The following is a 60,948-nucleotide window of genomic DNA, read 5'->3' on the forward strand; positions in this document are numbered from 1 at the left end:
AGATGAAGATATTAAACTTGTAATAAGCAAACAAATCAATAAAGCAATTTATAATAGCGACAATGCCAGTTAGATTTTATAAAGAAGTGTTTCTGTTGCTGAAACGAAGACAGTTCACTCATCTGAAGCAAAGTAACATTTAATGTCTAAAAATGTTATTAAAAAAGTAATAGTGTGGTTTTGCAGTGTGCAAATATCACGCTGAATTAAAAAGCAGGGGTAATTATTGTCTTTCTAAAACCCAAATATATATATTGAAGTGTATGTTATTTCCCTTTTGCAGTCAAGACCCACACAAAATACGTACTGTATTACTGAAACAGTCCCACTGTCCAGCTATTTGGTCACTTGCAGTATTTGCATTTTTTTTATTCATCTTTTAAAATTATATAATCTCTACACTTTACACATTAAATAGCAGACTCTACTGCTTTAACTTTTTAAATCTGGCCTGCATACGAAATCAAACCGCTGGTCTGCAAATCTGGGCAAACTGACAAAACAGGCGAAGTGTCTAATTTTATCGAGGCCTTGACTATGCCATACAGCGACTTTAACACAGTAAGGGGGGAAAGGAAAAAAAAAAAAAAAGACCCAAGTGCATTTATAGTGCAGTATTTCAGTCCACTAAGCTACAGCCTCTGGGAAGAAGCTAATTGGGCAAAATGACATATTCCAAAAAGGTAACGACCCCAAACACACTTCCAAGACTTATCTGGGTGTGAGTTAGAAGAGTTTGCAGAACTAACTAATGAGTAATCGCTGGTAGTAAATCATTGCATCTGTGTTGCTGGTGCTCAATAAATAACAGATCTGGAGATGTTCTGAAACTGCGCACAACTCTTAACTGCATTATCCAGCTACAGCCAAGCTGGGGACAGAGGTGTGGGGGTCTGAGGAAAAGCCTGCCTGTCACCGACTCGGGTTTAATTCTGCATGGCTAACCGCATCCCCCTCCGGACCAGTTGACTCGAACATGGCCTGCACTTTAGTTTTTAAACTCTGTTGCAATTATTGGGTAATTATTGCTCTAATTTACCTCTAATTACAGGAAGGTTTTGCCCTGTCAGTCTGTTTCTCATTAAGCCCCTGTGCAAACATTTATTTCATTAGTGGTTTTCTCACTTGCTTTAACTGGGGGGGACAGTTTATCATTTCTCTCTATTTTTCTCTCTCTCTCTCTCTTTTTTTTCATTTTGAAATTAAAACCGGGATCTGTAGCTGCGTGGAGGATCTGTAACAATGAGCGAGGAGAGCCAAAACGTCAAATAACCTGGCCAAGGAAGTCCGTCACAGGGAGAACATACCCCCTCCCCTTCATTATCTCTCCGGTTGGAGACCGTGAAAGCACAACGGCTGGCTTTTTAAATATACGAATAAGAAGAAAAAAAGGAAAAAAAAGACTGATGGATATAGCAGAACCCAGGGGAACTGGAACTCAGCTTTGCTGCAATAATAATGGAAGAAATAGGAGGATTCGCAAATCCCCTCTCAGACCGACACCGAAAAGGCTCACAGCCCATTTCATCTGTGATTTATGGAACCAGGGGAGCCGGTAATTGAGCCACCATCATATAAAGTTATTATAATCATACAGCGTTATTATGATCCGACGGCTCCCCTTGCCAGACACTGGCCGCAAGGTTAAAGTGAATATTGACAAGTAGTTCAAGGATATTACACATATGGATGAAAATCAGAAGACAGATTTCAAGTCAGAGGAGCTGGTTATATTAGCTTTCACTCCAGTCAGTGCGCTCTCACTCATAGGAAACGGGATGGAAAGGGAGTCTGGACTAGAAACGGGGGCAGAGGAGGAGATGACACAGAAAAGGAGGAAGATGAATCTGCAGAAGGAAGAACAGGAGAAGAAAAAACAAAAAAGATAATAAAGGAAGAATAAAGTAGAAAGTAGATACAACAAATACAACTAGAACTAGAGCAGTGACTGGGCTTTTTCCACTGTGCTGTGTTTGTAGGCTTTGCACACAGGCCGGGCTCCGTGTCGTGGCGGTCGTGGCTCTGTAGCCCGTGTGGGAATGCAGCCCGTGTCTTCCTGGCGCAGTTGTCAGCATTACACAGAGTTCGCCGATAGCATCGCACCTAACTGAGCGTGCAGAATTAAACACAAGCGAGAGCACGATCTTATCAGGCGAGGTGGTGAGGAAATCTGCTGGCTGAAATGGGACTTTTGGCAATCTCATCTGAGCCCGTCAAGCACTGCACTTAAAGTACTTCTCTCTTTGATCCTTTCAAGAACTTCACTCCTGGAACAAGTTCTGCAAATCCGTTTTGAATCCCCCCGCCAGGAATCAGCCCCCATTTACTCACCTACTCTGCATTGCTGTGGACAGGCAGACCATTTTCTCACCAGAACCCCCGCCAATGGAAGTTAATCTACATTGTCTTGTCAACAGCACTTTGTTAACTGATGTATAGGTGTCCACCTTAACCTAATGAATCTGATACCTGATTACTAACAAGGACAAAAGAAGTCCCTTGCCCATCATCAGCTGTAATCTGGGCCAACTCAGATCATTGTTCAAGACATACCAGGAGGCAGACAGAAGAGTTTGATACAATTACAAGATTGCTAGTTACATCTGTAAAGGGAGGAAATACCAACTACTATAACAATGAACAGAGCTATGCATTGTCCAGACAGTAAGGACACCACCTTCATGGAGTCCACAAGCTTTTACCAAATGTACAGAGAGCAAGATAGGACCACAATGACTTTGAGGTCACAGTCAAGGTTGGAGATGGTAATTTTAATGCTTCTGTCACACCTGAAGTTTAATCACGTTGTACAGTTCACACTAATTCCATGGGTGTTAACGTAATGGGTACTGAATGGTGCTTGTAGAAAAGCCATGCGTAGCAATGCAGTGTTGTCAAACTTGAAGAGTGATTAATCTTGGTTTTAATCTTGCCTCTCTGGCTACCTCTATCTCCGCCGAGTTGCATTACAGTATATTTATTTGGAAAAGCGCGGCATTCTTGTCCCTTATCAGCCTTACCGGTCCCTGCAGTGGGCCTGGAGAGGTTTCGCTTCGCTTTGGGAGATGTTGACGCCCGTTTCTAATAGTGTCCGTGGATCCCTTTGAAAGCACCGTGACTAACGCAAACCGACATCACTCTGCTTAGCATCAGGGAAGTTTCCAGACAGAGAACTATGTCAAAAATGGTCGGATTCCGCAGTGGAAAAATAGTTTTTTCTTTCCCCCCTGTAAGTCTGTCCGTTTTTAACACGTTATGTTGCTTTAAAAACAATAACCTACCCCTGTGAAGTTCCACTCAGGAATCGTATTTGTTTATTATCCTGATGTTGTCCAGGGATAAACTAATTCTCAACATGTCTTTCACTTTCATGTCCAATATTGCCCAGTGCAGGTCAGTTCAGGCTAGGAGCATAAAGAAGAGTCTGAAAGCAGTCAGCTGATTTGTAAGGTCAATGAAGGTCTGCATTAAGAATCATAGATGTGCGTCTATAAATCCATAACCTTTCCATATTAAACTAGAATTCTTCTGCTCTTTAAGATAAGAATAGTTAAATTTAAAAGGGGTCTTTTGGGTATAATCTCACTTTGGCAGCCCAGACAATTAGACAATTAGAACGATTTATATTATGGGCACGTTTTATTCTCTGTTTTGTCAGGCTACAATTAAAGACCAAACACAAAGTATAAGATCATGATTATCACAGAAGAATTTCTAAATTAAAGTCTCTTGATCGAGTGATTGCCAGCCCCTCTTTTCCAGTACAAGATACACAGTGTAGACACTAAAAAAAAATAATAATAATTGTAATGCATTTAAACGCAACTCTCAAATAAACAGGACTGGAGATCTTGTAAGGCAGTGCCCCCCCCCCCTTCCTGGTCCCCAACACAATAACAGAGTTCCTGTTGCACCTGCCGTGTAGACAATCCCTCGACCAACTTGTCTGAGCCACCTGGACATCACAAGCCCCTGCCACTCATTAGTAGCTCTACAGACAGCTATAGCGAGAACCTCTCTGTCGTTTTGAACTTGATATTGGCTCCGGTGTTTTTGGTTTTTATTGATCCACTCTACCATGTGTGTGACTGTGCACACCGTGTGTTCCCCAACTGCAGACCCCAGCCATGTAAAAATGAGCACCCCCGGAAATCCCAGAATGGACCGGAGGTTTTCCCACAGCACAAAGACCAGCCTTCTGCTCGGCCGCAGAGTGCTCCAGCACCCGTCAGACCCAATAGGGTAGAGGACCACACTAAATAAACCAGGCACGCTCACAAGCCTGCGGAGGCTCACAGGAGTCGTCGTCCAGAGGCAAGGGGAAGGAGACTCCACAAGATAAAACCACCTTTTATTCAACTTTCCCCCCTCACTGGCTCCTCGGTGCGGTGATCACAGACCTGCACCCCCTCCATCACAGTCAGAACACGAGATGACAACCCAGGCATTCAGGGGCAGCATTGTTTCATGCGCTCAGCTCGTGTCGAGGAAATGTTGAAACTGAAGTCATTTTTTGACCCGTGTAACCTTCACAAATGCAATGGAAATAGTTTTTTTTTTTTTTCATCCTGACAAGTTTTGATTTCGTCTTAAGTAAATACCAGTATTTATTAATTCCCAGAAAGAAAGAAAAAAATAAGTGCCAAAGCACTGAAGAATAAATCATAATAAATAAAAAAAACAACCACTTAACAGTGGGGGCCCACATTAAACATGCCCTTCTTCTACATGCGTGTAACTTTCACCCTGGACTTATATACAGAGAGCAGACTGAAAAAATAAATAAAGTAGCATCTCACTTTAAACGTGTGGCAGAATTCATTCCCTGCCATCCTGAGTTTAAAGCCCTTTTATCACGAATGTAGTGGTTTTCTCATCAGAAAAATACCTGCAGATTTACATGTTGGTGAATGTAATGTGTCCAGCACTGCAATTATTTATTAATTAACCTCGAATATCATGGTCGATCTGCATGACTTACTTTAACACACATTGCTGCACATTCCTGTCGAATGCTGATTTAAATTCCGACACTGAATCCACTACATTAGGTCTGCATGTTCAATAAAAGGATTTGCGTTAAAATATCTGTGAGACCATTTGTGCCAGTCTACCAGATACAAAGGTGTTGGTGCCTACTTTATTACATGCTTGGTGTTATGTATTATACACCGATCAGCCATAACATTATGACCACTGACAGGTGAAGTAAATAACACTGATAATCTCGTTATCATGGCACCTGTCAGTGGGTGGGATATATTAGGCAGCAAGTGAACATTTTGTCCTCAAAGTTGATGTGTTAGAAGCAGGAAAAATGGACAAACATAAGGATCTGAGCGACTTTGACAACGGCCAAATTGTGATGGCTAGATGACTGGGTCAGAGCATCTCCAAAAATGCAGCTCTTGTGGGGTGTTCCCGGTCTGCAGTGGTCAGTCCCTATCAAAAGTGGTCCAAGGAAGGAAAAGCGGTGAACCGGCGACAGGGTCATGGGCGGCCAAGGGTCATTGATGCACGTGGGGAGTGAAGGCTGGCCCGTCTGGTCCGATCCAACAGATGAGCTACTGTAGCTCAAATTGCTGAAAAAGTGAACGCTGGTTCTGATAGAAAGGTGTCGGAACACACAGTGCATCGCAGTTTGTTGCGTATGGGGCTGCGTAGCCGCAGACCAGTCAGGGTGCCCATGCTGACCCCTGTCCACTGCCGAAAGCGCCTACAATGGGCACGTGAGCATCAGAACTGGACCACGGAGCAATGGAAGAAGGTGGCCTGGTCTGATGAATCAGACTGGCAGCACTGTGGAGTAGTGGTTAGGGCTCTGGACTCATAACTGGAAGGTTGTGGGTTAAAATCCCAGGTGGGGCAGTGGTGTTATATCCTTGAGCAAGGTACTTAGATTGCTCCAGTAAAATGCCCAGCTGTATAAATGGGTACAAATGTAAGTTGCCCTGGATAAGAGTGTCAGCTAAATGACAAATAATGTAATGTAATGAATCACAAGTTCAAGGTGTTGACAAATTCTCAATCCAATTGAGCATCTGTGGGATGTGCTGGACAAACAAGTCTGATCCATGGAGGCCACCTCGCAACTTACAGGACTTAAAGGATCTGCTAATGTCTTGGTGCCAGATACCACAGCACACCTTCAGAGGTCTAGTGGAGTCCATGCCTCGACGGGTCAGGGCTGTTTTGGTGGCAAAAGGGGGACCTACACAATATTATGCAGGTGGTCATAATGTTATGGCTGATCGGTGTATATCATTCAAGGGAATATACCAGGATTTTTTTGTGCACAACAGAAAATATAATATACACCACCCCCTCGTTATGTCACTGGTGTCGGGGTCCAATAAAAAAAACACAATATATCGAGGGCTGCAATATTGCACAAAGAAAAAGAAAAAAGTCACAAATACTTTACAGCCGACTATAGTTTTATTGCCAGCATCAGAAATTACAAACAGGCAGCAATACATCTAGAAACAGAAAGAAACAGCAGGTCAATTTTATTATTATTATTATTTTTTTTTTAATGTTTTTTTATTTCTTGGCAGACACCCTTATCCAGGGCCTAGTGTAACCAAAATACTGCACTGTACGTTTTTCAATGAGCCACTTTTGCGTTATAGGTGATAAAGTGTCATCTCTATATATAGTGGAGTGGGGCAAACAGTTCTCTGTCCATTTCACTGTGCTCACGATTACTGTACTAAACCAGTAGCAGCAGCTCTGGCCCGTTCTATTTTCATTTCATTTCGATAAATTTTTTATAGGCTATTTTCTTTCTATTTTTCGATTTTTGTTTTGGTTTTACATTGTTTTAATAGCTCCGAGTGAAGCACGTGCTCCCCGGTGCGGCCCTGGCCCTGTCGAGAGCTCAGGGGCCGGCAATCCTGCAGCCGGAGCTCTCCCTCCTGCCAGCGGCTCAGACCCTGCCAGCATAAATTCTGCCCCAAGTCAAACAGCGCAGCAACCAGAGCATCTCCTTCAATTAGAGCTGTTTGGTTTAACAGTGTTCCTGACGACATCAAACCCACCGCTCCCCTGGGACCCCGCAGCAAGGGTTTTTTCAGTGGTAATGTATGCAGAGCCGGGAAGAATGGGAAGGATAGGGCCCCCCCTGGAGACAGCGGCTGGGATTGCAGCTCCAGGTGTTATAGATCACCTTTGTGTCGACTTCCTCAACAAACCAACCGACAAACAAATTAACAAATACAAGCCAATAAAAGCTAGAAATTCGAAACGGCAATTTGGTTTTTGTATAAGGGGTATAAGATGGATTGGTTTTTGCCAACGGTTGGATTTTTTCTGCCCTCCTCCTGTGATTTTCCACTCTATATTCCCCCCTACACAGATGTTATATTGAGCAAAACCTAAACACATAAAAGCACACACCTGCTTCCCAATATCCCTATTCCAATATAGCAAAGCAACGCATCATCAACTATGCAAATGAATAAATAATATGTCAGCTACAAAATACTTGCCACCGAGCCATAATAAAGTCTGCACAGCTGTAAAACAAATACCGTTTCTCTCAGTGATCTATAACGTCTATAGTGGGAGAAATGCACAGCTGAGCGATGGACTCCTGACCTCTGCACGTGTCTTTCACATGTCCTTTCTAAAGCGCTCTACTTCTCTACAAAGCACCATCAATGCAGGTTCTCTTTTCACACTTTCATCAGGTACACAACACATGATGTGCATGATGCTAATGTAAAGTAGAGGAGAAATCGAGGTCCCAATATCACACAGAGCATGATAAAATGATCTTATTTTAACCTGATCCCACCCCAAAACAAGATAAGGAGGTAGAAATGGTGTGTGAGGAATTTATAGCACAAGATTCTTTTTGGAAAAGTGTTCGCTTTGAGAAGCTCTAAAAACCGTCTTTGCAAACGGAGTTGGCCTTAAGAAGCAACACAAGTGCAAGCGTGGTCCAGGGCCTAGTGTGCTGCTTTAACTAGATGAACACCAGCTTTCAAAACACATGTATTGTGTACATGCGTGGTGTGGAAAACTACAGTCAGTGCGACATAGAATACATAGATACTGTTATTTATACATCGACACGGGCGTAAGCGGTCAGACTGCATGACTGTGAGGTTTTTCTCCTCGTCCCATAAAGTGCTCAGGAGTGAAACATCTTCGCCATCATCAGGTCCCCTTCTAAACGGAATCGGTGTCCGCGTTTCCCAAACACAAACATTGCGTGTTGGCCTGGACACTCACACCACTGTGTGCTCCTAAGTGCCATTCGGCCGCTGCCAAAACAAACACAAATAATGAAAAGCAGCTCCCAGTTAAGAGGCCGCCCCCAAAGCCCGGGACTTGCCAGGGAGCACACACTGGAGGGCTGTCATCTGGGCCTAAAAGAGCGACTGTTCAGCCTCCCCTGCCCGAGAGGCTGCAGTGGAGAGGGGGAGGGGGTGGCAACACACAACAGGCAAATCTTGTATTTTAACATCAGCTCTTGGGAGCAAAACCGAGGAAATAACAAGTACAGATTTATTGCCGGAGTGTTTATGTCAAATGAGAGAAAAAAAAAAATAGCAATTTGTATTCTCTAGCCAAAGATGCATGCCCAAAATATATAGAAACGAGAGCCTTCTCCACCACATGCATACCTGTGAAACCTCAGGCTTTCTAAAGAAGCGCAGAGCTCCTCGTGTACTTTGGTTTGTGTCACAGCAGGAGGATTGTCCACTTAAAATCACGGTAGCATCACAAGAAACCTCTCCCTCAGGGCCTCGAACAATTCGCAACTGTGCGGCGTCTCCCTCCACAGGCCCCGTCGCAGGGAGGCAGCAGCCTGGTTTGTGTTCGGCGAATGTAGTCTTTAGCCCGATGTTCCTGCACGTGAAGTGACTCCAACAAACCTAAAAAACTCACGAAATCTTGTGAAACATCTTAAAGGTACTCAAGTCCCACCACAGACTTCATAGTTTAAATTAAGGCAACACAAATCTAAAGTGGTTTTAACAATACTTATAATGAAAACAATATTCACACACAGCATGAAAATGTGAACTAGTGAGATTCTGAAGATTGAAGTTTAATATTATTCTCAAACATATAGAGAGAATACACATATATATATATATATATATATATATATATATATATATATATATATATATATATATATAGGTGATGACTTGCATCTGTCTTGCAGCAATTTTTCTTTAAATAAAATAAATATCGAGCACCTGCTGCCACCAGCAGGGATCAGAAGGTGTGAATCTGTACTAATTCCTCGTTCATCCCACTCCTTCAGCCCTGAAGCAGAAAATAAATTCTCAAAACACGACCTGAGGGTCTCTCTCTGAGGATGATCCACATTCTCTAAATCTGAATTGTAAGATTCATGGGGTCTTGAGATCTCAATCAAGCTACGCAATCCCACACAACCCATAAATAAGTGGTACTTAAAAGTAAAGCTTGACTACGAGACTAAAAAGAAGCTGCATCTGTGTGCAGGGACACAACACAGTCAACTCTGCCGTCTCAGGAAGATTCTACTATCCCTTACCCCCATGTCCTGCAGTCCCAGCATTGCACAGGACACTCATAAAGTGAGCGGCCTGTTCAAACTACTATACAGTGAGAGTCGTGCAGGGGAGGGTGATGAAATATGGTCTGCATACAGATGGAGCCGTGGGGTGCCTGCTGTCCAACACCAGAAAATAATAAGAAAGGAGCAATCTCTAACTCAATGATCCACTAAAAAGGAAAAGAAAAGAAAAAAAAGTTTTTGTGTTCAAGACTTCTTGGGAAAGGAGACAGAAGATTAAACTGTAATTCCCGATGACTCCAGGACAATCCCAGAGAGTTGGCAGACCCTGTGAGGATGATTATTCTCAAACCCCTGCCCCTCCAGAGAAGGAACGCACTGCGGTCTTCGTGTCAGAAAAGCAGAAGCACCAACCCCCTTTTGTTTTAATGATTACTGTGTCAAGGATTAGTTCCCTCCTTTTCCATTTCTCTTCAGAACTGGATCAAGGGTGCAGTGCGTTACGGGGAATTACAAGCTTTAAAGCTGAGAAGGAGCTCCTGGGAGTTACTGTCCTCCACACATTGAGTAGTGTGTGAGCAGGATTTTGACAGAGCTGTCTTTCTCAGATATACACCTAATACACAAGCATAAGAAAAGTTTACAAACGAGAGGAGGCCATTCGACCCATCATGCAGAGAGACAGCGAGAGAGAGAGACACTTCTACAAAGTCCCCCTCCCTCACCATCTGAACCATGTTTTCCCATTCACTCCACCTGTTAAAGTAAAGTCCCTGGGCTTCACACTAAACAAATCAATACAAATCGGTCAATGTTCCCCAACATTTTCCAACTCGACTGTACGCACCCTGCTGTCAGAGGGCCTGACTGAGACCTCTGTGGCCGACCTGTAATCGCTCCGGTCATCTCTGTGTCTCCGAGGCACTTTGCGGCGCTGAATGTGAACATTATTCACCAAACAATTCCCACGTTCTCCTGCTTCGCCCCGTAGAGCAGAGAGACGGCATTACAGGTGTAAAGAAGGGCCTCAGAGGAAGGTTTATTTTGGGCCTCGTTAGCGCGCGAGCTATTTTAAGGCACAGAAGTTCAATATTATGCTGGGGTTTTGGCAGCGAAGGCCGACACATAAGACCGCAGATTGAAATAACATTAGAAAACGGAGTCAGGGAGCGAACGGGTAAAAATAATCGGACTTGAACCCTGTACTGCGCTGCCTGTAGGATTAGTTTCTCTGGTTAAAAGGACCTGTGTCTGTTTAGTTAATTTAGACAGCTGACTGACCATTGCAGCCCACAGTAAATGTAACAAGCTTTAATATGTTAATAACAGAAGTGGTTTCATCGTTAGCAAATAATGGAAGAAAATCATTGCAATAAATATTCAGATTTCCACATTATTGCTTTTGTTTTAGACCATAAAATTAATCAAAAATTACAGTACATACAAGGTATACTAAGTATAATGTATATTCAGAACAAATCGGTCCAGACACAAATAACAGCTCAATTAGTCACTGGACTGGACTGTAAGAGATTTTACGACTCCAACATGGGCTTCTAATAGATTTCCGATGTATAGTTTACTCCAATCTTCTTTTGAAAAAATAAACAGCTTCTCATCGATCAATAGTAAAACTATCGGATCAAATCTGAAACAGGTTTTTTTTTGTGACTCAAAATACATCAGCAGAGTGAGGCCTTTTGACCTGCAGGTACTATTTTCTTGCACACAGTTGACTTCACATTTATATTTGTCAAGCAGCTTAAAAAAAAAAAGCAACAATGGCCGAGGGGGTGTTTGTTCTTTCCCTCGCATTTAAACATTGATGTAGCTGTTAGAAACCTTCATCTCTCTTGCATTTGCCAGAGCCCGTGTTGTACTCATTATGATGCACAGACGTCTTGAGCTATACTGAGGAATGCAAATATGTTTTTTATTAGTCATAGACAGAGTAAAGGAAATTGCACGTTGATCTCGGGGAGAAGACTTGAATCTCATACAGACAGGGAACATAATAGTTGAGAACGGTTATTCCTTAAATAGTGGTTCTGTCACAGGACTGAAAAACAACTCTGGTTCTCCACACCACTAAAGCTCTGATCACTTAGCTCTGATAAGGCCAATTATGTTTTGTTTTTTTAATTAATGGTTCAATTAAATTATTGACAGTTTGGATTGAATAAAAGTCAGCAGGACAGTGATGTGATACAATATATGAAATTAAAGCTAAATGATATAGTGCAGTGGTACATATTGCTTAGGAGAGTCCAGTCCTGGTTCTCAACGGCCCCAAAACATTTGACTGTTTGGATTACACACCCACTGAGGTGACTGACACGTAAACAGTTCTGAAGATGTAAGTAAATTGTTATAAAACAACAGCCAGAAAATTCAGATTATATTATGTGGAAGTCTATAAGAACTTTACCTGGCCTAGGCTATATATTTAGAAGAAAAGCATCCTTTTCAGAAAACCCATTTATGATTCCGTTTTCAAAAATCTATCAATTGATTTGCATTATACTATTTTTTGAGCTTCCCAAGATTGCTGCACTGCTAATGAATAAATAGTAGGAGACAGAGGGGTTCACAACTTGCAATTGAAATGATTAATTAAAAAAGACAAAGGCTAGGATTCAAAACAGCCTCTTGTGAGTGAAGCTGTTGCCACAAAGCGGACCAACCGCACTCAGTTTGTTCTGGCACTCTTTCTGGTGGTCGTTTTTTTCTTTTCATACCAGGCAGAATCTCTCAAAAGCCCCACAGACTCCAGACAGGCGGTTCTGTTTTTCTTGAAGAGTTAAAGTAGCTGGAAGCCGACAGAAAATGTTTTGCATGGGTCTACGGTCTGTTTTCCTTGGGATCAGCTGTTCTTTTCTGGTTATTATTACAGAGCAAGTGCATCCATACATTCTGGGATGAGATCTAACTAAACACCATGGAACGTGAGATGATAAATGTCAAGCCCGGTTATAACGCCCGGGGCAAGACAAAAAATATTCAAAATGTTCAAAAATTGAAAACTAACAATACATCAATTACCTTCTAACAGACACTGCTGTCTTTAATGAAAATGCTTGTAAAATGTGTTGTTTTTCTCTACAGAAAGAAAGAAAATAACCTGCTTAAAACTGAGTCATGCTTCAGGATACCTAGCCTAAACTACAAAGGTATGTGACTTTTTAAAAACATACTCCATGGGTCAAGTAATATATTGAGAAATAGATATATATTCCTACTCATCCTGTCGGTAATGTATGGGCAAATTAAACAACGAGGATGTTCAAGTGTATAATAGACATGCAATAACAGGTAATGTAAAGGCTATCACTAAGACACTTTATTTTAATTAAAACAATGGCACTTTGCCTGCCTAACATAAGACAAAGCATAAATAAGGATCCAGGCGAATGTGCACTAATGTAACTTGAGTGTATTCAGCCTGGTCTAGATTAAGAAGCTGCAAGAGTAATGGTCTCTTTAGTTTCTGTCTATTTTAAGGCCTCGGACATTTCCACCACCCCCTCCTGTACCTTGATTGTCATAATAAAGTTTGGCCCTAGAAGTGTAATAAGACACTTTTTTTTATGTCTTTCCCTGGGTGGTCTGTAGGTGTCTGAGCATCTGTCACTTAATTAATCCCTTTAATTATGAACGCTTGTTTTCAGTGTCTGGAGGATCGTGGCACATGAATGCACTTGTCATTTGATCTGTAAAGATGACATCCGCTGCCAACAGAAAAGTGCTTTTTTTTGTCAAGTTTTCAGTTGAAGTATAGAGTTTTTTTAAAGGCAAATACTTTGAACAGCCTGCCTCTATCCAAGTTCTTGAAAACCTGTTACCTGATAGATAAACTCCAGTGACAGAGATTTATTTTGCTTTGGCTTGGTGAGGAATCTGAGGAAATTTACAGTGTGCGTGGCAGGAAGACCGAGCATCAAAACAGTGCGAGGGGATGCTGCAAGGGGCTGAGTAAACGGGCTGGATTTTAATCACACATTCTTTGCATTTACCTTCCCTGTCGGCATTTCAATTTAATCTTAAGGAGTAAAGTAATTGTGCCAGGAGGATTTATTGGCAGAAAAATGCAAGGTTATCCTTATATTTTATATATATTTAAAATATTTAAATATTTAATATTTAAATATTTTTAAAATCACACATAGGGCTTTTGGTTTTCAATAATTACCCACATTTACTTTTTCAGTTGTTGGTATTTATTCCGTTAATGTGCGTTTAGGATATTAGGGAGCCCAAGATGGTGTATTCAATGGAGTGCGATATTAACTTCTGTGGATTTGGCCTCTTTGCCCACAGCATTGAATTTAATAATCATGTGAGCCCTGTGGAAATAGTTATCTTGGACTGAAGTTAAAATTGCCAGTTTAAACTTGTTTTTTTTTGCTTAAAAAACTAAATTGTCTGATTGTGTTTAGTTTCATACACATATTTAATTAAACAAGACACGCCACCCTGTTTCAGAAATGAATGGTAACATGCTGGTTTCTGTGAAAGGCCACATGACTGCCAGCACTTATTGTGATGTTCTGGACAGCAGCCCCCTGCCAGCACTCAGGGACGTTTATGAGGTGACCGAATACATCTCTTAAAACAATACCGCCACACGACAATGCTAGAATTGAATTACTGTGATTCAGAGATAAAAAAGCACTGTAATAAGTCCTGACCCCCAACAGAACAGAGAATGATGAATCGGGAAGACGCTGCAAATATTTCTGTGGACTCTGCGCTCCAGGAGCCATGGCACACTGTTCCCCGACACTAGAGGACTGCGGGACTGAAGCTGGGCCATGCATTGTCAACAGCTGTCTTACAGTGTTTGTCTTCTGTCCTAATACCTTTACATTTGGTACATTTGATTCCCTGCATACAACACCAATGGGCGACAGGATCTGACTAGTTATATGGAGGGATGCACTGCGTGGAACGGAGAGTGAAATAAGTCCATGGTTTTATTCTTGACATTTAATGAGGAAATAATTAGTCAACCCTTCTGAATATCGATTTCCTTTGGGTGCAAAATGTTTGAGAGCATAAGTATGCATTTATTGATGAATGTCTCACAACCCTGACCGTGACTCTCAAGGCGCTGAGAACAGGGCAAGTTGCTGACAGTTTCAACTGCTCCATCAAATAAACTGCTGGTGTCTTTATACGAGGGAAATTGGTCTGTCTCTCTCTATGGGTTCACATTAAGATCTGTGATACGCACTGACAAACACAGACCATGAAAGGACAGTCTCATTGGGGTCTTCAATGCTCCATTAAGAATAGAGGGAAAGGAAAAATGCCCTTTCAGGGGATCTTATTTCAACCTTTTCGTATTGAATCGTGAATACTGCCAAGGTTGTTGTTGTTATTATTATTATTATTTTTATTAGATTGACATCTTTGGACAAGGTGGCTCACCTTCAACCCAGAACCATCAGGCACTCCAAAGCTTTGTTATGATAAAGTGGTATCACAAACCAACACAGAACACAATACAAAAGTTAAACAGCTGAACAAAAAAAGAGTACATGATACAGCAAAATAGGAAAGGAAATATATCATGCCTGAATAGTGAACAAACAAGGTGAATCGTCTCAGATGACCAGAACTCAATTCACTCGACATAAACAGAGAATCTCAGGAGTCCGTTAATTAGTTAAACCTCATGAGTCCGACATGTTGATAAGGACTGCACCATTGGCTGCCAAACCCATATTTGCTGGGAATATTTAGAAATAGCAAAACACAGATGTTTTGGACTACAGAAGTGTTTTCACACACCATGGTATAACTTAAAATGTGAGGTCTCACAGCATGAGCACTGTGAAGCACATAGTACAGCAAAGCGTTAGGACATTAGGAAAGCAATGGAAATCATTAAAGAAAGTGGGGGGACATGAATTAGTGTACTTGGTAAATATTTTGTGGCAATGTTAACAAACAACTAATGTCCACATGTGCACTACGGGCAGTGAGGAGCCATCCATCAGGGATTAGCTGTTTATATCTAACATAAACTATGCTCCCAAACATAAATATTTAATGTGTAAATTGCAGTACAGTGAATAAACGGAGCAGTCAAAGACACCAATACCAGATCAAGAGGATTTACTGGCCTAAACAGGCTGATACACAATAAAAAAAAACATCAGAGCTCTCTGTTGTGATGATGACGTCTAAATCAGATCTACAGTATATATTTAATGTTCAGACCAACTTTAGCAAATAATGGTCTGATTGTACTGGTTTGTACTTTGTAATTGGCATTACCCTATTGTTATGTTTCCTTTTTGTTCAGGTTTTTCATCATACAACTGAACTGCACTCCTTACATTTCCTTAATCAATAGCTCCTGGCTCCCACATTTCACAAATCGTCAGCGCTGCTTTAATGTCATTCTGCTTTAACAACGTGTGGCTCTGGCGCCCTCTTGTGATCACAATCAGATACATATCAATTAGATGTGATATTTCTGTTATACAATATGCAGGTGTTCCCCCAAAGAAAGAGTCAATGCCACAGATATTTCAACTATCCAGAGTTAAGAGCCATAATATAAAAATAACAAACGATGACAGATGAACGGGCTTGTGTGTCAATCGTTTTCGTCTGTCTGCAAGACGAGGAATACATTTCTATAATAGAATAATGAACACTAAAAATCTGCAAATTAGAAGGGTCCACGTAACAATCTATACAGACATTTTATTTTTATTTTATCATCATAAGGCAAATGTATCAAATGTCACGTTATCATAGAAAATAAAAAAAGGAATTAATGGTACTGAATTTTAAATGTGCATTATCCAGATATATACAACTATGAAACGTTTAACAGACTTAAATAAGACAATGTCGAAAATATTCTGGACAAATCGAGCAAATCCCCAGCAGCTGGGTGAGAAATGCTCCTTTCCCCGGAGCGGAACTCGGTCAGATGGAGTCGAGCGACACACCGGAACCGGCCTGTTACACCGGAAGTGCGCGCTACCTTCGCGGAACCGCACCGGAACTCCACAGGTGTTACACCCGGAAGTGCAGCACACGGCCGACTCGTACAGTCCGGGTGAAACTTCATTGTTACAGCTGAGGAGGATCACAGTGCAGCGCTTTGCCGGACGGTAACGTTTTTATTACACATGTATGATGCTCAGATTGTCTACGCGTGTGCATGACGTGTATGTATGTGACTTGACATTGTTGCCGATTCCACGGTCACTCAGACTCAACTTAACACAATCAGCTAGAAGTTGAATGACTGTAAAATGAGAAACTGTGTAAAGAAAGTGGTTTATTTGCAGAGATTTCGTTTCATGTGCCATAACGCTATAGCTATCATAGTTGTCATCTATCCCAACTAATTCATTTTAAACATCACGATCTTGTTTTAAATCTCATACTGTATTAAAATTGTATTTTACAGGGAGGGCAACATGCTACAAAGTACATGTGAATGTTGTCTCCTTTGGAAACTTTACCGGTTGTAAAATGATTATAAACATGTTGGCAAATCGGTTAAATGAATGTACAGTGTGACAGCAGTTTGTATCGAGGTGTTTTATAAAGTAAAATATGATTTTGATCTGAATTATGAGCACAGAGATGTGTTTTGTGCACATCAGGAATACAATGTTGTTTTTGCACAAATGTAATTGGAGACAACCGGATTGAGAGGCGTGTCTCTTACAGGGTCGACAAGCTAAAGACTAAGAAACCACAACTAAAGTAAAACGTGTGAAGCGCTGGTGTCAGGGGGATTTTGGGAAAACAGCCGAGCTAAGAGACATGTGCGGGTTGAGGTTTAGAGATGGTCTGTACATATGTGTCTCCATGTTGAAAAGCTGCCGGACTGCCCTCAGGACATCTCTCCGCTGACGTCACGCTGTAACATCGCTACACTGTGTCTTTTTCTGTAACGTATTTAGACAAGCAGGCTAATATTCTATAACACACAGATTGCATTGTTTGGCACCTATAATAAACAAACATTCACTTTTTGGTTCATCTGGGTTCATCTCAAAGATAAGTTAAGCAAGGTCAGTGAGGGTATGTTTCCTGTTGGCCACAAAGCTCTGACTACTGGCACTTCAGTCATTACAAAAATTACAGACCATTGTATGATTGTAGAATAACATGTATTAGTTTACTTACATATAAACCGTAAGACTACAGAGGCTGGTAGATATTTACAGTAGTGTTTCAATTGTCTGTAGGGAAGTTCTGCTGGGGCAAAACTCCTGAGTTACCCCCAGTATGTGCTACCTGTATGAAAGATCTAGTCGAGGTATTTGCTGATCACATAATTGTTGAGCTCCTGTCTCAGTTGTGAAGGACAGCCATCATGGAGCCGGCCTGCCGAAAAGACAAACAGAAGCAGAAGGAGACGCCGAACCGAGCGGACAAGGCCCGGCAGAGATCCGCTCAGCAGGAGCTGAAGCAGCGGCAGAGAGCGGAGGTGCAGACATTGAAGTATTACTGCATCTTTAGAGGCAGTCGTGAATCTCTCCCTCAGACCAGTGTGATGTCTTATCTGTTACAATGCAGAGCTATTGAAACATTTTCTCTGACATTCACTCAACTTTCACAAGCTTACATTATAAATTATTACTATCATGAATAATGAATGAATTGTGCTTTAAAGACACACTGCAAATACAAAGCTATTACACATTTTCACTGATCAAAAACTTGCCTGAGGTCAATGCTGGCAGATCTATATATAGGAAGCATTCATCACCAGTTGGATCTGTTGTACAGATTTCAGTCTCTAGTTCAAATGGCTAATTAACAATATCTTGTAAAGTCTAATCATATTAAAGTAAGTAACTGATAACATCCAGGTCCTTGTGCTGTATAAGCGAGACTGTAGCTTGTAAAACATGAAACTGATCGCACTGCCGAAGAACACATTCAGTGTGTTCTGTTCAGATAAACTAAAACATCTTGTATTTTCTGCACGTGTCTCCAGATCTACGCCCTGAACAAGGTGATGACAGAACTGGAGCAGCAGCAGTTCGAAGCCTTCTGCAAGCAGATGCAATCGCAGGCAGAGTGAGGGGCGCCAGGGGTCACGATTATAACGGAAGAGAAGGATCAAGTCAACGTCCAGCACCCAAACTCAATCAAAGCAGCTGTTCCATTAAGGGCATAAAAACAAAAAGGCTAATTCCCCTAAAGTATGAAGTTCACAATCTTTCTAAATCTTCTTGTGACCGAGTCTGGGTTAATATTCCTGCTACACACATTTGGAAGCCTATATGATGCTCGGGTTTGGGGGAAGAAAACCAATAATAATTTCCACCTCATTGGCGTGTCTTACACACAGGAAGGGCTGAGCTAGTATTACTCAATTAGTTGACCTACTGGAAGAACATACCAAGGACTAAGTACAGATAACAACCTCAGAGGTGAACGTGCTTCTGGTTCCAGTTCAGACCTGTCAGCAGACCAGTGTGGCCCTGACCTGTGCCACAGAGAATCTCGTTTCCTTCATGTAACCCTGCAGAGAAATCTGTCTGCTGGATAAGACTGAAACGAGTGAATGCTCAGTGGCTGAAGACGTGCTACAGTCTGAAATCTACTGGTCATTATGGACACATATGGTGTCACTGTTTCAGAGTGTTAGATTAGGGTTAGATTTGTATTAGAAGAATTAAAAAAAAAAAACAGACTGGTGCTATGAAGTGAAATGTATTCTTTGTTTACATTTAATGGTAAAAGTGGCATAATGGTAATCATAAAGTATTAATGGCATTGTATTCGTTTTTATACCATTTAGATTGACCTGTCCTGTATCCAGGTCTCATTATAATGTAATTAGGCCAAGGTATTCTCTCCTGTGTGTTTGTTGTGTTTTGGCCACAATTTACAAAATACCAAATTCAGAATTACCAGAGGTGTCATTTTTGAGTAAAGTTTGTAACATTATCAAATGACGTGTGTGTCTAATGCATTAACCAATCCTTTAGATTTCGTCATGAGAAGCTGCTAGTCTGCTAGTTGGCTTTGATCTTTTAAGCAAATCATAAGTTTTGTTTTTCAAAGTCTGTTGGTCTGGAATCATCAAAATGTAACCTGCAGTTTAGTTCACATTATTGACCGTGCGTTCTGAATTAAAAGTAACATATGTGTGAGAGAGAAGTGAACTACAAATGTCAAGGTCAACCTGTAGTGTAAATCAACTGTAAACTCAAGATCACATTATGTTGTGTTCATTAGGTTCAGTTTATTTTTTTCATTTCATATTCCATTTCCCATTCCCTTAGATGTATTCCTGGTTTCTGTTCCAGTCTTTTTAATTGGCTCAATTTTGATTTTAGAACATGGGTTTTGTAAGCCAAAAATACATTTTATCAAACAAACAAGTGCTGTTGGCAGGTTGTGTATTTATACTGAAGTGTGCGTGTGTTTCCCATTTTTGGCAGTAGAAGGAAAATTAGGTTTTGAAGATTGGCTTTTTTAATCACGAGTAGATTGGAGCCGTTCGATGAAACAGTTTCTGTATTAGATTTGCTGTGAATGCTGCGTTTCCAGTTCTGTAACGAATGCCAATATGCAATTGAATATTAATGTAGAGGCTTATGAAAACTTTATTTTATTGTAATGGAGTATGGGGGTGAAAACCCATGTGAAATATTAATAACTATGAACTATTAAGTTATGGCTGTCTTTTGAGCATTCAATTTTTGAAAAACAAAAACACATATATATGCAAAAACCAACAAAAGCCTTAGGATATAAACATGTAGCTGCTGCAGCAGTCACAGCTGTAAGCTTATTTTAATACATCTTTAAAAATACAATACTGTTGTGCTCTAGGACAATGTATTCAATGATTGGTCCGAAAGGTCTTGTTCCATTTAAAATGTGCGGGATTGTATTTAATTTAATAAATGTCATGGCTTGAATAGTGTTATGTCTCTTGTCTTGTTTATCCCATGGGTTGAATTCCATGCTCTATCCACTCATCTGGACATGTCTATGTAATATAGCAACTGGGCAGACATAAATAAACCCTCCTTGTGTATTAAATTGTTAAGCAACGTTTTGGTGAAATGCTGCGATGGCAAGGTCATTTCCTCACTATTCCTCATCCTCCCACGCACAATTAAAGTCTAACAGCACGTCCCTGGGATCCGTCTGCGCTGGGGAGGGGAACTCGATGACAACCCGATAAAGGAGGCAACGAAGACAAAACCGATCTGGGTTTTAATACAGTAACGAAAACACGCAGCACTGTTTTCCGGAAAAGCCCTGACTATTAGATCTGGCTTCAAAGGACAACAAAAGTGAAGATTTATGGAGTGAGGGGTCTCCCAGTGGAATCTCCCATTCTCTGCATGGGAAGAAAATGTATTTCTCTCTGCCTCCCCTACCCTCCCCTGCTTCCTCTCCCTCAGATTTGCTTCCCTCCACTCCTCTCCAATCTCTCCTCCAGTACCAAGTATAGATCTCAAAGAAAAATGTAAGGGTCTGACATTACAGAACTCTTATTACAAAATAAAGTGCACCTCACAAGGCAGGATTTAACATCAGTCTTTCTGTCAGTCTTTACTGAAATTACCAGTTTCTAGTAGAGCTGATCCCAATTACAGATCTGATGATGTCCATCGTATTTCTAATGTAAATGAAGGAGGAATGCCTGGGTTACAACACCATTCAAATCACACACTAATAATTCCTGTTCTTGATCAATGCAGTGCCATTCAATTACCATATAACTGATCCATTCAAATGCCTTTTTCATGCATTTGTATTTTTTCTGAATAAAAACACAAGTTATCCCACTGCAAACAGGAACAATTTGGCTGAGTGACGATTACAGCAGCATTGTCACCTTCATACAAGAAGCAGCTTCAGAAAATCAGACCTGTCTGATCCAACAGAGTAAGGTCCTACCGGAGTTGAAATACATGAGATACTCATTTACTGCCCTGCGGAGGGATACACGTAGTCTAACTACATCACACAAGTCCCATAGTTAACTGAATACAGAGAGGCGTCCCAATCTGGAACAAACTCCCCAGCAATGTGGTTGAAGCAACAATTTAAAAATAGACTGGATAGGATCCTTGGATCACTTAGTTATTAATGGACACCAAATGAGCACGATGGGGCGAATGGCCTCCTCTCGATTGGACACTGTCTTATTTGGTCATATTCTCCTGTTTTCCAGATCTACATTAGTCAACCCAGAATTGAAAAGGATGCCGACCTGCTAACTTTCTGGCACCTAAACTGCAGGTGGTCTTCAGGCCTCCAGGATTTTCTCTCAGACAGATTGATGAGATCATGGTCTTTAGATGCAATGGACAGAACGCTGAAGTGAACTGCTGTCAGACACTTTTTGAACACAAAAAAGTTACACAATTTGTCCCTAAAATTGTAACAGAGTTGTGTTATTTTACCACCACTGATAAAGAAAGACTCTGCAGTGTGTTTACCATAGAGTCCACTTTTAGTTTTTACTGAAGTTTCTCAAAGGCAAACAGCTCATTGATATTAATGCGTGTTGTCATTTTAACACAACCTCCCCTCCCTTGTGAAAATGCATTTAACTGGAGTGTCGTGTGAGATCAAAATCTATTTTCCACTGTGGTCTTGCGAGCGGTTTGGGAAATATGAATCTTGGCTGCCAGAGCCATCGGACTTGGACGCCAGCCTGTCCTTTCTCAGCGTCTCCTGCCACCTTCCTCGTTCTCGGGCCCAACCCGTCACGACTTCACGCTCTTGTCACGATCGCCGCGCCTCTCCTCCTGGGCTGCATGCAAAGCCCATGTGTGCCGCTGCTGTTCTGGACCGCCAGAGAGGCCCAGGAATTTCACGCCTGCCCAGCGAGCTATAACTCGGCGGCCTCCTCTGCTGGCAGAAGCAGAGCAGCTCCGATGCACGCGACAAGTCACCAAACTGGGATAATGCACTTCCAAGACACGCGCTCAGTCACGCACTGCACGGCACGGATTCGTGTCATGAAAATGACGGCGCTCATCCAAAAGTTGACAGGCTGCGGTCCGGCCCTGCCTTCGCATGTCGTGGCTGTGCCTTTGCATCTCTTTAGACGTACACTGAAATACGATTGACACGCACATCGTAGGGTTCATACACAAGCTGTGTCAAAGTGCTTCACATAGAAAGCCAGGTTTGTTCTGCAAGAATTAACAATTGGATCCCTGTCTGTCTGTGAACTCTCTGCTGGATAAGTACACACGAGATCATTGTTCACACTGAACGAACAAACATGGATAAATCCAAGTATAATGAAGTACTTTAATACTTATGAGAACCATTACTTTGCCCATGAGAGATCAGATTTGTTTACCTCCTAGTTCCACCAGTACAAAATACAGAAAGTATACATCCGAGAGCAATGAGCTAATAAGTGCAGACATAATACAGTTAAGTCCTAGGTATGTGCTAAAGGAGAAAGGAGGGGGCATAGTGCCAACAATACATAAATATGCAGGAGCATAAGGAAGCATAGTTAATTAAAGTGCAAAATAGCAAGAGTTCTGAGAAGCCCAGGAGATTAGGCTGCTTTATTACAAGTATAGTCTGAACAGGCATGTCTATATAGATATATACACACGCACACACATTTTATGGTGATCTCAATTCTTACAGCAATTGCAGCAGATGATGCACCTACAGATTAGTTTGTGTGTCCCCAGTGTGTTCACAGCAGGAGAACAGCTACCAGGGCCTGAGATACGCAAACCGCAGGAAAACGCTGGACATTTACCTGAATCTGCCACCTAGGCACACAACAATGCCACAAACACATACAGCTGGGGCTTCGCTGAACTGGCAGAGGCCTATAGTCAGGGATTTAAATCAAGGAACAATTGAAGGGCTTTACAGGATTAATTTCACTGCAGTTCAACTTTGAAGCCTAACCCCCCCACCTCCCTACCATCAGCCCACCTCCTGTTTTCTGTCTGACATTTATGGCAGCACAAGAGAATCATGGCCTTATCTTGGCAACAAGCACAACGCTTTCCGTGTTGAACAAAATCCACTTTGCTGACCATAAAATTCTCTTCACAAGATAGATGGCTCTTCCAGCTGTAGAATCAGATCCCACATTGATTACACCCAGAAATTATGGGTTATTTTGCGTGCGTTTTAATTCGCTCAGTAATTCATCAACTGCTCCCCCAGTTCATATAAAAAAAAAAAATACATTTGATAGGCCTACATTTAAAAAACTGGATGTTTAATTAAAGTTGAAGAATGTTATTTTTCTAATATTTCATGGTGTGCTTTTGCTGTAGCGCTGCATTAACAGTGTAAGACAGGGGAAGAGAAGGACCTCAGATTGAAGTGTCCTGGTTGTGCGAAGGAAACGGGCAGGACTGAAAGCAGTGGGAATTATAGTTGTAGTCTGAAGTATCTCCACTCTTCATCTGACACAATGTTACTCTGAGATTGCAGTCATTTCAAAGTAATGCTTTCTTCTTAAACAGTACACTGTGCATGACAGGGCCACAGTGAGTGTCTAATGTTACCCGGCCTGTGAGGCACTTTGTACACAGACAGGGCAACACAACTTACACCAAACACACAGTGCCCAGTGCAGCCTGGAGCGTCTGCACACACTGCACTGCTTTTACAACAGCTCCTCACTTTCTACTGTTCATGTCTGATGATCATTATAAGAGTGAAGCACTTTTATGGACCAAAAAAGCTGACATCTACTTTTTCTATATGTGTTAATGCTGAAAGTGCAGACATGTCACCTTGCTGTGGGATGTTTAGTGCAGATACAGAGTTTAAAGCGCAGCTCCCACTAGCTCTAAAATCACTGCTTGGTGTGTTTTACGGTGTTATGGTGTTTTAGGATGGATGGATACCTCTCTTCCAGATCGAGTACATCATATTAGCAACATTTAAAAAGGTACAAATGAAAACGTACCCACTAGCGGATGTCAAGCTTCAGCACGTCACAGCGCGGATGTGTCGTGTCGTCACTTCCTGGATAACGGGGGGGGGGAGTTGATTGGCCGGATTTGTTCAGTCGTCGTCAGCCGCCGCGCTTTACCGTGGTGCTCATTATAATCTCCATTAACAAAATGCTGCTTTACTTTCCAAAAATAGAGACGATGTATCGGCGGGGAGACTGTTTGCAATAAGAACAAACGTAATTCAGTTAAAAAACGCGCACTGTTGCGATCCCTCGTCTGCACTGGCTGAGAAAGAGGAAAATCGCGGGACCGTGAGCCCGGAGCCCGGAGGACGTGGCGGCCGGTCAAGCTCAGGCGGGTGAGGGAGTGCAAACCGATCATATTGGGATTATAAATAATACATTTCATAATTTGGTTATGATATAACGCTATTTTAAAAGTAATTTCAAGTGCATAGTATCTATTAAAATCAGGAAAATGAAGTAGAAAGCGGATGTTAAAAACAATCATTAAATGTTAGTTTGCAGAAGAGAAAACAGTAGTTTTAAGAGTTGAAATGAGGCGTGTTGTCACAGTGGAGTCTGTTCGTTTATTTTGACTCGTTGCCGTGTCTTTTACCCCGCTGTGACGTCATCCCCTCACCGGTGACGTAACCCATGCACCCGAGGGAGCTCGTGCTGAAGCTTTACTTTTTACATTTTAAAAGGTGCTTATATGATGGACTCGTATAATAGAGTGCTATCTATCTGATATGTATACTCTAACACTATAAAACACATAATCAAACTGATAGTAAAGCTAGTGGAGTCGGTGCTTCAGGGCGAGTCATCGCAGACCCACAGCAGCTCGGGTCCGGGAAACCAGCCATGTTTGTAATATTTGAAAGTGTTTTTTTTATAGTTTTTTTCCCCATCATGAGGCCCAGAAAATGTCCCTCAATCTTTTTAACCTTTAACCTTTATGTATAAAGAGTTCCAGATTCTGAAGTGTATGCCACGCAGCAGCACAAGTCAAACTTAAGTCATATAATTGGTTATTATACTGCATTTTGGTATTTTTCTATGGTAGCGTAGTTCCATCTACTGGTGTATTGAGAGATTATGAAAATGGGACCGTGAGTTAGGGATATTATAGACTGCCAAATCTACAGCTACACATTTAAAAGGGATCTGGCGAGTGCAGCATGCTCAGTACTCACTCATGCCAGTTTTCATTATAAGAGACCGCCTTTACATATGAAAGAAGCTGACCACAAAGTTAAGGTGCAGAAATGATAGAACAGGACACTGCTGGGGAAAGACAGCAGTCGATGCTAATCCAATGATGTTGCCACTGTTTCACTGCAATGCAAACTGCCTGTGTGATACAATGCTTACAAATATCCACGAAGCCCAAGTAGCAGGAATGACCCAAAGCTTTCAATACCAGAACACTTCCACCCTGAATAGATACCTGAAGAGCCAAGAGACCCTCTCCCTGCGTTACTGCAAAGGTGTCACATCATGTTTTACAACATTCATTAATCAGTTTCTACACCTCGGGAACCGTTTCAGTTTAACAATGTGTTCAATGAAGACATTTACAGTTCACTTCTAAATAAAGCCTTCACATACTGTCTGTGGCCAAAAAAAGGCCACTATTATCAAAATTGAGTGTTTCCTGATCAAATCTTAGAAAACGACATTCGTGTATTTAGAAGCTGGATGGATTGTTTCTCGCAAGATTTAATTGCAGGAATGACATTCATATTATTATTGCACAAAACACCAGCCAAACAAAGTACAGACGACACAGAATACGTCTCGTCTCCTCCAGTAATGCCAAGAATAAAATGTTGCAGACCAACCACTAGGTGGTGCCAAGTGTTCCTCTGGCATTCACAGCTGGTCTCACATTGCTCAATAAGTAGTAGTAATCTTGGACTACTCTCCTTAAACATAAGATTGTGATTGGGTAGTCCAAGACTAGTGCTAATCTGGGTCTGTTAAACCGGACATTTATGCCCCCAAAAAAGTTAAGCATAAGGATTCTGAAGGATATACAATTAGTTTAGAAGCATAAGTTTAAAACACAGTTTTTAACTTACAAGGCCTAGAACAGTGTGTGTGATATTAGGGTTTGAACCTGAAGGTTACCGGTTTCATAAGTGTGTCCAATGTGTGTGTGTTTGAGACTTTTGGGGGGTTTAGAATAGTGTTACATCCAGGAGAATAAACATCTCATCTGCAGTTTCCCTGTAACCCTGTCTCTGTCATTACTGGGGTAATGCCGTCATCCAAAGCAACGTACGAAGGAATCCAGCGATGCAGTGGGTTTCAGTGGAGCGTTGTGGCAGAGGACCCTGTTTAGGCCACAGCAGCAGCGTCTTCAGCTGGGATTCCGCAGGCTTACCCTACTGTCCGTGTGTTTCTCTCTGTATAGGATCTTTAAAAAACAAAAGACTTGCGCTTCATTCTCAACCCTAGCCCTCCAGTACAGTTTCTCATTTCTGCCAGGGTGGGTCAGTTGTTATTTTAAATATAGATACATAAAATAATGGGCATGTGTTTCTTCCTCTTTGCTGATCTACCTCCGTCTCTCTTATTCTCTCTTTTCGCTCCCTCTCTCACTCATCGCTGTGTCCTCTGTGTTGTCCTCTTGATCTGCTCCAGTTCTGTGAACACTGGGTTGGCAGAGGCAGGTAACCTCTCTCTGTGGACCGAATTCGGAATACACCGTGTTAGATTTCCACCAGTTTTTTTCCCCTCAAAAGAGATCAAGACCTTGATGGGGTAGATTTTTTATTTGTTAATTTAGGAAGAACATCAGCAGTTATTTTTTTAGTTTTGGAGCAGTGGGGGGTTTACCTGTGTCCCCAAAATAAAGGTGCCTTCTTCTATGCCAAATACCGATTTATTTTTCTCCATCTCCCTCTGTTGATCTTAAATAAAATGGAATCTGCGTGTTTGGTCTTCACAGCCACCTTGTTTGGAACGAGCAGCTGTTGTTCAATGCAGGAGTGCGTTTGCCTAATTTTCTTGGTAATCTTTCTCACTCGCTCCTGCCCCGCCCCTGCATCCTTATCTCAGCTTCTTTTTCTTCCTCTCCTTCCTCTTTTTGTCTCACCTTCCCCCCTATTCTCTGCCTTCTATTGCTTTATACACCTCTGGGTAGGCTGGCAAAGACATGGGCAGTGAGTGGCACAGCATGGTGGGGAGACTGGCACAAGGGCGGTCATGCCATCTGACTGCAGGTCAGTGACGGAGTCTCTGTTGAACCCGTGTCTGCTGAGCACCTGCTGCTTCAGTGGGGCGGCTTAACATTGTCTCGTTGTTAGGAGATAATTTTTCTTTTCCTTCTGCTACAGTTAAAGTTACCTCCTTTCTGGATGGCATTTTGTCCCCTTGTTTCCAGGATCAGTGAGTTTGTTCAGTATTATCCCCTGGAATCATCTATCATTAACCATCTGTCAGTGCTCACAGTTGGGATTGGAACCAGCACTGTTTGGACTGTAGCCCCCCCACCTGAACCCCATGATGGATGCCCCAGATCTCAACTTTTACACTTCCTTTCCCAAAATATTACGCATATTTCTGTCCTGACCAAAAAGCCTGGAAACAATCTGTGAGTGCGTGGTTGTAGGGGAGGGAGGGGTGGTATCAGTGCGTTTCTGCCTCTCCGTGCAATTCAGTTTGTGTCATGTTATGACTGTCTTCATACACACACACACTCAACAAGGCTGGGTTGTCCTTCTCTCTGTCGCTCTCTGTCTGGCTCGCTTCAATATTACATCAACAGTGCAGCTCTTTGTGTGTTTAACCAGGGCAGCTGTAGTTCTGCCCTGCCTCACACAGTGAGAGACAGAAGCGTGTGTGTGTGGCTCAAGACATTCACAATGGTACACAAGGCGCTCGGCTGGCACAGAGTAGATGCCGATGCAGGTAACAATCATCAGACCCAGAAGATGAAATACAGCTGACGTCAGTCCAACACGGTTGATCTCATGGGATGGTTCTAATAATATGGTTCTTGCTAACTGAAATTGTCAGTAAGCAAGAGAGGCATTATAAAGATATTATAAAAGACGAGTAATGTCTGTATATGCATTAAATTACTATTACCATTTGCAATTCTGGTTCAGGGGCGGAGCTTGTCCATGTTCAAGTCGTCATTTGGATCTTATACACTAGTCACTCCAGCTCTCTGTCTGTCCTTCTCCCTCCTCCAGTCGAGTCTCAATCTGAAGTGCATCCTGGGAAATGCTGAGCTTTTCAGGGGAGTCAGGGCTCTGTGCTGATTAGCCCGTCTCACCCTATACCCCCCATGGGCCACGCAGACAGCGGCCCCAGCACCTCCCTGTGCGTGTGAGAACCCTGCACTCGCACATGACCTCGTCCTGCAGTGAGTCACCCCTTCACAGCCTGTACCTTAAATCTGAGGCAAAGCATCGACGGGTTGATATTGTACGTTTTGATCACCAGCAGTAACAGTCAAGATGGCGTCAGGTTCTGTTTTTTCTCTGTTTAAAAGTTAATTAAGGAAGTCTGAGTTGAGATACCATCAAATAAAACTCGGTCTCCAGGAAAATGTAAATTAGTAATTTTTTCTTCCCTCAGTTGGTTGTTAAACAGCATTGAGTGAAATTGCTAAATTGCCTCTCACCCACACTGCGGGCCAGAGGATAGGTCAGTATTGTATTTGTTGTTCTGTATTTGAGCAGTTTATTTTAGCCATTGACTGTTCATTAACATTACAGTTATACAACGATCCACATTCATCACCACTATTGGTTTAAGGCCAAGAGGAATAACAAATAAAAACGTTCAAGACCTACGGCCAAAACGGCAAAGTAAAAAAACGTTTCCCTTATCGGGTCTTGATTTAGAAGTTAAGGTTTGGTCTGGTGTGTCAATTAGTGACTTAAATGCATCAGCTATTAAGCCCTAAAATATCCTTGAGAATATTCTGAAAATGAGAAGTACCCACAGCCTCCGTTTACACAATGAATCATAGGAGAGGTCAGCAGGGGAAGTGAAAGGGCCAGGGAACATGACGTCACATCTTCTGAGACGATGTCAGAGTGCGGAGTCGACACAGACGAGGCCATCAGTCATTCACTGCAGCTGCTGTCTGAAGAGTGCGGGCCGAAGCAATTGCACACTAATTAAGATGATACGCTCACCTAAAGTTGTGTACCTGCCACAAGTATTGCCAAAAGAGAGAGAACCCAATACTGCTCACGTCTAGGAGCTGCCAGTGTCCAATAAGAGGAAGGCAGTGTTATTATTATTATTTTTTCTTGTACCCATTATTGATGGCTTGTAAACAAACGACCGCAGCAGGAAATGTGGCGTCCGTTGGAGGTCCACATGAGGGCCGGGGGGGACGGTCACATGCCCTCACCGGTCAATAACCATCGACTGGTGTATCGTCGGCAAAACAGCCGCGGTGACGTCTCTCACTGACACAGAGCACCCAGTCCGTCAGCTACTGCAAAATCAGAACCGCTTTTATAACAAAAGGTTACACATTAGAATAATTGGCAGGAAATGAAGAGGGGAATCTGATGGGGGATTCCCTTTAACTCACCCATCTGTCTGTCCAGTCATGTCTCCTTCCCTCTGAATGCCTCCGCGACCTTCATCTAGCAGGTCGGCAACAAGGCCCAGAGATGCATACACCTTCTTTACTTTTCACCTCAGAAAGTCATCCTAATTAGAGCTCAACACTGTGTGGCAGAAAAGCCCCCCCCGATCAGTTCTGTGCATTTTGGGGAATGATTTTGGGTAGTTTTCAGGCATCACTGGATGAGCCAGATCCTAGTGAATGGATGGGCTGAATGACTTCCTACCATTGGAATTGTGCTTGTGCCTCAGTCTGAAGGAAAACTTCAGAAGGTAAAGGATTAACATCTCTATTTGTACCTTTCAGGACAGTACTTGTGTTTGTTAAAATCACTGACCAAGCAGTGTATAATAGAATGGATGCATTTAGTTTTTTTAACAGAACAAAATCACTCATGTAACAAACCCACACTGGATCAATACCAATATCAATACCAATTTGGCCTCTATAAATTGGGTTACATTGATTTACTGATCCACATTTCAAAGGTCTGTTTTTTGTTTTTGTTTTGTTCTAATCTAGAACAACTTGTCTAGTTATGAAGAGACCACATTGATGGAAATGCAGATGAATAAATAAAAAATGTGGGCAATTAAGGTATAAGTTTAATATTTTGAAAAGAATGCATATACAAAGAACCGAGACATCAGACAAAAGCATTTGGTTCCACACCAGTAAGGTTATAAGATCTAGTTGGTGAAAATGTGAAACGTTCCTTTATAAAAATGGGAAAAACAAAAAAAACAAAAGGTTTTGGTAAAAACGCATAACACTGGAGTCTACAACAGCAACTTAACCAGCTTACAATTATTAAGATTAATCTAGCCAGAGGAACCGGCACGGCCGCCCACATGCATCAAGACAAGGTCTGATAAGTGTCTAATTGGTCCATGGCACCACATTAGAATACCTCTTGTTCGGCTAACACTGTTTCTCCCCGCCTGGAGTATCCCATCCCCCCCACCCCCCGCCACTTCAACACTCAAAGGAAAAGATTTAAGTTATTTTGTTAATGTCGCAAACGTCGACAAAAGTTTGTCGACCAAAATAAAAATAAAGACATTTGCCATCCACAAACCATTTCCATGCACTTCATTAAAATGATACAGTAAGAAAACTGCCGAGCTGCGGCAACCGCGCCCGTCTGTCTGGGGTGGGCGACACCGACCCCCCACACACAAGCGGCTTGCCGTGTCGGCAGGGGAGGACCACTTGGGAGTATTATTTTTTTCTTCCCCCCCAACCATTCGGCATTTAAAAAAGGTTTAAAAAGGAGAGCTCATGCAGTGCCAGTGCAGTGGCATTGACCACATTTTGCAGAGCTGTCAAATTAAATGTTTCTAATCGTAAAAAGCACGATCGATCGGCCATTTCTCACAGTTCCTATTACTGGGGCGATCGTCTCTCGTCCTTTAAAAGAAAGAACTGAAGTAATCTCGACATAGTTATCGCTGGGCATTCCAATGTGGCACTTAGGATCACAATTAAATCCCCCCGCCCCCCCATTACTGAAACGTTACAAATGAATCACTGCAGCAAATCTTTAAAATAATAATTATAATAACAAAAAAAAGTACAGGATTCGGAGAATATAAATCATAAAAAAAGTCTACTACAATGTTACAATAAAAGGGAACAGTCACAAAAAGGTTCACTTTAATCATTTTTTTTCCAACCCACTGTTGTGCCTGCAGGGTAATCTCTCTTACATCTTTATTGCAGAATAAAATCTGACTTGGTTTTTTTTTTTTTTTTTTTTTTTTTTTCCAAACATTGCTTTCGAGTACAAAGCTGACGGTCAGCCCGAGCAGAGGAGGGGCGAAGAGAGAGGGCCATCCGTTCATAGCAGCCTACACTTGCGTCTCTTCTTCGGCTCCGGCGGCTCCAGGGCGGCCAAAATGGCTTCGTCAAATACATTCTTCAGTCCTTTCTGAAAGCAGAGAGCGGGAGAAACAGGCTGGGACTCATTTCACTTTCACAAACAAGAAGAGCAAAATAAACGAGGAAGATGTGAGGCATGGAGACTGAGTTTATGAAGGTGGAGGAATCAGGTTTGCATTTTCCCCCAGGATAAAACTGTTCTTAATGGAGCCCCTTCTCCACAGAATAGCTTTGATTATAAAGGGTTATCAGCCAGATATCAGTCTGGACTGTTTAAACACTTTTTCAATGCTCCACATATTTTCAATTGCATTTAAAGAGTCTGAAGTAATATGAAAAAAGTTCTTCCCTCATCTAATGGCAAGTTTTCATCCTAACACTAGGGAATATTAGCACACCTTCTGTGTGTCACTGACGTAGCGTGTCAACACCGTGTCATGTGCCTGTTGAAGGCGTGTGGAAATCCTCAGCATGTTACAGCCACTTCCAACCACAAGGGCACAGACACTCAACAGCCTGCAATGGTAGTTCACTCTCGTATTGCATCCATTACTGCCAGTGCGACTGCAGAAGCCTTACGGTTGGCAGAGAAGGAGATTATATTGAAACTGAAGACCGCTGGCTATACCAGCTCAGCATCTGATCTCAAAGCGAGATACTGGAGTCTCTGAATGCAGGGAGTTGCACAGAGAAAACCACTGGAAATGGGTTCAAAACCAGGCTTTCACATGTACCCCTCAGCATCACACCCATTCCCAGACAGCGGGAGTGTACCAGCGGATGTGGGAATTTACAGTGCGTCAGTGTAAATAAACAGAGCAGGGGTGCCAGACTCCACTCCTGGAGGGTTTTGGTCCCAGCCCAGCTATTGGCTCCTTAATTGGTCCGATTAAACTAACTTCTCTCCAGACTCGGAAATGTTCTATGGAGACATTCTTTAGAGTAAATTAGTAAGTAAGTAAGTAATAAGTAAGTTATCAACTGTAAAACTAAAATGTGAAAGTTTTCTAAAAGCCTGCTTGAGAAATAACATTTATTGAGTAACAGATCTGTTGGAACACAAACCAGCACACAGTGGCTCGGCCTTCAGGACTGATCCAGAAAACTAGTGTTGTGTTGGCCAGACACGCAAATAACAGAAAACATTAATAGTCTAGCTCTATACCTATACATTAATATAAATTTGATAATTTTGAACTAAAAGTACAAGATAAAGACCAGAGCATGTGCACTTATTTTCTTATCTGCAAGAAATGGTTCTGATACCATAAAATACAATGCTGACCAGGACAGTTCTTCTATGCATGCACTGGGGTTTCCTGTTTGTAAATGGCAGGACGCTGGATCAGATGCATGCTTGGACTAACACTGAATAAAAACTAAAAACAGCAACCAATATATTTCAAGGAAACAAAATGCATGCTGGAAATGAAATTAGACGAGGAATGTGAACGTTGCCAAATTAAACACACACTGAACAAGAAAGTGGAGGTGCAGAGCACACGGGTAGACACAGGCTGTGGGATTCAAACGAAAAGCGGGGAGAGGGATAAGGTGGGGGATGGAATACACTAAAAGCATACCCAAACCTCATTTATATATTCATATATAAATAAATACATAAAACGACAAGAAAATGAGAACATCCACACAATGGGAAATAAAACTTCTTTACACACAGACATGTAAGCCCAAGCTTTTGCTCACGTTGCTTTTTCGACTTTGATGTTTAATATTTATGCCAGTTGGGATTAAACTTCAATCCGCTCTTTCCATTTTTTTTTGTGTTCTATAGAAGGACGGAAGGCATGAGTGTCAGCCAGTGTAAGCATTCCATACGCACAGCCCGCTTACGGAGACTTAACTCGTCAGGTGACGGCTGCGGTTTTTTGATTGTTTGGAGTCTGTGGCTAATGGTGCCTCGATCGGTGACCCAGTGACACCAAAAAAGCCACCCCATTTTCCATCCCCAGCGCTTTAGTGTGTTCACAACCTTGGGGAACTCCCATTCCTCACCAGAACAGCTCATCGGAAGCATCAAAACTACATGGTAAAAGTTATGCACTGTACACCGATTTCAGGTACCATTTTGAACAGACTGCTTTGCCCTCTTTATGCAAGTCCAGAAGGACCAAATGTACAGGCTAAAAGCTAAGGCCATGTCCTCGCTACATCACAGATCGAGAAGTTGTCCTCAGCAGGTTTCTAGCATTGATAACATGAACACAGAGAGCAAACTATTTTTAAAATGGCTTGGAAGACACCAGTGGTCTTCACAATGGAGCGCATGGACAGGGCTGACGGGAGGGGGGTGAACACTAATTTGCCAGTTCATCAAGAAAGCAAGAGATGGGACAGGAACAGGTTGGCAATTTCAGTTTTCCTTTATTCAGTTCACACATCATTTCACAAGTTTATATTGGGTTTTTCATTCAAGATCTCATGTGACACCAACATCGTCATTGTCTGCTGGCAAACCATAGCCACGGTCTGCTCAGTATAGAACGAATATCCTATAATACATTAGTAATAGTACAAAAAAAAAAAAAAATTATATAATACACTGACATAAGGAATGGAAAATATCTTAAAATCAGTCTTACTTCACAATGCATTCAGCTGCAGGAGAAAATCCAAAAACAGAAGTTTTGGTTTTTATCTTTTGAGTCCTGCCAAAAATAATACACTAACCACTTAGAACATCATATAAAGCATTTTTTGTTTGTTTTATTTAAAAAAAAAAAAAAAAAACTAAAACTAAACTCCAAGAATGGCCACAGACACCTTCTTTAGACCAAAGAGCAAGAAAGCACTGATGTAGAGAAGGTGTTCTCAATTGGGTGAATACACAATAACATCCTTGTATCGCACGTGATTCAAGAATGGGGGTATCAGTCCTTAGAATAAGGGCCAAAAAAGAAAAGGGAAGAGAGGAAAAATAAAAATAAAAAGCACAGTTACAGAAAGCAAGATATTTCAATTGAGGATACCAGGAATTTTAAAATGTGGTAGCTGAGTGTTTATTGGACGCAGAGACATTTTTACAGTAGAAGAGGGAACAAGGAAGCAGCGAACAAGGGAGGGGGGGGAGGGAGAAAGTTTTTTTTTAGAATATACAGCACTTCCGTTTTCGCTGAGTTTCAGGCGGTTCAAGGGCAGCTAGGATAGCTTCATCAAATACATTCTTCAGACCTCTCTACAAAGACAGAGGGGGAGGGAAAGAGAATAGCATCAAGGTTAGCAGTCAGCGCACACAGGTTAGAAAGCAAAGCACATGAGATCCCTGCCGAGGGCCTGAATAACTGGGAGCAGAGACATGTGGGCAGGGAGGTCAAGGGCTAAATCGGCAGTGCGGCCCAGAGGAAGGATAGAAAACTGCCACCACGGCTCAGAGAAAGAGGTTTAAACAGGTTAGCAGGAAGCGAGACAAATAAGTAGCTAACAGGCTGGCTACTGTGCTACAAGATGTGACAAACACAGAGGCATGAATTAGTCATTTTATTGTTTAAAGAGGAGGTGAAAATATTGTATCTTGGCCACAGTGACTTGTTGATCAAGGCTGGCCAGTCACTGGAAAACCAAAACTACAGATCGTGCTACGAAAACACAGCGCAATTGATACCTCAAGGATTCCTACGAGACTCAACACTGGAGACGCGAGGGCGATGCTCACTCTGATGGGGCTGGAGCGCAGGGTTAGTCGAGCCACTGTAGCACAGTCTCCTGCTTGATCAGAAGCATTTATAAGCTGGATGTGAAGTTTATTTAATGGTGGGAGCAGAGCAATGATCTTAATCCTCATGTGTAGCACAGTGATCTGATCTTTAATCCTGAATTACAAAGGAGTTTGCTTCTCTCCATTAGCATTATACCTACACTGGGTAAAGCGTGGCTCTAGGACTATGAAGCACTTAGAGCCCCAGTTTGTGTGACACACACTGCTAATGATGCTGTGTACGAACTGAATGGTCACAGTACGCCACCCGTTTACACACACTGGTCCAGTGAAGTGACTGGCCATCGTCTTTATTGCGATACTGATTGGCAGTTAACCAAATTAGAGATTGTTTATTAATTTGAATACCTTACCCCATTAATGTGTATAATAATGACAATTATATTAATAGTTAAGTGTATAATTAGATCAATTCTAAATTATTTTTCCAATGCGCTTTACAAGTCTTTCTGGGCATCCCTCCACGTTCGCCTCAATTTAAAATCCAACATTAACAAACTATGGGAAATTAAACGCAGTTAAATGGCACCCACTTCAATTTAACTGCAACACATTTAGTCCGTGAAATAAGCCACATTTGGATTGACACAAACTCGGTCAGTGCTGGAGCCAGGTACTATTTTGAGAGTATTATTTTTTTCCCTAGATCTCTTCACCAGCTTCAATTTCCTGCAATTACGTAAAGAAACAGATTGCCAGACAGAGCAATCAATGGCAACACCCAGTTATTCAGCCCACACAGCAAGTCCTCAAAACCTTCTGTAAGGCAGCACGTGTTCAAACAGCACGGCTCACTTTTAAACAGCCCAGCCTATTGCCTGCTGGAGGCCCGATTCCCCAGGTGAGCCTCGCACCACTTCTCGATCACTCGGAGGAGGCCGTTATAAAATAAATCAATTCCCAAGATCATTCTGAACTCAAGACACCAAGTACATTCTGTAAACGTGAATGGAGCAGATATATTCGTCTCTCAGAAGTCAAGTGTTATCAACATGGTTTCACAGCAGTCACAGTGCTCTTTGGTTACAAGAGGAACTGGCCTCAAGATGGAAAACATACATTGACAGACCAGTACAGGGATTTGCACAAGAGCTGCATTTGCACAAAAGTCAGTTAGCAATGACTGGTTAATGAGAACAATTCCCAAAGATGATCAGATCAAAGCATTACAGATCTTTATTACCCCTCAAAGTTGTAGCAACCAAGGTGAGGAAATAATTAAAGTTTTTGATGGTTCCAATTATTTGTGAAATGTCCAGCTCATGAGTTAATAAACTGGGTGAGATACAGTAAAGGAAGGAGTGGTTTCTTTTAGAACGGCCTCGTTCAAGAGCGAAAACTGCAGCACTTCAGACAGTACAGTGTTCATTTTTATTGTCAATTTTTTGTTGATCAACTTGTCCACTGTGATGACAGAGGCCAAGACACAAACGTGCACAGTGTGGCAGTGCGGCAGGCACAAAGTATCAAGCTTTAAATTCTGGGTATTCTGGGGGAATAACACAGTCAGACTGCAGGAAAAAGGTCTTCCTGGTCACTAAATCCTGCCAGTCTCTAGTGAAAGAACTTGCAAGGCAAAGCACTGGATTCACACAATGATGAGACTTCCCAGGATTAGAACATAGAAATCTTTCTTTCCTGACAGATTTCTTCCCCCCCCACCCCATATTAGAGCTTTCTGGTAATTCCCTTCCCCTCCCATTCAGTTCTGAGAATTGAAAACTGAGCACTTGCTCATTTCCTGCAGGAATCGAGTCCACACCTATGTTGCATGACAGCAGTAGGTATTACAGCAGTTACACAACATTAGACAGCTCTGTACATCCACTGTATGGTGTGCCAATTTGAGCTCTATATGAATTTACTTCTGATATCAGTCTTCTAAGCAACAGTCTATAAAATAATAGATGCAATTTTCAAAAAGACAGTTCCACAGCTGAATAAAAAGGCTGCTTATAAAATCGTCACAATTACTACCAGCTGTTAAATGGGTAGCAGCTATTGGTCCTGTAAAGTCAGGAAAACTAATAAGCAAAACTGGAAACCTGTAGATTGAACTGGTACTGTACACTAAAGGGCTTACAAAACAGCCAGGTACAGCACTTTGGCCATCCCTTCTCGATGGGTCAAAAGCTGCGCTTCAGTAATTGTTTTTGGCTGCACCAATTACAGTTCAGCACGCAGCACTTACAGATTCAAAGGGGGGGCTTGAAGCTAAATCAAACCCTGCGATTGGACAGTTGTAATACATTTCTGTAGCAGAAAAGGACAAGTTGTTGCGTGAAAACACCACCAGTTCATCGCTGAAGCTCAGTCTCTTCCACAAGAAAATAAAAGAATCCATCCAGGTACAGATGAACGGGCCAGGCATTTCGAAGTGGGACTAAGCATTACAAAGAAGAGAATACCTTTCATTTTCTAACCATCAAATGTCTTAACCCGTGTCTCTGTGCAAATTAGTGCCAAGTCAGGCTCCACTTTCTTGTTCTTGCATGTTTCAAGTTTTTTTCTTTAACACAAAAATGTCACAAGGCATTAAGGTGATAAAATAAAACCCATGTGCAGCAGCTGTGAAGACAGTCAACTTTGCTTTTAAAAATACACTGAAATTAAAAATACTTCCACTCACCTTCCGACGAATCATAGGAGAGAGAGAGAGAGAGAGAGAGAGAGAGAACCCACAGAAAAGTTTTTCCTCCTACACAATGGAGTCTGAGCAGGGTGGACCCCCCCCCAATCTCCAACCACAGGCACTGCTGAGACTTAACACCTGAACAACCTGTTTCAGTTGCATCGATGTGACCCAAAACTGGAGTGATTTAAAAGGCAATCTCAAATGGAGCACACTTCAAAATCTAACTGGATATTTTTTGGGGAAGTTTCCAAAGGAGGAACACTGGGAGGCTGATGATGCCCCAGTGTGAGGGACTGGGAGCAGACGCATTTCACACGGGTATAGCTGTAGCTCACAGAAAGGAAAAGATCCCAGATTACAAATGGTTATTAAGTTCAGACGCGCAGTAATGCCTTTAGTGCTTGTGCCAATTCGAGCTGAAATCCTCACACACTGTGAAGCAGATTTTCCATCCCTACTTCCAGTCTGCCTCCAAGCTCGTCCGAGGCTCGCTGCTCCTCTCTACCTCTCCCTCTCCCAGCCGCTGGTGAAGTGCTGACCATGTCTCGCTCATGCAGTCCTGACTGACACAGCGGCCATCACCCCCACAAGGCCCTTCAGGGTGCCACCCCCCCCCGCCCGCCGGGCTGTCGTACCTGTGTGAGAGCGGAGCACTCCACGTACTTCACCGCCTTCAGGTCGCGGGCCAGCTTTTCGGCCGTCTCAGGGGTGATGGGCTTCTGTTTGTTCTTGGCGAGCTTCTCGATTGTCGAGGGGTCGTCCCGCAAGTCGATCTGCGTCCCCACCAGCAGGAATGGAGTCTTTGGACAGTGATGAGTGATCTCAGGTACCCACTGTTACAATTAAAATAAGGACATGGGCTTAGTGAAAGTGTCCCATTATTACATTCTGGAGTCACATCTGTTCAATGAAACTTAAAAATCTAAGCCCTCCATTTAGAATTGGATTGCCTGTATGCCATCCCACTACTAAATTATACATTCAGCAGATCAATACTGACAGTCGAGTTTCCACTACGCTGACGTAAGGCTGGTCCATCTGTCCTTTCAAAGTAACTGGACTGTATATCAGCAAAATGGACGATGTAACGGGACTGGACAGAAAGTGTGCTTTAATGAAAGAACTGGAGCTATTCAAATTAAAAGGTCTTCAACTTTGAAAAACTATAAGGTGAACTTTTAAATGTACATTAGAAAGACTTTTGGTAAATTAAACACACAGGCATCAACATAAATGTGTGCCAAGCAAATGGGTATATAATGAAATACCCATGGATGTAAAAGATGGCAAGCCTCCGATAAATTTATTATCCATTTAATAACGAGTATTTTTGTTCAAAGTCCATAGTCCAGGACAGCAGTAGCAGTGATTCAAGACCTAGGAAGGGAGAAGCATCACAAGAAAACTGACCAACCTTTTCTTTAACGTTTTCAAATGAAGAAGGTGAAACGACAGAGAAACAGACTAAAAACACATCCGTCTGAGGATAGCTCAGGGGTCGTAACCTATCGTAGTCTTCCTGACCTGCAGACAGAGGAGGAGAGAACGTTAGATCACTGAAACACAGAGGACAGCCTAGTAACCCAAGGCCCATGCTGAGACACCATCACTGCATCTCTGAACCTTTTCAGCTTTCACATCAAATGTGATAAAAGGGGATTTCACACAAGGACCAAGAGAAGCAAAAAGCCTTTTCTGTATGCCTTCCAAACTTAGGTTGACATGACACTTGTGTTAATGGTTAAAGGATTCAAGAGGCCAAACAATCACTTGCTGCTCATTTACATCAAGTACAGTCCGAGAACTTTAGATTAAATGCATTTTATTTATTTTTCTGCTCGTTTAACTCAAATCCAGCCTGTGATCTCCAGTACAGTGCAAATCGACCCTTGAGAGACATACGATTAAGAAACTTGTGGCATTTTTAGTTCCCGGTTCCCACTACACAAGTGTACTTCTCATTTGTTTTAGGGTTTTATTTATGTGTAGGTTTTTATTTAATATACAGCCTTGCACTGTTTCACAGTTCCTTCTGTCGATCAGAAGTCCCCTTGGACAAAGACGTCAAGTAAACTATTCAAGAACAAGAGAAACTCATCACAAGTCATATTCCGCAATTAATCAGAGTATCTCAAGCCAGATGTGGGAAAGTCACAGTGATTCACAGATAGAAGATGAACCTCACAACACTCAGGATGAAATGTTTCACACCCAGGAGTGGTGCTGTGCTCATCCGCAGCTCACTCCTTTCCTGAACAGCTGGCCTAAGCGCCAAGCGGCTGTCAGGAAACACGCCCTGCGGCCCTGAGCCATGACTTCCTGTTCACGCATCTACAACGTACACCAGCCTCCACCAAGAGGAAAGAGAAAATAAATACATACAACTGAAACCCAAGTGGATGCTGGGAATGTTACAAGAATTATAAGACCCTCACAAGGACTCCAAAAAACTGGGCTCTATCAGATCGCAGGTTAATAGTGTTGTGATCTGCAGTCCTTTACATTGCCGTTTGATCGCACTTCCAGGTTGAACCCTCACCTCAAGTCGCGTGAAGCCACTTAAGGCATCAGAGGCCACATAACGGGTAAACAGACCTGCTTGAGATTGTGTGTTCACCATTTCACCTACCTGATAACTAGATTGAGAAGCATTTCAAGCATTGGGAACAGTGGGATATCAGAGGGAATAAAACTGCTTTTGGTTTGGAAATGAGAACCAGTCTTCGTTATGAAGGTAAATTAACTGGACTGTCATGGGTTAAAGGATCTAGCCCGTTAAGGGTAACAATAATGACATCCCCAATTTAGACTGTTCATTTGAGGTGGTTGGCCATTAAAGACCAGACAAAACCTAATAAGTTAATTTCCTGTGGGGGCCAGGACACAGGTTGCCATGTCCTGATTGCCGAGTCCAAACTGGTCTGCTCAGAAGTACCTCTACTTAGGATGGCAAGGAAGTGCCTAAAAGGCTTAAAAGGTTTGAGATTGATATGGTTTTGTATATTCATAAGGTTTTTGCCGTTATGCATTTTATATCCATGTACATAAAACATTTAACTTGTAGTTTCAAACACCACCACTACTGAACCTAGTATTAGAAGTCTACTTTTTATTCTATTATTTTTTGAATATCTGGATTTGTTTACCGATTGGGTTTATGTAAAGGGACTTATCAAGTAGCCAAATATAACTGGCATCAGATGGTTTATTTTATTCACAGGATCTGATCAAATTTACAGGACTGTGTGAAGTTGGGTCACTCATCTCACTATATTGTTGTTTTGATACTGATTTTTACCTTCCTGTTTAACGGGAATCTTGGAAAAAATGCTGTTCTATCATTACATTCTATTGTTTTGCAGCACCGATATATATATATATATTAATTTTTTTTTAAATAAAAAAATAACCAAAAATCGAATTAAAAGCAAAGCATACAATATTAAGCATACTGTACCTGCAGTATCAAATAGTCCTAGAGTATACGGTTCACCACCGATCATAACCGTTACTGCATAGTTATCGAAGACCTGGAACACAAAGGGGAAAAGTCTTTAGGTCAGAGGTTTATCAGACTGAATAGCAGCTACTGCTAAGCTTCCTGAAAAAGACATTTCTGAAAGATGAGGACTGGTATTATTCCCTGCACTTGATGTGCTGTGATCGGATTATCTGAGGAACGTTCCTCGGGAAGCATCTCCGCCATTTCAAAGAGGAGCTGTCGTGTCTGGCAGAGGTTTCAAAACATCTCCACAAAGCGCTCACAGCACAAACACTGACAAATCTCACACCTTCACCACCTCCTGTCAGACTTCAGTTTGGGCTTTAATATCTGGTTTTGTTGTGCTGTGTAAAATTACATGCCCCATTGGTTTCAATTAATCAGCCGTACTGGAAGCAGAGTTAGGGGCATAAAGGTGAGTTTCATAAAAAGAATTACATTAATATGGGGTGCAGCTATTGAGGTTTTGCAGTTCCCATTTCTTCAGATGGGACTGAAAACAAGGCATAGTTTTTAAATGTCCTTGGTTTGTAATATAATTGTGCTTTTGAAACCCAAAAGGCATCAATAAAAAAGATGAGCAGATTAGAAACTCGAGTCTCTCAAGATATAAAGCAGGACAGCTCAGTGGTTAAATATTCTATACAGAAAATACTAACAGCATACACAGTGACAGTTTATGAAAGCTGAAATTCCATCTATTTTAACACCAAAGTAAGATAAAAATAGACAGTGGTCATAATTGTCAGGGCATAACACTTCCACTGCCCACTTCAAAGCGCTTCAGTCCTGGGGGTCTGTTGAGCTCAAGGACTGAAGGGCATCAAAACAATTCTGAAATGTTTGCATTAACAATTTAGAGTGAAAGGGACTTACCGTTGGTACATATTCAGAGGGGAATTTGTTGGTTGTGTATGAGATTAAGAGACAAGTTTTACCCACGGCACCATCGCCCACCACAACACACTTAATCGTCTGCATAGCTTCGCTCGGTTAGCTTCCTCTATTCTCATTCAACAAGACCTGCAAAGAGAAAAGAACAGGAGAGAGGTGAGCAATAATCTCTGCAGCAATCAAAATCTCTTTAAACATTCTTCCAACACCCTGCACTCCACCACACCCCCAAACGATTGCAATATTTTCAAACAAAAAAGTAATCTGATATCTTCAGGGTAATATGAACAAATCCATATTCTGATCAACTGTACTCAAAAGACTGCTAGTGAATCCAGGTTTAAGCACCCATACTGTATTATGGCATCATATTTAGTCACTTATTTTCCAAAATAAAAACACTCCCTAATGCAATAAGGACCAAAACTGAACTATCAACTACCTCCCGAGATTCTGGAACACCATAAGGTGACGTCAAACATTGAGCGTTCCCTTTGAAGGCTAAAATGCATGCGCTTCTCACAGTAACTGCCAGCAGTCTTTGCACAGTTAAATAACGCACTGTATTCTCAAATCTCAAGATAAATAGATTTGCAATAAAGAAGTTCCCTGGAACAGGACCTGCATGTGTAAAAGTGTAGATACAGTGAACCTATCTGAGATGTAGATCTGTTAGACGATTGAGCTATGCAACTTTCTGGAGAGTTGTCCACAGAGGTTATTTTCTGGGCCCATATCCCAGTCAGTATAAAAGGAACAATGACCTCGCATTCAATTGCAGATTTATTTTCCCACAAGGATGTGGAGAAGGTTGTACAGAAGGTTTTGACCTTCAAAAGGATAGAAGCACCGAAAAAAGGCTTAAACCCTCCATCGTACTAATTTGTATGATTTATTGGCGACAAATCAAAAGAACTGCAGCTCACTTGAGCAAAACAAATCTGAACCTCCGTCTCATTAAGGTTGCATGTCATCTATATTTTGAGCAATAAATAAAGTGAAACCAAGTATGACGGGTGGATTAGAAAACACAGAGCTCCAACTATAGCAAGGTATTTTAGATGAGAAGGTGTTGTCATTTAGTTGCATTTGCTAAAACGTCTCTAGTCTAGAAGAAAAATATTAACCAGATTAGATTTTACCCGACTGGTACTTGTATCACAATAATATATAGATTTAATATAACACCGGGCAGCTTTTGTAATATTTCAATATTTATGCTGTACATGGCTGTAGAGAGGGCAAATGAAGGAATTAAAACTCTGGAAACCACAGGGGTACCATAATGTAATGTAAATCGGCACTAACTAAAATTGCACTATCGATCATTGTCAGTTAGATTTGATTTGCTACAGAACCTCTGTAAAACATTTTAAAATAATGTGTCACTGTGCTATACCCTCTAAAGGTTCAGAACGGTCATATTATTATTATTATTATTATTTCTTGGCAGACACCCTTATCCACGGCGACTTACAACATAAGGCCACGTTAGCAAATGTAGCTTTGAGGACAGCCCTAGTAATTATTACTACTACCACCATCTTTACAGAGCTGCTACTACTACTACTGGAAGTAGTATTGCGTTTTGGTTTCTACACTGAGCAACACTGAAGCAGAGTTGCACCATCCACGCAGGTTTCTAGTGAAAATCATCATAATTCTGCATCTTCTGTTGCCAGCCAAGAACAAGATGGCCAGCCATGAGAGAGAACCGAGCTCCCGTGAAGTCTGGGGATACTTGTGGAGACTGAATTCCATCCATTTTCAAAATTTGCTTGCTATTAATTCTACAGTCGGGCAATTCCACCCCCCCACGTCTTTTTCTATTATAAAGTTGACAGAAAGCCATCAGGTATCTGTGGGTGCTCAACACAGAAGCAGTTGGAGGATGCATGAAATGAGCCACTGAAGTCAGATTTTGATTGGTATACTGGAGTCATTTATTATACTATGATTTAGACAAAGAACTCAATGCTTCAATGTACAGAGAAGCTCTGAGAAGTTAAATACACACACGAGTTATAATCCATTTTCTCCTTGAAAATATCAATCTCTTTGTATGGATGTCTGATTAGGGCTGTCAGTTATTTTACATTCACTGGGACCTTTTACCACAGTGGATAACCTGTCAAATGACAGGCAACACCACAAACATCTATACACACCGTATATACAAATTCACAAGGGTAATCCTGGTATTCTTTCAAAAAGTGTGAGTAATAAGGGTATTGTATATTACACTGTACTATTGTAAAGTCTTGTTGATATAGGCATGTGCCAAACTAATACATACTTGAATCTTCATGTTTTAAACTCTGCTTCTGTTTAATGTTATAACTGGCTAACAAATTCAATATTACTATTCAAACAAATCCCAAGAAATCAAAATTGAAGCCCACTCATTAGATCAGTCAGTATTGTTTTCTCCCCAGCTTTTGTTTTGCTAGACTGCAGTGAAATAATTGGGTCTGCTGGTCACAGCTTTAGTTTTTCAGTTTCTTTGCAGATTGCCTTTCACTCTCTCTGGTTAAAGGATCAGTGGAACTGATCTGGAAGCTCAAGAGAAACCAATACCACTGGCATGCTGCTATAATGGAGTCTTCACATCGGGCTATACATTGACAAGACCACAGCCAAGCAACGTGGAAGGTTTTAGCAGAACTATGGGGTTTTCTCCTCTCCCATCAACAGCCTCAGCAATCAGTCACCACCTCTTTGCAAGAGTATCACAGATCTGAAGCCTGAAGGTCTGAAGCCTTAAAAATTACTACAAACTAATTTTGTAGACATAAAGGTGCTAAAGAAAGGAGACCTGTGTGCAGGATGTGTCAATCTATACTGTCCGGTTTTCTTCTCTCCCAACAATGCATATGAAACTGCTCCTGGACAAATGTAAAGCTGAGAGCAGGCTTTCTGTTTGAAGATGATACTTCAGGATAAGAAGAATGAGTGTTTGTAGAAGAACTGATCCTTGGTGGTTAACAAAACATTTACTCATTCCGTATATAATAACCACTGTAGGCAAAAACCACCACCTTATAACAGCAGTACAAATAAGCTTGTTTACCAAAACCCATTTTACCTCTCTGCAGGGGAGTCTCAGAGAAGATAGGGAAGTATTAAAGATGAGCAAGTTTCTTCCAATTAGACAAAAACATTCCACATTTACACTGATAAATCTGGTCTACAACTCACCACCCTGGTACACGCAGGTGTGAATGTGATCAGTGGACTTGAGCCAGAAATCGCAGAAATGCCAAACACACCTCAGATATCTGCATCATTCTGCACACTCCCCAGAAAGACAGGAAGTGGAGTCTGCCACAAGCTTTGAGGAGCCTCCCTTCCCTTCAACACCAAGACAGAGGTTGATGATACACAACACTAAAAGTGACACATTAAGAAATACATTGAGGAGGTAGCATACATTTTCTAGCTATTTCCAGCATGTGTAATTTGGCTAAAGTTCATATTCACTATATTATATATATATATATATACACTCACCTAAAGGATTATTAGGAACACCTGTTCAATTTCTCATTAATGCAATTATCTAACCAACCAATCACATGGCAGTTGCTTCAATGCATTTAGGGGTGTGGTCCTGGTCAAGACAATCTCCTGAACTCCAAACTGAATGTCTGAATGGGAAAGAAAGGTGATTTAAGCAATTTTGAGCATGGCATGGTTGTTGGTGCCAGACGGGCCGGTCTGAGTATTTCACAATCTGCTCAGTTACTGGGATTTTCACGCACAACCATTTCTAGGGTTTACAAAGAATGGTGTGAAAATGGAAAAACATTCAGTATGCGGCAGTCCTGTGGGCAAAAATGCCTTGTTGATGCTAGAGGTCAGAGGAGAATGGGCCGACTGATTCAAGCTGATAGAAGAGCAACTTTGACTGAAATAACCACTCGTTACAACCGAGGTATGCAGCAAAGCATTTGTGAAGCCACAACACGTACAACCTTGAGGCAGATGGGCTACAACAGCAGAAGACCCCACCGGGTACCACTCATCTCCACTACAAATAGGAAAAAGAGGATACAATTTGCACAAGCTCACCAAAATTGGACAGTTGAAGACTGGAAAAATGTTGCCTGGTCTGATGAGTCTCGATTTCTGTTGAGACATTCAGATGGTAGAGTCAGAATTTGGCGTAAACAGAATGAGAACATGGATCCGTCATGCCTTGTTACCACTGTACAGGCTGGTGGTGGTGGTGTAATGGTGTGGGGGATGTTTTCTTGGCACACTTTAGGCCCCTTAGTGCCAATTGGGCATCGTTTAAATGCCACGGCCTACCTGAGCATTGTTTCTGACCATGTCCATCCCTTTATGACCACCATGTACCCATCCTCTGATGGCTACTTCCAGCAGGATAATGCACCATGTCACAAAGGTCGAATCATTTCAAATTGGTTTCTTGAACATGACAATGAGTTCACTGTACTAAACTGGCCCCCACAGTCACCAGATCTCAACCCAATAAAGCATCTTTGGGATGTGGTGGAACGGGAGCTTCGTGCCCTGGATGTGCATCCCACAAATCTCCATCAACTGCAAGATGCTATCCTATCAATATGGGCCAACATTTCTAACGAATGCTTTCAGCACCTTGTTGAATCAATGCCACATAGAATTAAGGCAGTTCTGAAGGCGAAAGGGGGTCAAACACAGTATTAGTATGGTGTTCCTAATAATCCTTTAGGTGAGTGTATATATATATATGTACACGTGTATGTGTATATATGACTACCTGCCTAATATTGTGTAGGTCCCCCTTTTGCCGCCAAAACAGCCCTGACCCGTCGTGGCATGGACTCCACTAGACCTCTGAAGGTGTGCTGTGGTATCTGGCACCAAGACGTTAGCAGCAGATCCTTTAAGTCCTGTAAGTTGCGAGGTGGGGCCTCCATGGATCGGACTTGTTTGTCCAGCACATCCCACAGATGCTCGATCGGATTGAGATCTGGGGAATTTGGAGGCCAAGTCAACACCTTGAACTCGTGATTCATCAGACCAGGCCGCCTTCTTCCATTGCTCCGTAGTCCAGTTCTGATGCTCACGTGCCCATTGTAGGCGCTTTCGGCAGTGGACAGGGGTCAGCATGGGCACCCTGACTGGTCTGCGGCTACACAGCCCCATACGCAGCAAACTGCGATGCACTGTGTGTTCTGACACCTTTCCATCAGAACCAGCATTTGACATATATATATATATATATATATATATATATATATATATATATATATATATATATATATATATATATATATATATATATATATATATATGACACACATCAGTCTGAACTGCCTTCTCAGCACACAAAGCTTGTGAAATGTCATAATATGATCAAGGTTAGAGAACAAAGCAGCAGGTGATAATGTAATCACCTGCTGCAGACTAAATATTTGCTTCCCGAGTGGACAGCGCGTCACTAATCAGCAGGGTTTCTATTTAAAACAGGCAAAATGTATTCCAACATGTGCCGTCACCTACAGATGTGGGTCTATATGGGAAAACTAGGATCAATAATGAAAACCTTCCAAGTAAGTCAAAGTTACACCACCCTTTCAGTTACCAATCACCCCCAAACCACACACTGACAATATACAGTGGATTAGTAGTTCATTCCATAGAGGCTATCGGAAGTAGTCCTATACTTCAGGGGTGGGTTGTACTAACGGGATCCGATCTTGATCTCAATTGTGTTGTACTAAATGGATCAAAGCTCAATCTGAGATCAAATCCGAGCTCAAAAATGATCCTGCTTTTTGAGCAGGATCAGAGCTTGATCCGACTTTTTAAAATGCATGAACTCCGTATATTTCAGCTAGTTTGATGCTACCTGGCATCAAACGCGCAGACCGCAGGTATTTAAAGACAGGCAAAAGCCTTTAGAGGTTTATCGGGAGGAAGACATATGAAAGGGGTACAGATTTAAAGCATGAAGCAAATTTAACCTTGCAGACATAATTGATCCTGTTTTAGGACCTACATCGAAGCGTTTAGTATGGAGAGATCTTGCAACCGGGAGATTTGAGCAAATAAATAACATTATCGTTGTAGACCAATCTGGTTAAGCACAGATAAACAACGAAAATGTGACTTACATTATTACAAAGATTTGCACTTTGAAAAGAACAATATCATGTTTCTATTGTTGTGTCTATGATGAGGTGTAGTTAGTGTGCAATTTGTTTTACAATAATGTAAATAAAAACCTATGTAAAAGCCCTTATTTCTCCAGCACCCCATTCTAAGGAAGAAAGGTGACCGAGCCGACAGAGCAGCTCCACAGCTGTGCAACGCTAGAGAAGCGGCCACTCCATAGTTTTAAGACATTTGTTAAAACTCACCTTTTTAAAAAGCTGTTAAGGATCTCTTAGTTGCAAGTTTATTTTAAATACTCTTGAGTTGCTGCTGCGGTGTTGCCTGTATATGATCTTGTCTGTTTTTACTGAATTGTAGCGCTATTGGGTATGAGAAAAGCATGGTATACATACAATTGACTATTGGCAAATTATTATTATTGTAGTTGAGCATTTAAAGAAACAGTGGCATAGCTTATGAGACATACACCAGTACAATAAACTGGAAAGGTTGTGGACTTAGTGAGGTTTTAACGGATCCAATGGGCAATGTCCTCAACGGACAACTTTACGGATTACGGACTAATTAATTGAATGTTTAATTAATAAACCTGTCAGCAATACAACACAGAATAGTTTTCTGAAAGGTGTATGATAGTATTGAGATGTTCAAACAGCCGCACAGAGACGGACGAGCCGGTTCACGTCAATAGGAAACTGCTGAGTCACCGCCCGCGCTGCTCAATATTCGGATCCAAAAAAAAAAAAATCTGATCAACAGATCCTGATCTTGATCTGCTTCGTACAACGTCTTTTCATGATCCAGGTCCAGTGAGCCCGGATCTGATCCCATTTTCTGGCACTGTTAGTACAACCGGCCCCATGTACAATAAAAGGAGCAGCTCAGAACTACAGACAGCTCTTTGCAAGTCTGCAAGGATACAGGTGTTTAAAGTCAAAGGGTAATTGTAATATTATAACATTCTAACAGTTGACAATTTTAATAACTTTTATACGGTTGCATTTCTGTATCAATCTTTCAATGCTGCAAAGTAACTGACATGGGAACTAACACGATAAAGTTAATATTCCAACATTTTTTCATTGGACAGCCAACTGACCTTCAACCCCACAACCCTAGCATACGAAGTGCATTTCAAATCTCAGGAAAAACAAGTGTGTTGCCAGGAAGGTCACTTAAAACAAGCACTGGCATACCTAGTAAGAGCGTCTGTATTCGATTCCCGTTGGCATTGTTCCTCCAGGATTGAAGGTTGGTTATGAAGAAAAAGTATCACCTTGGGCCAGACACAATTTAAAACTGCAGATTTTAAGGTATTTATAGTGTTGAAAGCCACAGGTTGTGTATCTAATGCGTGTTACCTTATTTTGAGTTGCATTAAATACATGTTTGGGGAGTTCATTGAGTTTGAGACTACTAATCTTCAAATCCTGCCTACAAGGAAGGCAGTGTCCATGTCAACAGCTACGAATGCCGTTTCTCTGGAAATTACCCAAACTCTGAAGCCCAGCTAAGCAGTGGCCGAGGTTCGGCTAGAATCTGACTTGATTAAATACAAAACCAAACCGATAGCAGCACACTCATGTGCCCTAAGATACGCAAGTATAATTTCCCCATATTACCTTTTTGTTTTGGTTATTGCAAGTTGTCTTGCCAACCATTGTCCCTTGCCAAATTATTACCGATTAAGCAGACCATTTACTGCACATAAACAATATTCCTCTCCTCTTCCTCAATGTGCAAGTTCAAACTGCAGCAATGATGCTGAAGAGAAAGTTTGCTTGAGAACCTCTCCGTTGGTATCTGACTCGCATTCTGCTTTGAGAAAGTCACCTCCCCGAGTTGTGCGACAGTCTGGAAAGAGCAATGATCCTTTTTAAAGAAACAATAAGCAAACATCCTTCATGATACAAAAGGCCTAGCTTTCAGAAACTCAGAAGAGAGATTGCTAGTGGCGAGAGCACAGTCCCTGCAATACAAGAGATGGATTGCTCTGGCAGAGTTTTCCAAAGCACACATTCCCAGCTTATTGTTTGTGATGGGGAGGTTGCTCGTGCTGACCCAGCTTTTTTTTTTGTATACAGGAAATTAACACATTCCTTGGCAGCCTCACAGCATTTACACTAGTTTTCCCTGCTGATCCAAAACAAGCATCTGCAGAAATCTCCCACTGCTGCCTAATGAAAGGAGGGTCCCCGCTGTACATTTTTTGGCAGCGGTCACTGACAGGAAAACTGTGGCAAAGCTCCCCCGATTCCAGCTCCATAACCTCATTTACACCAAGCAAAGCCGTGCCCAATTTCAGCTTGATTTAAGAACTCCTTTCAGTCGGTCTCTTTTGCAGAGCTGTACATAAGGGTAAACCCTGACCTTCAAAAGGTACACAACATTGCCGAACAAGGGCTCCTGCATCAAGTGAAAACACGTTACAGCTGGAACAAAGCCAGGTACAGCTTTGTCAGTGTCAAATCTGGCAAATAAGATTTGCAAAAAAGTGCAAAAGAAATCTAATTTCTGTAAAACAATCTCCAGGTTTATATTTTTTGGAAGTGGATACAAATATTGTATTGAAAGTTTAATCTTACATTAAACTACACATTGCTAACAACCAGACAAATATTACAATCTAAAAACAGCAGTTAACTCCAAATATGTGCCCTATCTTTACTTGTTTACGATTTCTTAAGTGTACACAATGTTATTTTCCATTTTTCAGTTGGTGATGCATGCTGAAATATGATTGCCGTGTGCTGAACCACCTTAGGCCTAATATTGATTGAAATGTTTATAGAAAACAAAATGGTTGAAGATTGTTACTTTTGCTTTCAAACATCTTCATCATAGCATATAAAAGCCTGATTAAATGAACATTGCAAAACATGATACTAAATCAAATGTTCCCTCTTAATGGACTCCATTAAGTAAGATGTAAATAATGCAGACTACATGCGCATTAGATATTCTTTTTAACCTGTCACATTAAAATCTCAATACCCATGTTTAACCGTGTGTACAAAACGATATAATTCTAATAGTTTATTTTTATGTATTGTGTATTTGAGATACAATAAACAATCCCATAGCATGACATTGTACTTCTGTTTAATTGTTGTTTCATGGATTTATACCTTTCCATCATATTTTTAATGTAGTCTTAATTATATATACTTGATTATAAACTGTGTTCTACATTTACATGTTTTTTTTTTTTTTCATAAAACTGAACATCTGTCAACACTATTTAGATAAAATTTCCATAATTAACACACATCTACATATAGCAAGTTGTGTTCCATAGTTAATACTGCTCAAACTAACTTTCACCTGGCTGTCAAATCTTGTAGCGTCTGGTGAGAATTTATGGCTGGAAACTTGATGAAACAAGATATAACAAGCAGCGTACAGGCTAAGACACTTGCAATCTGACGACAGGAATAACTTACTAGACCACTAGTAAATCGTCAATCAGAACTTGGTATTCAGTGTAGATATCACCCAAACAATGTACACAATCTGCCAAGAAAGGAAAAAACAAAACTCAGAATTGCTGGTCATCCTGCAGGCTTCGGAACATTATGCTTCTGTAGTCCTGATCAAATTGTGGGTCATCCCAGTTGTCCGGACTACTATTTTGTCCTCTACTGTCATTATACCACTTCCTTAGTTTAATTTCCTAATCTCAAATCAGGCACTCACTGTGCCACTACAGTACTCTTCAGGTCTGCCATTTTGGCATTACAAGAAATACTGGAGGAGGGGAAAAATACAAATCAGAACCAAAAACATCAGGCTCAGCAGTTACTGACCAAACAAAGTTTTGTAATCCAGAAAAAGGTATTTTACCCTTAGTTCCATTTAACAATACAAAAGCAAATGCACAAATCCTTCAGAAATGAATGATGGACAAGTATAAGCATGTCCTTTTAATATGAATTTGACCACTTCAGTTCTCTCTAACAGTCTTGCCTAGCCTTAGATAATAAACAGATCTGGGAAATAAAATAGCACCTCCAATTCCCCCAAGGAAAATTCTATTCTACTAAAAGAGAAAATATCTAAGGAAATGTGAATAACATTGAGCAAGAGTAAAGCCGTGATAAAACCATGAATACACAAAAACAGCACAGCACTGGACATCTGAAGGGAACCTGAGAAAGCACAGGAATTGCACTGCACTGCTTTCCATTGTAAAGCAAGCACATTATCAAAAGCACGGGGTTGCACCGGTCGCCCCTCCCTCCTCTGTGAGGAACGCTGCATCTGTGCACCGAAGAATTACATCACCTAGTTAACCGTTACAGCGAGAGATGCACCACCCACGCATTAGCGGGCAGAAAGGGCGTTCCGATGGCCAGCGGGAGACCGGCCCTGTCTGGGCTGCCCATCACATTAGCACGGCTCATTCTAGAACAGAAAGAAGAGGGGGAAAAACAACCAACAATCACTACCTCTCTTTCCTGCTGTGCTGGAGCAGGGCCGGGCTTCCTGCGCGCTGAGCAGCCAGCTGACACACTGCAGAGCTGTGCTACAATGAGACGAGCGCACTGAGGCGGGGAGGCAGCGCTTATCAGCCCCGGCTTCCTTCCACACTCCTCAGCAGCTGCGGAAGCCAGTGTGACCTCATCTCTGCAATTCAGACCCAGAAGCTACTACACTGCAGGATCCTCCCCCCTTCCACCACGCCACCAGCATTTTCGGAGATGGAGGGGGGCTCATGGCGCTCGTTAACACCTCGCTAAAATGCCAGGCCTCAAATTCGTTACGACACACAGAAGGGCTCCAGATTCAAAGAGCTGCTAAATCTACACAACATTCCAGCTAAGCCTGAGCCATGCGGAGTGCAATGTACTTTTAAAACAATTTTTTCAGCAGACATAGCAACATATTGTTGAATGCTGCTTGAATGCACACAAAAAAGCAAAAACACTGCACCTCACTTTAACTGGAAAGTAGGAGCTGAACTGTGAAACATGCCAGTAAAACTGGGTCAAACAATCTGCAGATCTTGGCTCAGAGACCCAAAGCCCCAACTGGGTTTGAATGTTGCCAGAGATCACTGAACAACAAGGGTTGCAAGGGAGAAGGGGGAGGGAAGCCAGAATCTGAGATTTATGGACTAAACTAGTCCTCCTGCTTAAATCCTCAGTACATCTCATCAGCAATCCTCCAGGCCCGTCCTGGACTGCGTCGATCAGAAACAGCCTCTGGTAACTCAGTGGGAGCGTAAGGAGGAAATGATTGAAATAGTGCGAAAGGCTCGACTCACGCTGTCAGCTCAGCACTGCAAACAGGAAACTGAAAAGCCAAACTACAGAGCACTGAACATAAAATAAGTTAAAAAGTCTTACTCCCACTGAATTAGCAGTCAACCAGTTTGTGTTTAAAAACTTGTTGCCCTGTATTACACACACACACTAAAAAAGTGAGGTTACAGTGGACAGAGTACAATGTTTTCTGCACAGATTCCTTCGAGAACAGCTTCCAGCTTTGGCACCAGAGCCATTCTTAGCTTGAAAACAAAGCCTTGTCAGATAACAGTGGGTGGCAGGGTCTTGTGATACCCAGAAATGAACTACCACAATGGATACAAAATGCATAACAAAATCTAATATTGCACAATCCAACCAGTGCAGATCTGAACAATCACGAAAGAAAGTGCAAGCTTCATCTGTTCTTAAATAACTGTAACCAGAACATAACTGGACCTTTCAAAGTCGTCACCCTTACAAATGCTCAATTTCAGTTTCCAACCGCTACCATACGGAACAAACTTATTTGTGCCCATCAGTAAAACAAGAAAACGCTGCTCAGTCTTGCGAAAAGGATAAAGACTCAAGATCTGCCTTCTTCCTGTAACAACTAGATTCTTCACCACTGTTTTAACAGGAAGTGTCAGTTCCTCTGAGCTCTGGGCTTTCAGGGGCCTAAATTTAACTTGACAGAGAAGGAAAGTATACAGAGGGTTCCTACGTGTAACAGCACGGAGGACTTTGAACATCTTTCAGGGCGGATGACTTTTAAAGTTCCAAGTGACTCCTTTTTATTTGTACAAGGACAAGAATGAGAATTAAAATTGCTGATAGCACTAGACAGCTGTCAAATATTTAGGAGTGAACCCCACCGCCACCCCCGACACACTTCAGTGATTTAATCAATAATAAACCAGAGGTTCTACAGAATTTGCATTGCCTTTGTTAGCTCAGAGTGCTGGATGACACTACAAACCCTTGTTTTTCCTCTTATAGATATAAAACTCACTATTTTTACATAGCTGTGTATGCGGTTTTCCTGATACCAGTTCATTTGCATCGCAGAAGTGTACAAGGAATGCACTGCAGATCTAAAAACACAACAGCTTAGATTCTGCAAAGACCACCCTGCAAGGTTTAGACCAGGGGTGTGTGATCCTAGTTAACAGAAAGTCTTCTGGTTTACGCTCCGACTGGAGTGATAAATTATTTAATTGACCCAGTTATTTTAAACAAGATTATTTAAAGGGCTTTTAACGACTCAAGATTTGCTTGATTCATGATAAACAGCAATTTGCAACCAGTAGAGAAGCTTTCCATTCATCCAGTTAATCGGATCATAGAGTGGAGTATCTGCTCCATAGCGAAAACAGATGCCAGCCATTCATTTGACTTATTCCCTTAAAAAAAAAAAAAAAAAATCACACTCCAAGCTCAGAGTTTGCATTTCAGTATGAAACGCACATTAGAAAGACAAAGGAAAGGGGAGGCAGCGTTTGAGCTCCTCTTAAATTTAATGCAACGGATAGTGTCACTCTGATGTGTCATAACTTATAATACAGGTCCAAAGGAGGTGTGGATATTGAGGGTGGGAACATTAAAATCAGATGCTAATTTCAGTTTTGGAAATGCTGCACGACTTTTCAAAACCAGATACACTAGCCACCACTAAAGATGTCCCCCTCCTCACTGGCCACGTGTGCCCACTTCCTTCAACACAAAACGCAACGGTTAGATTCAGTCTAAAAGAGCTCGACTTCAGTAAATAATCCTTGCTATAAAACACTGCAGTTCTTATACATTTCATTAAGCTGCTTAACCTCACATGCAAGTCTTACACTTCACAAAACTTGGTACCCTGTGCATTAGCCCATTTCCCTGGAGAAGCAGTGCCTCTGCCCTCACCGGGACTGTGCGTGCCTTTCTGCAGGAGCAATGAAGAACGAGGACTGTACTGAAACACAAATGCCTGCCAAAGGAACTATAGAGTAAAATGATGCAACAACATTGTCACTAGCTGTCCAGGGTATTCCCAAAGAATGTTTCAATCTGTTAACTGAAGTAAAACCTAGTGGTCATAAGACTTACTAAACTATGAGTGGGTGAGAGATTATCTCCCAATTGGGATCATTTGGAGGAACTGATAATGTATTCCCAAGCACACCATTGTAAGTATTCTTAAAGGAACCTAATTTTATATCCTAGATGTTTTTAAAGGTTTATACATTACTCAAATGTCCATTTTTATTTGAATGAATGTAGTTTGTATTCTCTTGAATGCCTCAAAAGTAAATCGTTGCTGGCCTGAATTGTTAGTTCCACTATCTTCCATCTACTGTGCAAAAGAAAGGCCACACAAAAAACAGCAGCACAATCAGCAACTACTGGAATGGTCAAAAGGATCACACATGTTTATTTAACGAATGCTGGTGCTGCTGTGGAACTGGCTTTCAATAAATAAATAAATAAAATAAATAAATACACACATATACATACACATAAGTGCAGCAGTTGCTCTGGTGAGCAATGAGAATATACTCAATTTCTAAAAACACTGCTAACACACATTTCCCCTTCATTTCAGGAAAAGTTAGGGAATCTGCCCAGGGTGCAAAATACAGAACCCAGTGCCACACCATTGTACACAGCACACAACTGAGCTCCCAGTCTCCAAAAATTAATTTGATAAAGAGCCAGGGGTTAAAACATGTTTTATTTTTTTAATGTAGCATTCATGCATGCACTTCTAATTGCAATATTTCTGTTCCCTCTTGCTCTCCTCTGGTGGCAAAGCTTCGTGGGAACATTGTTGTGATCCACTCATGTGGCAAGCAGTCCACTTCAATCCTCATCACTTTCTCAGGAGTCTGCCCTGTTTGGCCATCATTGAACACACAAAGTCCAATTGTGAGAATACAGATTATAACCGTTTGATGAATCCACAAAAGTTCACATTGGCTTAGGCCACACATCCAAGATGCTTAGCTCAAGATTTCTCTTCTTATCTGGTGGTAAACAAAAAAAAAAAAAAAAAAAAGGGACAAACTGACCGAAATACACTTTCAACCGACAAGTCAGTAGGTTAAGCTGGACTAGTTTTTTTCTTTCATGATTAAATGTCTGAGGAGACCTAGCAGCAGTACACATTGGGAAGGTTCCTATAATTACAGGACACCAAGCATACATAGAATTGAATTCAAACACCCAAGTACATCTCGTTATTGGATGTCTTTTGGTTAAGAAAAGGATGCTTGTGTGTCTTATCACAAGTGATCTACCTACTGGCAAAGAACTGGGCAAGCTGTTAATGCGTATGTTTGCATGATCAGATGATGAACATCTGTAGATATTTCCATTTTAATTAACACGATCTACACCTTGCAAAAACCGTTGTGATGATTCTGCTCTAGGGTGTTTCAAAATCAAATCCAATAAGCCTCCATCTTTATCAGATGCAGAACATTTCAACTTAAGTGTGGAAACACCATCAAGAAACCACGATATAATATTAGGGATGTGACTATTCCCCCCCTCCCCACCCAAAGACAAGCTAAATGCAACTGCCATCATAATTTACACACACCACACCAATGCTTGTACTTCTTACATATTAGTAATATTACTGTAATATATGAAAATTGAAGGAAATCAAAAACATTTAGTTATCTTGCCCACTACAAGAGACAGTGAAAAAATATTTCAGCTCTTTATGGTTAGAGATCAAAACCATTGCATACCCTCACAAGGATGTCTAAATTACACTGCCAGAATTAATCAGTCTTCTAATATCCACCTAAGAGTGAAATGATCATACAGTGCTTTTGGGAGTCGAAAGAGGCAGAACGGAGTTAGCTGAAATAAGACTGATGTTGTATGATGTCACAAAATAACTGAAGAAAATATAACTGAACTAAAATATTGCTAAAGAAAAGGCTGAGCACAAGGCAAAAACTACCAAAACCAAAAAACCTCATGTTGAAGGAAAACCATCTGCTGTCAGGTCAAGGCCTTTAGTCAATTAGGGTCTTGCCCAGAGCATTACATTTCAAAATTAACGAACAGGACAGAATAGTGGATCATGAAGCCAGGATCCTACAGATCTGCAATTTCCCATTGCAAACCATCAATGCCACTGAAGAACTCCCAATAAAGAAACACAGAACCATCCCATAATAAGGATAGCCTATTGAGAAGTAATGCCCATATACACAAACACAGTGATTCCAGCTCATTGTCAAAGACCCTGCATTTCAGCTTACAAAACATGGCTTGGCACAGTACACCATACAGTTTCAACAAATTAAAGTTTCCTCTAGCAGGAGTGCAAAAATGTAACCGTCACAAGCTCCTGCAATGGTCCTTTCTGGCAGCAGAGCATATGCAACACTACCTGGTGACTGGGAATCGATTAAAACCTACAACTGTGAAGCGCTGCTGCGATGGAGTCCGTCCCTTTGCAAAGCACAGGCAATAGGCGACACCCTGCCGCTGCACAACCACCGCACAGCCAACACACACAGCTGTCAAACCCTGGACGTGCCACAGCATGACAGGGGACCGTTAACTGTAAGAGACCGGGCCGGACATCTCAGTGCAGGACTAATCAGACACACAGACGGACAGCCAGCGATCCTTTTAAAAAGCAACACTCGCCTTAGGATTGACTGTTGCGCGAAGTGCCAGTCTTGTGCATGTCAGTCGGTCAGCATGTCAGGACAGATGTGCAGCCGACAGATGCGAACATCATCGCGGCCGCTCGGGCAGAGGAGCAGCGGCGCAGCCCGGGATCCGCAGCCTGCCTTCCGGTCGGGGATTTAAGCCCCTCGCCCGGGTCATGCCGCGACTCTCCCCCTATTTATCCATATTCTTACATCCGTGCTGCCGATTACTGCAGATCGACCTTTGAGCCGTCGATGTGTTATCGATGACCGGCTCTCTGACACCGCGCATCGCTTCCTCCCTCCCTCCCTCCATCGCTCGCCCTGCCCGGCTGCTGTCTCTCCGATCGCCATTCCTCGCTGCCCGGTCTGATCCGCACAAACAGCGCCTCTCTGACACCGACGCCTGGGCTCCGCTGGGCCCGGTGCCGGGGGGGATGCGGCGGCCGGGTTTGGGCAGCGCCTGCTCGGATGCCTGTCCGCGCACTCAATTCAATTGTATTGTTCATTTTTATTACTGAACGGGGAAAATAAATCGCCCCCCCACACACCCCCTGAACGCCTCCTTTCCGCCGCTTTGGGTGGAAATAACCCGCAGATCCGCGCTTACCTCCAGGGCACACTCGGCCTCGACCGCGATTGGGAGCCGATTCCGCACTTTTGACGGGAATAAAGGAGAATAAAGTGGCCGCCGCGCTTACCGTCTCTCTCCGGGTAGTGTCTGCGCCGGGCGTTGGCAGCTTCGCGCTCGGGGTTCCCCAGTCTCAACTGCAGGGGCACGTCGTACGTAGCGTCTCATATCCGCTCCCGGGGGCGGGCCGACGTGACCCACAGCGAGGCTGGCCGGCGTGATGACGCAGGGATGAGCGGAGCCGTGCAGACGTGCATACATCTGTCTATACCACAAAACCCATAGATGTGTGTGTGTATGCTTTGTGTTTTATAATGCATACAAAATGATGGGGTCAATAAGCAAGTTGGCATAAACTATGAATTGTGCTGGAGATGCACTAGCGCCCTTAAGGAAAAACATGTCACATCACTCTCAGTACTTGTTATTTTCTTTCTTCTTATTTAAATGTTGTCTGTCCATGTTTGTAATGTCATAGCATCCGCTGAGTTCATATTACAATACAAACACAACATGATTTTAAAAATTAATATTGGATATTGCAAATATTAATATTTTGGCATGTATTTAGGTGTATTCGTGTAACGAGAAAGCACCCTCCACTATCCAGGTGTTCCTGCAGCATTGTTGGGGGGGGGGGGCACTAGAGATTGTGCCTTTACTCTCAATTGCATAATCCTGAGCAATGGCCGAGGATTTAACATACTGGGACCATGGAAAGATGAAAACAATGAAATTTGGTCATGTTTTCTACCTTTTGCAAATGGGTTGAAATGATATTCCATCTACTATTATATTTCTTAGCAGACACTCTTATCTGTGGTGACTTACAATTGTTACAATATATCGCATTATTTTCACAAACAATGACCCATTTATAAAGTTGTGTTTGTACTGGAGCATTCTGGGAACAGTGCCTCACTCAAGGGTACAACAGCAGTGCACCCCACCTGGGACTGGACCCCCGACCCAGGAGTCCAGAGACCTGAGCGCTACACACACTGTTGTCCATATTCAAAACATAACAGGGATTACAATTTCTAAGCAGCTCATAGTCAGTGAGGCCCAGAACGGTATTAATCTGTGTGCAGCTGATGTGGTAGAAACTGAAAGTTTGGGAACATTTAAAAATAGACTGGATAGGATCCTTGGATCACTTAGATATTAATGGACACCAAACGAGCACGATGGGGCGAATGGCCTCCTCTCGATTGTAAACTTTCTTATGTTCTTAACATGTGGCTTCTGTGATGATACTGACAACCCCTATATATTAGTAGGATTCGTACACTTGATGAATAGGTTTTGTGACAGTGTGTTCTTGTTTGAATTTTAAATTTTACTTAAAACAATAAAATGATAACCATCCTGTTTGCAAAGGATGTGCACTTTGATGTTACAGAAATCTGAATAATGCTTGCATGCTAGCCAAACCACACTTTCTGTCACGGTTTCCGGTTCCAACTATACTGGTGAATTACACAACGTGTGCTAAAGTCTTGGTGTAATTTGACACATGAGCATATTAAATACTACATTAGGCAATTCCATTCTTTTTTAAACTGCTCATTCTGTTGAGCACTGTATCAGAATGGTATTG

General features: G+C 41.9%; 2 protein-coding genes across 5 annotated transcripts; one reads left to right on the forward strand and one right to left on the reverse strand.

Moving 5' to 3' along the window:
• The first annotated feature begins 16,543 nt into the window (after positions 1–16,543).
• svbp (small vasohibin binding protein) lies at positions 16,544–20,444 on the forward strand. Of its 2 annotated transcripts, none has more exons than XM_066690904.1 (3): positions 16,544–16,653; positions 17,856–17,987; positions 18,501–20,444. In XM_066690904.1, exons 2-3 carry the CDS (start codon positions 17,874–17,876, stop codon positions 18,585–18,587), a joined length of 201 nt encoding a protein of 66 aa, XP_066547001.1. In that variant the 5' UTR covers positions 16,544–16,653; positions 17,856–17,873; the 3' UTR covers positions 18,588–20,444. The 2 variants fall into 2 exon arrangements, with proteins under 2 accessions (XP_066547001.1, XP_066547002.1); XM_066690905.1 differs by having other exon boundaries at positions 16,551–16,673.
• Positions 20,445–30,623: 10,179 nt separating this feature from the next.
• On the reverse strand, positions 30,624–59,542 carry cdc42 (cell division cycle 42). 3 transcript variants are annotated; one of them, XM_066691446.1, is made up of 6 exons: positions 59,419–59,541; positions 42,667–42,813; positions 41,746–41,818; positions 39,703–39,812; positions 38,924–39,121; positions 30,624–31,966 (listed from the first exon to the last, which is right to left on the reverse strand). In XM_066691446.1, the coding sequence occupies exons 2-6, from the start codon at positions 42,769–42,771 to the stop codon at positions 31,877–31,879; spliced, it is 576 nt and encodes a 191-aa protein (XP_066547543.1). In that variant the 5' UTR covers positions 42,772–42,813; positions 59,419–59,541; the 3' UTR covers positions 30,624–31,876. The 3 variants fall into 3 exon arrangements, with proteins under 3 accessions (XP_066547543.1, XP_066547544.1, XP_066547545.1); XM_066691447.1 differs by having other exon boundaries at positions 59,328–59,435; XM_066691448.1 differs by lacking the exon at positions 30,624–31,966 and adding an exon at positions 34,283–35,113 and having other exon boundaries at positions 59,419–59,542.
• Between the last annotated feature and the right edge of the window lie 1,406 nt (positions 59,543–60,948).

Source organism: Amia ocellicauda, chromosome 18, assembly GCF_036373705.1.
Source record: "Amia ocellicauda isolate fAmiCal2 chromosome 18, fAmiCal2.hap1, whole genome shotgun sequence".
NCBI classification, from domain to species: Eukaryota; Metazoa; Chordata; class Actinopteri; order Amiiformes; family Amiidae; genus Amia; species Amia ocellicauda.

Bases quoted from the DNA above. Each gene is read 5' to 3' on its own strand.
- cdc42 (XM_066691446.1), bottom strand. From the start codon at position 42,771: ATGCAGACGATTAAGTGTGTTGTGGTGGGCGATGGTGCCGTGGGTAAA. The intron at 41,819-42,666 runs GTAAGTCCCTTT...TTTGTGTTCCAG, and splicing joins CCTCTGAATATGTACCAACG to GTCTTCGATAACTATGCAGT. The intron at 39,813-41,745 runs GTACAGTATGCT...CTCTGTCTGCAG, and splicing joins AGGACTATTTGATACTGCAG to GTCAGGAAGACTACGATAGG.
- svbp (XM_066690904.1), top strand. From the start codon at position 17,874: ATGGAGCCGGCCTGCCGAAAAGACAAACAGAAGCAGAAGGAGACGCCG. The intron at 17,988-18,500 runs GTGCAGACATTG...ACGTGTCTCCAG, and splicing joins AGCAGCGGCAGAGAGCGGAG to ATCTACGCCCTGAACAAGGT.